This window comes from Spinacia oleracea, chromosome 5, assembly GCF_020520425.1.
Source record: "Spinacia oleracea cultivar Varoflay chromosome 5, BTI_SOV_V1, whole genome shotgun sequence".
NCBI lineage: Eukaryota > Viridiplantae > Streptophyta > Magnoliopsida > Caryophyllales > Amaranthaceae > Spinacia > Spinacia oleracea.
This window is the reverse complement of record NC_079491.1, coordinates 9,246,915-9,299,591: the sequence shown is the minus strand read 5'-3', so window position 1 is coordinate 9,299,591 and position 52,677 is coordinate 9,246,915. Positions and strand designations below refer to the sequence as shown.

Here is a 52,677-nt window from a genome sequence, read left to right as displayed (position 1 = left end):
CCAATCAAAGCTGCCCCGACCTTAGAAACAAGGCGCCTCCAAATAGTGCCCACGGCAATAGGCCGAATACCCCCACCAGGCTTAATAAGTGGCGTAAGAGGAGCACTAGCAATGTATCCTCCAAGCTCAGCAGGACACTTTCCAGCAAGAAAGAGATTAACAACCTGAGTGATAGCATCCACCAACTCATCAGAAACAGCTACAGCAGCACCACCCAAGCAATCCAAAAGGTGTTGAGCACGCAAGCCATCTCTACCGCACGAAGTACCACGCGGAAAGCCCATAATCTGCTCCAAAACAACAGCGGAGGAAGCAATAAGGTGATGATCAACAGGGATATCCGGTAAGGTAGGGACCGGAACGGAAGGGTGCTTTGCTTGCAAATCTGCAAGAGTAGCATCATTGTAAGGGGCAAGACCTGAGGAAGAAAGAACCCTAACGGCAGCAGTGTAGTGACCGTCAGAAATCTTTCTCTTGCATTGCTTAATATTACGCTCCGCCAAATCATGGTCGCCGTCAACATCCAATAGAGGGGGAGACACACTAGCCAATGTGTCTATGACAAGTTGCTCAGAACCACCAGGCACACCCCAAGAACGAATAGCAGAGGTGATACTCTCTTCCTGTTGTCGCCGCCTAACACCGGAGGAACACTCACGATTACTTCGTGGAGAAAAAGTCTTGAGGACACAAAGAGGTAACACGAGCAACTGAACCCAACAAGCAATGTCATCTGGTCTGCAAATCACCTTATCAAGCGCCCCTTTCAGAACTCGCGAAAAACCCAAACGACATTTGGGAGGGATGGATTTCACAGAACGCAGCCGCTTGGACCATAAAGTGTTTAGAAGAGCAACATCAAAAGAAAAATGATGTTCTCGAGGCGCAACAGAAGTAGACAGCTCGGAAGCAGGAGCTTGTGGTTTTTGAATACCGTAGAGAGTAAAGCGAATAGTACCATCCCCAGAATCAGGTGGGTCCACAAAAACCATACCAGAACCACTGCCATGTCGACACCTAATACGATGAGTATGCGTCTTGAAACAATCTCCACATAGCCAAATTCCCATACGACGAAAGGTCACCTCAGCCGTAGTAAAAACCTGCAAATTGGTAGTAAGGGAATGACGGGTTACATCCCGCACACCAGTGCAACAATGACGATCACGTAAGTGAGTGATCAGAGAACTCCTCACCAAACCACGCCCACCTCCATCCTGGCACCCGCTAAGACCCACAAAAGGGCAATGAAACTTCTCTACGGAAGCCGCCATATCAAAGCACTTCAACAGCACACTTGATAACCTCAACACACACCAACAATACCAACACCAAGCGCACACTTGATAACCTCAACACACACAAACAATTCCAACACCAAAGAGCAGCAACTCAAGCTTCCCAGCACACGCACGCAATCAAACACCAAACTCCAAAACAACCGCACAACAACAACGCATAATCTGACCAAACTAAATGCAAGAACCTGAAACGGACTCCCGAATTGCCAGGAACTGAACCCCAAACACTCTCAAATTGCAGGAAACTGAACGCACTTGCCGGAGAAGAAACTGACCGCCGGAACTTGAAATGAACTGGACAAAGCCTGCGAATTCCCGTCGTTACCCTAAACAGCCCGCTATCACCCGTTGAAACTGAAACCACCGACAAAACACCACCCGTAACCGCCGGACACCACCGTCTGATACTTGACAACCGTCGCCGAAATCCCGTCTTTACCTTAAACAGCCTGCTATCACCCGCCTATAACCGCCTGTAACCGCCGGCAAAACACCACCCGTAACCGCCGACTAAACAATACCGCCTGATACTTGACGCCCGTCGCTGGACACCACCACAACAACGCCGGTAAATCGACGTGGAAGAGCCCTAAACGCACATGATCGAAAGATCGTGCCCTAATCGCCCATTTTTGAGAGGTTTTATTATTATTATCATTATTATTACTACTACTACTATAAAAGTTTCAATAAGTTCAGATAAGTTCAGCTAAGTTCAGATCAGATAAGTTCAGATAAGTTAAGATCAAATAAGTTGAACAGAACGCACCCTTAAGGGCATTTGGATGTAATTCTTAAAATTTAGGGCTTTTTTGGTGTTTTTAGTATTTTTTTAAACTTAGTGTGTACGAAAGTATTTAGTAAATTTCTTGAAACATCAAGGGTGGTTCGTGAAAAAATGAAACATATGTAGTACATAAACAAAATATACTGTATCCATTCACTTATTTACACTTATATAAGTTCATTTGCACTTATTTTAGCTAGGTTAGAGGGTAACCAATATACTAACAAACCTATCCCTGAAATATAACTCGTAAAATATGAATACAATAACATAATATATCTCCTAAATAAATATCTAGTAATATACCAAAACTTAAACTTATTGTCATATTGGATTTAATATTAACATTTACCTATACGTAATATAATATGTCAAAATAAGTTGCGGATAACGCACTCTGTGTTTTCCACTCTAAGGTTGTTGTTTATTTCAAATCATGTATCAAACGAAAGTGTCATGGTCAAAATTAATACACATTTTTCTAGTTTTTTTAATTTCCCAATTAATATCATTGGCAAGTCACTTTAAAACAAAAAAAATCCTCCATACGCTAACCAAACTCTTTAATTAAAATTACCGAAAAAAGTAAAAAAATCCTTCATAGTTCATAGTTTCATACACTAACCAAAAAGACGGTTACACTGAGGTCAGGTGGCACCCACTCATTTCCGTTACGCAATTGCATTCTCTTCTAACTGACGTGCAAAAAATATCTCACACACACACGATCCGTGTCACCCTTTGAAAACCCCAACATCCACCGTTCATTTCTCTCTCATCCTACGGCACACTACCGAACATTTACAAAAATACCCACGATCCGTGTGCTTCCTCCTCCACCAATCAAATCACTCTTTATCCAGTCAATATAAAGTAATCACACTTCTGTCAATTCTCCCCAAAATATTCATTCTGCTTTCTCTTTCCTTCCAATCCGTCTTTCGTACACTTCCGGAAATTCTCTCTCACACTCTCTTTCCTCTTTCTGCGTTTTTACTCAATCTCTGAAGCCATGGCTGCCGCACCTAAAACTGTGAAGAAGGTTACTGCTCCGAAGAAAGCCGCTGCGGCTAAGTCCTCTCCATCTCATCCTCCTTACATCGACGTAAGTATTCTTCACTTTTGATTATTCTTATGAGCTTGATGCGATTTAAAGCTTTTTATGCTGATTATAGATGAGAATATATGCGATTTTCTGTGCTATCGATATGATTTTGTTGACATTCTCGAACTTTTAGGTAGTTTCGTGGTGGTTTGGTTCCTATGAAGTAATATTAGGTTTTCCGATGGTATTTGCTGAAATTTTGTACTATTTTCTGTGATTCCGATCTGTTTATGCTATTATTCGTTGAATTACCGATGTTTCGGTGAATATTTCTTGAAATGGCGTAATTTTAAGCTCAGAATTTATGGACAGTTTTTTCATTTGAAGCTTTAAGGTTATTATTGATGAACTTCTGAGCTATTATTTGTAATTAAGTTTGGATTTGTTAAGTTCTGTTGATGTTTTTTGCATATTACGTATATTCAAATGAAGGTCCGCTGAAATTGATAATTTGCTGGAATTTTATTCACAGATGATTACAGAGGCCTTGGTTTCACTCAAGGAGAGAACCGGATCAAGCCACTACGCAATCGCCAAACACATAGAAGAGCAGCAGAAGGTGAAGGACCTCCCTCCTAACTTCAAGAAGCTTCTGTTCAACCAACTGAAGAAATGCGTCGCATCAGGAAAGCTCGTAATGGTGAAGAAATCCTTCAAACTACCATCTGCCGCGTCGAAGAAGTCTTCATCTCCAGTAGCCGCCCCAGCCGCCGCTGAAAAGGTAAAGGCGAAGCCAAAATCAAAGGAAGTGGCAGAGAAGAAGCCAGCGAAGAAGGAGGCCGCAGCTAAACCTAAGGCTGCGGCAGCGAAACCTAAAGCTGCTGAGAAACCAAAAGCAGCACCGGTGAAGAAACAAAAGGTTGCAGCGAAGTCTCCGGCAAAGAAGGTTGCGCCAGTGAAAGCTAAGAAGTTGAAGAGTATCAAATCGCCGGCGAAGAAAGCTACCGCCGTGAAGAAAACCGTGCCGATGAAGAAGGCTAAGAAGTGAATCAAACGCTGTCGTACTGCTTGATTAGTGCTCGTGAGTTGTAAATTTGTCGATAGGGTTAATGATTGTGGAATAGAGAAGGATGATGATAACTTCTTAGTAGTGGAAAATTTCTAGGGTTTGTAGAAAACTCGACTTAATTACTAGTTTGGTTTGTTTTTGGAATTAGGTTTATGATTAGATTTCCTAATCATTTTACCCAGTTTAGGTTTAATCCTTGTTTTTCTTCTTCAATTTCAATATAAAATTTAAGTTCGCCTAATTTTGATTATGATTTGCTTTGTCTCATTTCCCCAATATTACCACTTTTGCATTATTCCTCTTCAATTTCAATTGAAAGTTTTCAAACTGTTTTTTTCGCTCGATTTAAATATTCAAATATTCAAAAATTGGTCCAAATTTGTTTCAATTGAAATTTGTTCGCCAATAGTTCAATATAATGCAAATTGTGCTCGGGAATTATTTCAAATGTATATTTTCGCAATGTTTTGTTCATTGAATTCAAAATTGTTCGAAAATTTAAATAATATTGGAAATTGAATTATTACTTCCTACACAAACACTGATTTCGATTCTGTTTCAACCACAATTTCTAGGTTATAAATTTTGAATTTTGATTCAAATTCCTTACTTGGTAAGGATTAGAATTTCAAATTACGGGATATTTGTGTAACACGTTTGAGTTTCAAAATGGGCAAGTAATGAAAGAAGAAAGCAATTAGGAATTTGAATAAAATGGATAAGACTAGTTTTAAATATGGGCAAATGCTAGTTCCGATTTGATAATAGCAGTCTTGAGATTGTTCTGAATGTCGGGCCTAAGTGTTGATAAGACCATTTCTTTCCAGGCCGAACCCTGATGAGAAAGTGGGCTTTGATTTGTGTGAAGTTCGTAAATGGACTCGGCTTCATCATTGAGGCTGCTCAAAATGTTAAGGCATTGTATTTCTTCCACATCTACTAAAAGTCTGCTGTGTCCATCCTTCCATCCTATCAACTGCAACATTAACCCCAAATCAAACACTTAAACTTGTAATAAGTTTCAATACATATATACCAAACAACGTGACATTGTGAATTTGGAAATTACGGAGTAGGATTTAGAACAACCTTCATTTACAATAAAGCCCGACCTGACACGACCCAACCCAATACGAAAAAAGCATGGCTCGACACGAGCATGAAGTCGTGGACCGTATTTTTTTTATGGAAAAAGCACGGTAAAGTACGACACGTCCCAATACGACAAAACACGCTAAATTGAGTAAAATTAGGTTTAGACACGACGGTCTGACCTGACTCGAGGACACATGGGCCTGGGCTGCTTTGGTATCAATTAAGGAGGTCACTAGAAGGAAGAAGCTAGGTATGTCAATACGTTAAATGGTGTAGAATTCTCATACTACATCAAACTACAAAGAGAAATTAAATGATTGTACTTAGAAATTTAGCATATGCATTATCATCAAATAGAGGTGGGAGAAAGAATTTACCCTAGGCGGACCGCAAACGGCGTTGGTGCAATAAAGCCTAGCATTGTCAACAAGTTCACAATAGTGTGGAAATGCACTTGCAAATCTCTTGTGAGACTTAAGCTGTGATTGCACCCTCACTGCCCTTCCAACCATTATCGCTCTCCTGTTTTTCACCAATGTAGATCAAACCAGACTATATCAGATCAGATTAGACCAGGCAAGATCAGAAAAAATAAGTTTGTAAAAAGAAACGGACAAAAGGGTACGTTGTAAAATACCTAATGCCTCTAACAACCGCAAGATAAGCATCACAAACAACACCAACAAGCTCAATTCTATAAGGTTTCCTACCCTTTTCTTGCTTAGAATTCTCATCATCATCTTCCATTTGTTCCCAATAATTCTCAATAGTAGTACCATCCTCTGCTTCCTTATAACCAAGTCCCATTCTATATCGAGTCTTGTGAACGTTACGAGCCATTTCAATGGTTTGTTCCACAAAGGGAATCCATGCTAATGTCCCGTCCATGATCACGTCTCGACCTTCGTTTAAGGCTGTAACTAACAACGATTGTGCTGCATTTGTTGATGATTGGTGTACTAGTTCAGCAGTTTGTAGCATGTCACCATGATGACCGTTTGAACTAAGGGCTCTGTAAATTACATCTGTTTCTTTGAATGCATCTGCTTCTACAACTACTGCATTCGACCCGACTCCTGACCAAAATGGCCTGCTACAACAACAATTTGAATCAAACAAGTTGTTAGTATCACAATAATAAAACGACACTAATAAGGTCTTGACGTAGTGGTTAAAACTGAGAGCGTGTGTAAGAGTATCAGATTCGAATATACGTACCCTCCCTATTTGTAATTATATTCCCCGTTATGACTCATTCGCACCCTAAAGAAAACACTACATAAATGCTAGACCTCTCACATATGATCAAGTAACAAAATAGTCTTGGCCAGATATTTAATCTAGACATTCATGAAAATTACCATAAATTATTGTCATTAAAGTTATTAAATGAATAGCGATGTATTTTATTTTGAAACAAAGGGAGTATAAACTTTGACACAAAGAAAAATATTTCCTACAATACATGTAGAAAAAGAAAATCATTGATGCAACTATATGTACAACTTATATGGTGCAATTATTAAAGTTTTTTGTTTTTTTTAAAATTAAAATTCTTGTTTCTAAGATAAAACAAGAAGAGATATTTAAAGATTATAGAGGGGCATGCACGGGTGAGCGACCTAACATGACCTCTAAATTTTAGGGGCCTAAATTTCAGATATAGTTTAATTAGTTTCGAAATATAAAGAAAACCCAATTTAGAGCCATGGTAAAGACAATTTGTGTAACTCGTGTGGTTTTGGGTTCAACTCTTATATAATAATTAGTTAGTGAAGTATTTTTATTTTAATAAAAATTGTGGCTCATTTTGAGGAAATGAACTGGACTCGTACTCATAGCGTTATCCCGAGAATGAGAAAGTGATAAATCCAAGGAAAATTTTCATTCTTCTCAGAAAATCCCTATTTTTAAAAGTTGATTTCCAAAAAAAAGAAACAAAGGATGAAAGAAAATTACTCTTTGAGGATGTCTTTGAGGACAGTGCTCTTTCCAGCACCCATGCCACCACCCATGAGAAGGAGGACTGGACTTCTTTTATTGTGAGCCACCGGCACCATCACCTCCGTACACTTGGATTCTCCGCCGTTGCCGCCGGAGGCAATCCCACCTATTGCTCTCATCTCCTCTACTAATGTTGCGAAAACTCTTGTCACCTTCAAGTTCCTTATCACCCTTTCAAATCTTTGTTTCCTGTGTATAATAATATTCATATTAAGTTATTAACTAATAGGAGGAAGTGACACGCAAGTGATACATGGATTGTGAGACAAAATATCCGTACTCGAAAATTATCTAATTCTTAATCATGAAATGTATCTATATTGTTAAAAATGTAAATTATATTATATTTATTCAATTCAAGTGTCTTAATAAGCTTTTATGTTTCTTAGATGGATTAGCTTGTATTTTGGATCATAAGGAGTACAAACTAGGGTATAGTCTGAAGAGTATAAAACTAATCTTGGGTCTTCAACTATTAGCTTAAGCTTTTGGTTGAGTTGGTCCTCTGACATGGTATCAGAGCCAACGTGACGCAAAGGTCACGGGTTCAAATCTCATCCACCTCCCCTTTCGAAGTGGAATATTTCGCGCTAGGTATGAGGAGGTCTATGTCGCATCCACACTTCAAGCCCAACGGGCTTTCATGTGAGGGAGCGTGATAGAGTATAAAACTAATTTTGGGGCTTCAACCATCAGCTTAAGCTTTTGGTTGAGTTGGTCCTCTGACATAGTCATATAGGTCCATTAATTTAACGGCCAATTTGGTAGACGTTAATATTTGGTAGCAATGAGAATGAACTTGTGGTGTTAATTTGTGAGAAAAGTCATACAGTAGTGCCTATGGCAATATTATCTCTAACTCAAATATCTCATTTTCTTCATAATCTTCATTATCATCCATTACCATTTCGAGGTGTGGTATTTGGTGAGAATTAGAACTTTCAAAGAAAATCACAACTTTATAATGAGATTACATTACTATGGATATTATGATGTCACTGTCTTTGTCAAATTAAACTTAAATTCATTCCAATCCTACAATTTATAATCGGATACCGAATACTCGAATAGGCAGCAAATGGGTGGTGTATTAATTAAGTTAATTCGAAAGTATTTGTACACAACAAAGTTTCATAAAATAGTGCAAACATGAAAAAAAAGAATGATTTTGCATAAAAAGTCAACATTAGATTGTTAGTGCTAACAATTGGTAGACAAATATTCTCCGTAATTGAAGTGGGATAAATTAGTTGTCTACCACTAAGTACATACTTTGGAGATTAATCATACAAGATTATGACTTTGCAGAGCCTAATTAATTAGGTTCAACATGAAGTTTAGACTATTCCTTAGTACATATTTCCAACAACAATGTCAAAGTCTCATTAGTAAAAGCCAACTTAAGAGAAGCTAATTAAGCCAAGAACATGCACAAGTCCTAGACTTTAACCACTATGTTAATACATTATTAGTAGTTTTTTTTTCCTCTTATGTGATATGGAGCTTCTTTCTGTTTAGTTAATAGTACTGGAAAAATCCTATTACTCTGGTACTCAGCCCGTACTTAAAAGTTGTGTTATTGCAATTTTTTGGATCAAACTTTGAAAAATAATAATTATGACTAAATTACTTCGTATAAGAAATAATACTGTTACGTTAGTCTTGTCAGATCTGTTTCATGTATATTTACTTTGTATAGCAAGTAAAATTAAAAATATTTATTTTTAAAATCGTGTATTAAAAACCGTGAAAAGTCAAATAAAATTTGTATCAATATATTGCCCTTGGACTTGCTCATTAGCCATTGGCACCCACCACTTGCAATCAATCACTATGGCATTATTTTTCTCAAAAAAAAAAAATTAAGTAAAATAGTTTTTGTATTATTTATTTCTGAAAACATGATTCGTGCGGATCAGTAGGCCGTAGGTAAGAAGTCATGATCTAATTGTGCAGCCAATATTCTCCATTATTTTGTCTTCTTTGATTAAATAGTACGGATTAATTTTTTTAATTGGACAACAATGTTTTAAAATTTTGATTTAATAATAACCAATATCATAGAAAATATCGAACTATTTTATTTAATTGGATAATATTGTTTTCTAGCTATTCAAGGATCTAATAATAGAATTTAATTGTCCAAATAACAAATTTTGAAATCATAAACCACATACTACAACCTAATTGATTTTTTTTTTTAAAAATGTGTAATGAATTTATTAAAAAGAAAACAAAAATAGGGGAAATGTTAGAATATGACTAACCTTGTAGCTGCCATCACAAGGTCTTTGAGCTTTTTCTTCTCATTATCATTATTGCCCAACACCTTCAATTTTACAGAAAAATATAGACGATTATTCTCCCTCCATTCTCTTTTGTTCTACCCATTTGCATTTTGCACAATTTTTAAAGCACATATTTGATCAATTAGTACTACTATAATGTTCTCTTTAACTTATTCTTATTACTCATTCTGGTTATAATCAGACCAGACTAGAAAATATAAGACCAAGCCAAATCAGAAAAGAAAAAACAATAACAAAAAGCATTAAGACCAAAGCCACTAAACCAGACCAGAAAAAATTATATCAGACCAGACAAGACTAGAAACTAGAAAAATCATATCACTGAGCCTGTATGATAGTTTTTGTTGTACATAAATCACAAAATAAAGTCTAACTAGTTTTTATGCTCGAGCGATATATGCTCCGGGTTACTACGTTAGTAACATTCACATTTACTTATATTATTTGTTTTTGCAATGATAATATGACACATGCAATAGCTTAATGGTAAAAGCTTTATTGTCATGAAAATTTACCTGACTGATCATAAGAGGTGTTTGGCTCCAATGAAAAGCAAAATAGCTAAGAATACATTTATCAAATTCTTCAATTAATTTGACATAGAGAAATTCAGGAGCTGGATCATTGGAGAAAAATTCATAGATAGAACTTTCACTTCCTTCTGTTTTCTTCAAATAATCATTTGCCAATTTGCATAGCTGAGGACACTCGTACGGATCATCGAACCCAATTTGTCTTGCTTCATACAAATACCGAAATATGTTAACATAAAATAAAACTAAGGAAAATGATATGTTGCCAAAATAATTATTTACAAGACGGTAAAATGAAAATATTAAACATTAAATGTGTGTCTCTTGACACTAAATAAACTAATTAAATTTGTTGTTGTTGGTGCAATCATCATCACCATTATCTATCGTTAGGTAGATTTAATTTGCACGTATTTTTATTTTATTGTATTCTTTTTTATAATACGATTTTCCAAAATAAAAAAACAACATTATTATTTTTATTAATTTTTGACATAAAGCCATAAAGGACATCATTATTAATTACAGTACTAGCTTGTCTATGAAATTTAGCAAAGAATTTGTAAGAAAATGATAGTATGACACGGCATGTTTGTTAGCATGATTGCCTTCGAAGTTAAAGATAATCAAACTTAGGATAAAATATGCCAATAATAAAGAGGTAAATTATGATTTTTTTTGTGTGTAACAAATTATGAATGTTTTGGTGCACTCTCTCTCATTACCCTGTGCATATTAAGCGTATATGAGAGGAGAATATGCGTGTTCGGACGTGTCGTGTCTCGAGTCGATCATCTTTACCTAAAGCTAATAAATTAGGGTGCACTTAAGAATTTGTATCCGCGGAGGCGCGGACAGTTGAATGTAAAAAAAAAATGTACGATATATTTTAAATGTATATTTAATGATTTGTTGACAATCACTAATGTAATTTGAATTATTAATGAACAAAAGTAATGTCACAATCTTCTTTTTGTTATTTACAAGCAATGGCACTTTAAACATAAAAGTTGTTTAGACTTCAATACGTAATAAAGGAGCTTCATAATTCCGTATGGTCCATATTGAGATATGGTTTATCCGCAACTCACTTCAATGTAGATCCAAGCTTTTGTTGCCTCAAATTGTCAAACACTCCATATTGATCCAAATGTTACATTTTCCTAATTTGGTAAGAAGAAAGACCATGATTAACCAACATTTATTTTAGGTTAGTCAGGCTAATTATGCAGGCCAGTTTACGTTTGAGTCACACTCAATCATATTGCAACTGACGAGATTCGACCTTGTGACCAATCCCACACAACTCCACCAATTTGCGTTGTTTATCCCTATGTTACATACGTAGTACTTTGATAATACGATAAATCAATTATTCTGTAGAAATGAAAACATCTTTCAACCTAAAGATTGGAGGGTTTAATCTCCACTAGCTAGTTATCTCCCCTCATTCTCAAAGCGTTTATCATATCCATTAACACAAATGATGATCTGAGTGAGTTACTAGCTATGCTGATAGGACAATTCATCTTACCGAAATATAATATGAAGTACTCCGTACTCCATGTTTCTTTTGTACCCTTCCTAAAGATGATACAAGTAGTTCGTACTACGTGGCTAGTGCCTAGTGGTCACAATTTCACCAATCTTTCAGTGCCTGGTTGTTTTGGACATTAGCATTCGTATACATTCCCATGAATATCCCATCTTATATAAGTATATAGGACGATTTTATTTTATTTTATTTTATTTTATTATGTGACCTTAAATTATTGCCAGACTGATTCATGGAGTATTAGACGGTTTTATTTAATGTATGCTAAAGTGGAAAAATATAAGCATTTAATATATTTTCTAAATGATATTGGTATTATATATTTTAATGTTTAAATTCTTATTATATCAGGTTTATTAACACAATAAGGACTGTTAATGTTGTAACCCATATAAATATAAATATTCATCAATGATGAACACTCCGTTTAAGGAATTTCACTGGATTCAACAGGATTCATAACAAAATCATACATTTAAAAACCATACTCTTTTTAATCCATCAAAGAAATGTTCTGCTTGTATATACTTCCTCTGTTCTTTTTTAAATGACATAATTATTTAGGCACGTTTGCCAATGTATGATTTCAAACGTTAAGATCTCCAATTATAGATAAGAGAAAATTATAAAAAGTTGAAATTTAAAAAATATTTACTGAGACGAATTCAATAAGACCCCACACGACTATATTTTTTCTTTAGTATAAACCACAAAATGAAGTCAAAGGAGGTTGTGTGAATAGTGTCAAAAACTCAACCGTGTCATGTAAATAAGAACGGAGGAAGTATTAAAGAATTTGACAAAAGAAGAGAGCTAAAAAGAACATAACCACATTTTTATTTAATTAAATTTCACCTTAAATCTTCATTCAAAAACCATAATCACACTAATTAACAATTTAATTAACAAATTAAAGAAGAATAAAGAAAAGGAAAGATTAATGGGAAAATTAAATTAGTTATAGAGGAAAGAAGAATTACCAACATAATGGGAGAATCTCTCAAGCCTTCCATGTCTACTTGACTCATTTCTTTGCAATTTTGGAACTAGCTTTTGATCCATTTGTAAATTACCAAAACACCTCCCTTTTTCCTCCTCCTTCTTCTTCTTCCAATAATCAGCAGCCAAACACGTCACTGTAATTCTAGTGAGAGAAACAATCAAAACTTAGGTAGAGCCAAGAAGATGATGAGAGAGAAATAAGATGATGGGGGGTTTTTAATGGGAGATGTATAAAGTCAATGGTTCGTTTAAGATGATCGATAAAATGATGATTATGTTAAGTTAGTGTTTGGTTGTATGTTTATATATTTATGTGGTGGATTGCCACTAACTCTTAATTTTCAAGACTAATAAATTAATTGTAATATACTAATATATATTAATAGTCATGTGCATTTTCTTTTTATTATATTCTTGTTTGTTTTATAATAATGTAAAGATGTGCATGCAGGGGCGGATCTTTGTTGTGGCTGGGATGGGCCTGGCCCCCCCGGCCGGAAAATTTTGTAGTGTATTTTTAGTTACGGTCCCCCCAAAATTTGTGTATAATTGTATAATTACATAGTATATTGCTTAATTTTTTTCTACCGGCCCCCCTCGTAAAACCGTTCAAGGTCCGCCACTGTGTGCATGGGACATTAGAGGTTGAACTATCAACATATATACCATGGAATTATATAGGAATAATCTTCAAATTCATTATATGTTGGAGAAATGGTCAAGGATGGATTATAGTCATAGACATTGACTTAATAAAAGTCTATTAAAGGAGGTTAAATCGAGTTGAACATATAACACAAGTCATTTTTCTTGATCTTAATTGGCCAAAATACAAGTCATTGATCGTAGACTGAACATCGATCTAGTAACACGATAACATCCACTCTATCTGATATTTAATGATTGGATTTCGATCCGATTTAAGCTAAATCGATCTGGATGTAAATAATTTTAATGTTTTCTACACATAATAAGATTATGATTGTTTTTTTAAATAGAACAAGAATTATTAGAGACGTACTCGAATGTGAGTCAAATTAAATTGAATTTAAAATCTTATCTAAAAATTACTTAAAAGGCTAAGTAGCCACCATTGTTCAAAGAAGGAATTGTAAGAGGATGTTGGCTTTCATTTCAATATTACATCATCTTCATTTCTTTGAATACTTTGAGGGTTGATTTGGTCAATTCATCATATATTTATCTATCATGATCTGATCATATAACAGAGTAACCATGAAATTCATACGCAATTTAATTTTTGCATTTTACGTGGACACCAAACTCTTCAAGAGTTAATTTATAAAGATAGATATATATATTTTTTTCATATAGGAATTCATGAACAACCTTCATAAACATATTATATTATACCTTATTCCACGATTCGTAGTTTGTTTTGATGCAAGAAATTCGTACAAATGTCCGTTTCTTCTTCATTCTCGTCATCTGTCTTAATCGACATTACTAGAGAAAACATTCAAACTCTGTGCATGAACATTCAACCCTTTGAATGTCTCCACTTTAGCTCTAACAAACTTGTTACTAAGAAAATAATCGATAGGTCATCTTACTAAAAACATCAAAAAAGTGTTGGTGCTCCACTGCTCCACCTATTCCCGACTTTAGATCCGAACTCTACCTGAAACCGAATAACCCAATTCAATCGAGTTAAAAAAAAAAATCTATATGAGAAAAGAATAGGGCAAATAAATATGGATGGACTGGTTATATGCGAAAAATGCTACAAATTACACTTGATTAAATTAGTGATAAATTTGTCAAAAAGTATCTTATAAAATTATTTTTTTCGTGAGAAATTATCTTATAATTTTTTTTTAATTAACTACCTTATTAAAAATTTACTACATTTATTACAAGTATGTTGTAAGATAGTAGTACTACATTTGACAGGATTATGAATGTGGAATCAAAATTCCGATATTAACTTTACTATGCGCATTCCACGTGTCATCTCACAGAGGAAAGGTAATTGAATAACACGTGAGATGCATATATTTGAATATGACACAGATCAGTGTCTGGATTGCGTATGCAATATTATATTGTTAAAATACTACTAAGATATTTGGTTCTAAGATATAATGTGGTATAGTATTTTTTAAGTGCATCTAATATTTCCATAGATCTTGAAAAAATTGCACAAATGTGTTTCTCTTTTTGAAAAAAATAAAGACCAACCGAAAGTAGCTTGTAAACAAGGGTTGGGCTTGGCTTCCTTTTTCTTGGTCGTGGGCTTAATCTTGGGCAAACTTATCGGCTTGAAAGCCTTAATGGAGTATACTATTTTTCATATTTTTAATGGACCATAACCACACTTGAATGTGAGGTTTACTAGAATGGGCTACAACAAAAGTAAGCCAAAACCAAACCTAGGAATGCGGTAATCGGTACCGCGGTACCCCCTGTATTTTTTAGGAGTTACATATCATTTTCCACTATAGTTTTTTGCAGCTATATTTCCCGGCAGCGGTGTTGGTCGGTGGTAACCGGTGTGTGAAGGTAAGAGGGTAAATGAGGATGATAAATGTTGAATGAGGGGTAAATAAATGATGGTATATGGGTAAAATAGTGTGACGATTTTGAGTAATATGACGCGACATTTAACGCGACATAACATTTAATACTCTTTGTGGATTTTTTTTAAAGTTATGACGTCACACCTTTGTCACTAGACCAAATTTTGTTGGGTTATACCCTACAGGTATCCATAATGAACCATGGACCCCCAAACAACGCGCTTTAGCTTAATATAATATATCCTTCGTTGCGTTATACCCTACAGGTGCATCAACAATATATATACATGTTGTTTCATCAACAATATATGTGGTGTATCAAGAACAATATACGTACTTTATATACTAGGGGATGGCACGGGGCTATGAGAATCGAACCTTGCTCGTAGGTATAGGAGATAGATGGATGGCCGCACCCGCCGATCCACCAATATTCTCTAGGGGACCTCCAATATATAGCTACTATGTTAGCCACCTTAATTAAGTAAAAATGACTGATATCATTAAAACTAATTTAATTACATCAAGAAAAAATAAGACTACTCCGTATATTCTAACTTTATTAACCACAAGTCCGATTCCCCTTTCTGCAATTATAATTTGTAATACCTTGTGCCTCGGGCATAAAAAAAAAATAACACTATTTATAGAAGAGAAATAGGATAAAAGTCAAAATCAACAACCCATAATTGACGAATGACGAATCAAAACTAATGAAAATATAATTATTTTTTACCACCTTAAAAAAAAACACAATTCGTTTTTACCACTTTACTTCTTTTTTTATTATCTTAAAAGTCTTATTTTAATTTTTATTATCTTAAAAGTAATTTTTTTTTTTTTGCCACTAAATGATGTTTAATGTCATACACAGCTACACAAATCGACACATTTTGTGACGGAAAACGTCATTTGATGGCAAAACAGCATATTTTAACTTTAATTACATCAAGAAAAATAAGACTTCTCCCTATATTCTAACTTTATTATTATTAACCACAAGTTCAAATCGAGTTAAGCCTATGATTGGGGTCTAAGTTTTGCAAAAAATTACCAATTGGGATCTCACTTTTTTTGGGTCAATAATTGGGACTTAAGGTTAGATTTATGGTAGTTTAACTCACCTTTAATTCAAGGTTGACTTATCAAACTAATAAAATAAATCAAAAATCAATTATAAGAGTTATGAGTTAATAAGTAGTATTATTTGCCAATTTTTAAGGGTTTTATTGGGTTTATTTTGTTCGTCTTTAGATTTGAGTTCATTGGTACTTGTTAATTTTGTGATTTGTTGTACCCCTAAAAAAAATGTGATTTTTTTTTGTGAGATTAATGATTGAAATTGGTTAATTTTGTGATTTTGTATGATATTAATGCTGCTAAAATTTTATTGTTTTTGTGTTGATTTTGATCGATTTATTATGGTTGTTTGATTTTTTTAAATTATTTTTTTGATCTTTTTATTTTTATGTTCACTTTGTGATTTTATACCTTAATCACATAAGAAGATCGAACTTTTTGCATGATTTCTAAATTGATTGAAAGTAAAATGACATCCGGCCATTGTTTCGAATGAAGATGTTTTTTAAAGGGGTGACATGCAGTGAGAAGTATGATAGATTGATACGCTTTCTTTCGTTTTCTTTACTGCTTCACTAGAGTACGAAGTATTTTAAGTTGTGACTCGTATACTAATTTTCTTTTTAAAAAAATGGGTCGAAGCGGGTTGGGTTATGTTAAATGGGTCACTTGAACTGACTAAATATGACTAGTTTATGGCCCGAACAGACCAACTTCATTAAGTTTGGGCCCGACCCGCCCGTGACATGACCCATTTTATAGTTCTATATTAAAACATTCAGGCGAACATTTTGGTTTTGTTGATTTTCTATGTAAAATTATGTGAATATTAGAAATTAGTTACTTAACATTTTTTGAACATTTTATCGTTAACCTGTTAACTATAGTGGACGAACTTCATTAATAAAGAAAAAAAATTAATGTGGTGTTGGTAGTTTACGTTGATGTTTGCTCAAGAGGGGGATATTATTGGAGGTGTAAGAATTACAATTAATTAATTTAATTAGTTTTGTATTTTTGAAAATAAAATGTTATTATTATATTTCTTTTTTCTTAAACCAATGACTTAACATATTTTTAACCACCATAGTTAACTTTGGCTAGAAAAGTAAGATAAAGTCCCAATTATTGACCCAAAAAAAATGAGACTTCAATTAGTGATTTTTTATAAAACTTAAACCCCAATCATGGGGTTAACTCAGTTCAAATCCTGTTCATGCAATTGTAATTTGTTATCGGCCCAAACCAAAAAAAAAGAAAAAAAAGGAAGAGGATAAAAGCTAAAATCAACAACCAATAATTGACGAATCAAAAGCAATGGAAAGATTACAAAAATAAAAGGCAAGAAAGTGTGAAACTAATACGAAAAAGACAAGAAAATGAAGACAAGGCACAAAATTACCTTTGCTAAAATCCACAATCGTCAACTCTTTCTCAACCATATATATTTCCAAGATTGTTTTCTTTGTTTTAACATGGTAATATTTCTCTATCGATTATTTTGCTTACTTTTACCTTCTCAAAAAAAATTACAACTTATACAATAATTTTTTTACTCCTTTCGTCCTAAAATAGTTATGATATTGCTTCGAGTTGTTGCTTTAGTGGGTGATTATTAAGGGGATAAGGGGGAAATTATAGGGATAAGAAGACATCTAAATAGGATGGGAATTTAGGTGCGTGGGTAATTGGGTAAAAATATCATGTAAATCTCTTCTAATCAGTTATTCCACCTAACAATATTTAAGTAAGAATTCCTACAATTTATCCTAATAACCTATTAGCAAGAATAGAGTTCTTTTTATTTATTTCCAACTCATGCCACATAAGAGAAAATAATTATTTCTATTCTATCGTCATTATATTCACTTGATTTTATCTTATAAATTCGTTATGTCCATAAACTAAACGGTTCATTCTCTTCAATCGTTGGATGAAATTTGTACTAATTGGAAATGATTGATCTGATATGACCTGATTGAAATTTATTGGACCTGATCATATCTGATTTCAAGAGATTAAATTGAAAAAAGTCAACTTACAAGATCTAATTGAAACTTATTGACCTGATAAGACCTAATTGCAACTTATCTGAAGTTATTCGCCCTGAAACTTATTATTTTTAAGATGAACATACCCCTTAATCTCCATCGCTTAATAAAAATAGTGACTTGTTTCCTTCAAAAAATTAAAGTAGTGATTCATGAAAACTATTATTTGGCATTCTAGATAGCTTTCAACAATTAGACAAACTATAACTTTTATATCTATTAAAGTATAAAGGCAAAGAAAAGCCATGGTTCACCTATATTTTATCCTTGTTAGGTGGTTATTAGTTTGCCAAATAATCGCTTCCTCAAAGATTACTCAAAGTAGTAAATTTTTCAACTAATTCCAAATCCAACATTCTAAAAAGCAACTATTGAATGTTTTTTTTAAGGTTTTAGTGAATCGTTTTTCAGTTATAAAGAGATTAATATTACAAATTATATCTTACACCCTGATAGTCAGATACATCTTAAGTTAGAGGGGGTTAAGTGGCTCGTTTAAACAAAATTACCATGCGACGCACCTAATTTGCTAGGTGCACCCGATAGCTAGAATTATCCTAGCCTAACTCGAGGTGAATTGCCTTTCAGTTACGAGACTAATACTACACCACAAATTCTATCTTACACCAGATGCACCTAAAATTAGTAGGTGAGTGGCTCATTTCAACATCTAATGTTAGATGTATCCGGGTCCAAGATAAACTGCTCTAGCTAGTATTAGTAGTTTCTTAACACTAGTCCATGTTCCTAAGACTCTAGCACATCATAGCAAGAGGGAACATACTCATGTGCTACTTGTAAGTTTTTCAAGAACAAAAAATCGAAATATATATATATATATATATATATATATATATATATATATATATATATATATATATATATATATATATATATATATATATATATATATATATATTTCATTTTCAATAAAATGCCAAATCACCTAATTATAAAAGGATCATAATGATTAAAGAATAATTGGGTGGTTACCAATTTAACTATATAAACAAACAAAAAGTGAGAAGAGTAGTTCTAATTTAATAACCATAGGATGGTTCCATATCCAATCATCATAATTTATAGATATACACCTGATCAGTAACTGGAAAGTTGAGTATTCATTTCCATTGTACTGTTTTTTTTCCCTCTACATTACATTACAAAACCTTCCAACTGGATAAGGCTGTTCACCAGGGGTGCATACCATATTTCTCATCATCATCATCATCATCATTATCATCATCTTCTTCGTGGCTCGTTCGCGCCACTAAGAAAGTAAGAAGCCACAACAATGGCAAGTGGAAAAGGGGAAGAAATAATGAATGGAATATGGAACTGGGCACCTAAATGGGTCCTAGAGAACAAACCAACCTAAAAGGACCTTTTGCAGAATTTACAAAAACCTGGCTTCAAAATTTGCTATCTATTCGACGATAAGCGAACAGGGAGACTGGCCTTTTCCCAGAAATTGAGCAAGTATCATCTCATGTTACAGCAAACTGGGCGCCCTAATTGTTGCAACTTATCCCAAAGACAGATCATTTGTTTAGGAGACTGGTAATGAGCAGTATAGTAGTCTTCTATACACCCATACTGACAGAACTTTAGGCTGTGAACGTATTCTACTGGTTTTGTCGCGTTGAAATTCTCCACCCACATTCCCACACTCACATCTTCCATCTTGAACAACTGCATCATCATCAGATGCATTATATCATTAGACCAACGTAGATTTTAAAATGGAGATTCAATTTTCAGTTCTTTAATAATAAAATTTACTGATATTTTTTGTTAGCTAAAGTGTATCTCACCCTTAGTTTATGCTTCTCAAACTCGGAAACAATGAAGTTTGCGACATCTGCTGACAAAGTGTAACCTGGTCCGTTGGCATAAGGTGGATAATCTTCCTCTGGCCACTCCTGAACGAGGAAATGGGAACAAAAAAGTGAGATACTTTTTCCAACAATTCATAAGAAACACTCAGATTAGGGCACAAAAACATTAGAGGTCATCTAAGAATTAAGTGTGAGATATGGAGCCTCATTTTTGCTTATGATGGCAGTGCATTCTAAGACTCTGCAACTCTTGTTCAGATTTCATTACATGCTTTACTTCCTTTCTAGGTTTCCATGGTCATTCATGGAAAATGGAAATAGTTCTGGTTCAAGCAAGTTTGTGAAAATAAGAAAAAATCAAAGATTGGTAACATAAGAAAAAAAACAAATCACTTCAAAAAATCTTGGCCAATGACATGCTACTAATACGTAATATTTAGCTAGCATTCAAGTCTCTCGCCCTCTCACTGTACCAAATCATCAAATTTAAAAAATGATTGATAATGACTAAACTAGCAAACAAACCATAGAATTGGATATGCTCTAACAGACTAAAGTTCCGTAAAAAGTATCACTACTTCTGATAGCAAACAGATTGGTCAAGCATTCCTACAAAACAACATCTCTCGAAATTCAACATGATATGGCGCTACGCACAAGCCCAAACTTCATACATGACTGTATGTAATCCTTTCATACAATGTATAGAAGTTCTCATGCAACCTTTGTAATCTAGCCATTCCTACCGACAATTAAATGAAACCGCCCTCAGCACGCCGCACAAACAAAAAATCAAGGATATTTGTCAGAACTGGCCACAGCAGAGGTTCTATAGCAAGAATTATACAACGTATAGCATAAAAGAACACAAACTAACAGTAGCAGAACGAACAGCAGGATTCTCACACAAACTCAGAAAAGACCCAAGCAACATCACAATTGGGGGAAACATGGTCCCAAGTCATACCTCATATGTGACAGCCCATTTACCACTACGCAAAGGCTTGTGGTAGTAGTTGATGTTACCCACATACAAGCTACTACCCTCGGGAATCTTGTTTGCTTCTTTAACAACCACATCAACCCGAACAAAGGTATCATCATCACACTTCATGATGTACTTTGCAGCGACAGTGCGAACCTGTTAACAAAGGAGTTCGTCTTAAATAAAAGTTGCAACAGGGAAGAAGAAGAAGAAAAGCTAATTTCAATGTTTGACAACTCACCCCATATTCACAAATAGCCACAGTTTTTACAACAACAAGGTCATAACTATCCATGTAAGGGACTATGACAATGTCACCAAAATACTCTGCCTCTTTCTTCAACTCAACGTTCACTTCATTCCGCCCGTGCTGAAATCAAAATTCGTGTCATGTCAGAAAACAGACTGCAGCTACAAGTTCTATACAACGAGCCACATGAAAATATCTTCTGCACTTACCAATGCTACAAAAAAGCGAGCTACGACCTTTGAGTTTCTAATTAATCTATGCTGCATCCAAGACTTCCTAACAGCCATTCTTTCGGCAAAATGGTTGCCTGCAGAAAGAATTCCAATAAAAAGCTCCACGGGACCGTTAGGGCGAGGCGGAGCTTGCCATCTTTCAGACATCTCAAGGTGTCTTTGTGGAGCATAACTAGGATGTGATGATGGCAAAGAAGCAGCAAATACAGAATGTACATCTATGTCTCCTTTTAATGTCAACCCAGTTGCATCTTCAAGTGAAAAGCCCTGCAAAAACGTTGGGAATACAATATCAGAAGAGGCACTTCAACTGAAATTCCTTAAAACGATTCAAGGATTTCACTCACTGTTCGGTAAGGAAAGGACGTCACGTGCCTCCCATCCACATTGACATGATAACCTTCCAAACCAGCACTGAGGGTCATCACAAACAGCTTATCCTCAGCAAATGGAAAAGGCCAATCCACTGTCACCTTCTTCGGTCTGCTCAATAGCCGACTTAACCACCATGTAGCCCGGGATTCTTCATTGTTACTATCATCGTCACGGATCCATTTCTCACACTTAATGAGCCCGTCAACTATAAGACCAAGAAGCACATAAAGAGGTCAGTATTAGAATCAAAATATGGGTAACCAGAGCTTCAAAACCGAAGATAATAGACTAGACTATGATCTCAAAACCAATTCTCTACTTCTTTAACAACATGCAACTGTGACAACTTAACCTAGAACTATAATCTAACAGGGAACTGATCCCAGAAGTGAGCATTGATTTTCTGTTCCCTATATAGCATCATGCATTTATTTATTTACCACAACCAACAAACATTTAGGAAATTCATCGCAGAAATCCACCTTCTTTCGAGTCAACACCAGCCCAGATTCACCCAAATCACAAACAATTACTCTCATTTACTCCAAACTAAAGAGATAGTTCAAAATTCAATCTCAAAAAACAAAAACCAAAAAAAAAAAGAAAAAGATTAACCCTTTTGCCAGCTTCAACCAATCAAAGCAAGAAAACCCCAATATTCAAATTGCAAAAAACCCCCAAAGCACAATCACATCAACAAAGTTACAAAGATAAGATCTTTAGAAACTCACCAGTTTCCTCATCAGGACTAGATTTCCATCCTTCACAACGAACAGAAGTTCCCCATTGCTGCCTATAACAAGTGTTCTGCTCAATTACAGGCTTCGCACTCCAATCGCCCTTCAACCTTGGATTATAATGCAAAATCCTCGGTGGGTCTTCGCCGTCAACGGTTTTTAACCCAATCAATTCCAACATAAACTGAGAAACCATCAAGCTTTGATCCCCTTCTTTCAACAATGATATCTTGGGATTATTTTCAGCATGAGCTATCCTTGGTTTAGCCACCAAAGTAATGTGAGACCCTAATGTCAACCCACAGGGTAATACCATTACCTTCCCCCCTTTCCCAAACTGAGCACCGGAGAGCGAAACCGAGTTCGGACACGACATTTCAGTCCGATTCTCGGCCGCCTTTTCGACATCGATTGTAATCTTCCCTGATTTCAGATCCTCCCAAAGCTTCTCCCCCAACTGAAATGCAGTTATAGCAGAATTGTGCAACCCCAAATACCCGTCCTGTTCAGTACTAATCAAAGCTCTCCAATCATAAATCAACCCAGAAAGGGTTTTATACTCCCTCATTCGACGCTGAGGTTTCGGAGAAACTGACGAAAGTTTTAACGGCTCTTTCAACGGTCGGATCGGAGCTTCTTTCTCCTGCAATTCTTCCTCACTATCAAGCTGCTGAGGTCTTACAAACGCGTCATTTTGGAACGAAACGCCGGAAGTATCCTGCGAAACGCTTTTGAAAACGAAGGGTACCTCAAAAGTCATGAAGATCATGTACAGTAACCCCATTAACGCCAAAATCTGAACCGATCGATTCCGTGTAACTCCCATGTATGTATCCAGCTTACCACCTCCTCTTTTCATTCCTACAGCTAATTTCCCCCAAATTTTCAACTCTTTGACAAAAAATCAAAAAACCCTAACCCTATAAAATTAAAATTAAACAAAAACCCAGTACAATTGGGGAGTTTTTAGAGAAATTAAGATATGGGTTTTGAAATTGGAGATGAAATACCAAACCCCTTTAAATCTCGAGGTGAGAAATTAACTAAAAAATGGAGATTTTAGAGAAAAGTAACTGCTTTTTTTTTTTCCTTCTAGAGATAGAAAGCTCTAGATAGAAAGAGAGTTGAGTTAGGTCATCAACAACATTAACCCAGAAGAAGAAAGAAACGCATTTCGTAAGTGTAGAGAGAGAAACACATTCCCAATAATAAATTTTCTAGAGAGAGAAAGAGAGAAATGGAGGAGAGAAAGAGAGTGAAGGAGATGGACCGACCGACCTTCTCAACAGCTATTTTTTCACTTTCTCTCTCTACCTACACTTTCTCTCTCTACTTTCAGGAGAGAATCTGATAAATATAAGTGGTGGGTGTACTTTTCAACTTCAATTTAAACTTGAATGTTTCAAATGCAACAAATTTGAAATAAATTAAATTAAACTGTTTAACTTTAATTTCAGGTAAAAGACAAAAGAAATGGGGAGTAATTTTGGATTTCAGTTTGGAGTTGTGAAGGAAAGTAATTATTTAATTAATAAATTAACTAAGGTAGTAATTAAAATGTAATTAAGGGAGATAACGAAAGAAGTAAAGATTGTGGGGAGTAAATTAATGAGAGTGGAAGGATGGGTTGGTTAAGCTTTTTGCATTTGTAGCACAAAACAGGCAGCTTTAGGAACAAGGGTGTATACTGCTTTTTTTAGGCTATTTAACAATTCTAGCTGGTATGGATTATGGAATATTAGGGATCTGGATTTCATTTACTCCGATAATAAATTTAACAATTAGTTTCAATAATTTTGTAAGAGGGTCCTAACATTTTACCTACGGTAACAATTACTCCGTATGTTATGTTCTCCCAACAACATTTTAAGGGTGCGTTCTATTCACCTGATTTTCACTTATTTTTTCTGAACTTATTTAAACTTATTTGAACTTATTAGAACTTATCAAAATTTATTTTAGTTATAAATTATACATGGTCAACCCTTATTTTTCCCGAACTTATCTTATCTGAACTTATCTGAACTTAACTGAACTTATCTGAACTTATTTTTCCTGACAAAACTGAAAATAAGGTGAAAAGAACATAGCCTAAGTGGAAAAATGAATCCCCTAAAAAAGAGAAAAAGAAAAATGGAAGTCTTTACTTTACGAATTAATACTTGTTATGTGAAAAGGGAAAGTAATTTAATTAAAGCTCTATTTAAGAATTAGAAAGTAATGTGTTTAGTTTAGGAAAATTTGGTAATATTAATCCAACCTTTGGCCTTTTTTTTTATTAAGCCCACCTACGATATATTTTTTAATAATTCCACCTTTACTACCTAACGACTTTTATTGGGCCAAACAGGTCATAAACCTGTTGTAGGTGGTAGTATGTCCCTACGTGGCATTATTCTCTCTCGATATATTCAGTCATCATGATAAATTCATCACCATCTCGTTAACTTTTTCACCGGTTACCGGTCTCTTTAGCCCAATAAAAGTCATTGGGTAGTAAAGGTGGAATTATTAAAAAAAATATGTAGTAGTTGGGATTAATAAAAGAAAATCGGCCAAGCTTGGATTAATATTACCAAATTTCCTTTAGTTTACACATTTATTATTTTAATGAAACTTAAAGCTCTAGTTGTTAAACAAAATTGTAATTTAATGTTTTGTATGTAACTTGCTATTATTTCTTGAGAAGTTGCACATACATTATTGCTATGGAAGTTGCATTTTGCATTGGAGTTTCTTAATAAACCGAACATAACAATTATTCTTATGAGTTATGTTTCATGAAACTACCACTTATAAATGAATTTGGCATTTTACGCTTTCTTATGTTAGCTTGATCCTGAACCACCATCGGATCGGATTTACTATGATATACTTATCAGATGAATACCTACGAAAAAACCACCTTTATATACCATTTATTTTTTAGTGATTTTCTATAGTAATGTACAAAAAGGTTGAATAGTGATTTTACTTGAGTTGTGGGCAAAACTTTCTCGACTTGGGTGAATTGCTATCGTGAATTTATTATGATTTTTGTAAAATAAATTAAATCTGTTTAGATATAAAACAATAATGTATACAAAATTATATGCATGAGTTTGAGCGTGCACATAATCACAATCTTATGTGGTGTAACAAATATGAAGTAAAAAGTGTTGTTACATTTACAAAAACAAGTGGGATCGACTTTACTGGGTGAAACCGTAAAATGCATATGTGGTAGCAGAGCAACAAAGGAGATATAAAGAAGACGAGAGAGGAGAGAGAAAACAAAGTCACGAGAAAGTGGGTGAAGAGGAAAGAAGTAAGTGGGTGAGAAAATGGGATAGTTAGTGGGGTTGTGAGACAACAACTAAATGTAAATGGGAAGCACAAAGCAAAGACAACAAAACTTAGAAATTGTAAACTTCAAGGATTCATCACTAATAAGTAATAACACTATTTTCGGGGTTTAATCGGGTAATCATTTAAAGTTAAATCAAATCCGTATTTTTATTTCAGTGTAGATTTTTTTTTCTCTATAAAGATTTCTATGATGATATAGTCAAATTAACACATTCTTAAGTCAGCTTTTAATTTTGTTTCTATCTTTATACGAACAACTTTTGAAATAATGTATAGCATACTAAGTCTATTTATATTAATTTACGAATGACCACCACATATTATGAAACTACACGAATATGAAAGATTAAGAAAATTCAATCATTCACTCCAATGAAGAATTAACGAGTACGTAATAACGTAATCTTGACTTAATTGTAGGGCAATAACTTAATATTAAACAATTGTCGACATAAGAATGTATTATTATTGATTATTGATATGATTAACAATGACAAGTTGACAACCCATGATATTAAGCGGGTCAAATTCGGCAACCCAAACCCAAATTTAGTGAAAATAACGAGAAAGAGATTAAACACGTAATGGACAAATGATAAACGGCGACGAGGTCATATGATGACCAAATTTGAAGATGACAATAAAGTGGGTCCATGGCACATACTTCAGGTTGGCAAAATTGACCGTTGGAGATGCAAATTACAAACTACATTGATTAACGGCTAATTATGTCACATCATCACTAATGAAGCTTTATTTTGAGGGGAAAAAACGTGTCATGGTTCACAAAACTAGTGGTAACTAGTAATATTTTTTTTAGCGGTTAAGCAGTGAGGTAGCTCTAAGAAGAGCGCATAGTGGATGAATTAGTAGTGGGTAACGGTTAATTTTCAAAAAAGTTGTTTTTTTTTTTGGTTCTACTACGAGGAGTTCCCACTGCCTTCGGCGAGGTAATCTCCCGTGGGAGTTTGCATGGGTACCTCGATGGGCAGCATTCCTCCCAGTTGAGATTTTTTCCATTCCCAAGGCTCAAACCCGAGACCTTGGTTAAGGAGCAAGAGGCCCTTAACCACTCATGCCAACCTCAATTGGTTCAAACGTAGCAGTTAAAATTGTAAATTACAATAAAACCTATAAATATATTGAGTACTTCGTATACGGTTTGAAACTTTACTTATAATTTGATCAAACTCTACCGTTATTTTTAAATGCTACAGAGTAATATATTTAACGTTTTAATTAGAAAAATTATCTACCGCTAACTTCTATATAAACCACTATCTTGCTAAACACTTGTAAATCTTATAAGTAGCATTTTGACCTACAGTAAATGCGACCCGCTACCATCGAACATTCTATGAAGTTTATAAATTATAATGAAAATTGCTTTATTTAGAAAACACACAATACTTTTTAGATTGTTTGTTCACTGCTAGTATTTAATTCGGGTATTCCAATAAATATTATATTTTACCATTTGATGGTTGTTTTTCTTCACACGATATTCTATATAATAACGGTCTTTTCATATTAGAGATTATTTTAAAAAATCTTCGTGAGTCTTCCTTTTTCACGGACAAATTCTTAATATTTAAGGAGTAGTGATTAAGAGATTGTGATCTGAATGCCATAAGGACATAAGGTGTGGTTTATTTCATAATTTACAATCCAAGCAAGTACTAAACAAATGTTCAAAGGCCTCCCCACCTTGACAAAAATATGCAAAATCAAAAACTGTAGATTTGGAGTTTTGCTCGATAATGTTCAAAGTCAAATTTCTTGATGGTAAAATTTGTACAAATATTCTATCGTTGTTTTACCTATGCATTAACATGTTACATATCACCTTCATTTTTCAATACCAAATAAGCATAATTTGCAAAATACGGTGCACTTTTTACATATGAGTTGACTTCAAATTGAATACTTACTATATATATATATATATATATATATGTATATATAGCCGTTCAAATTACTTCTGCTTTACAAAGTTGATAGTTCTATTTAAGATAAGTTGAACTATTGCGTACTTCTAAATCAAAAAAAAAAAAAAAAATTGACTTCAATCTTAATTTGTCAAAACCAGAATCAACTTATTTTTTCTCCTTAAAGTAATTCGTTAAATGTGGATAAATTTAACAATTATTATTTCTAATATAAGTTTAGATTCATGGTCCCACAAATCCAACTCATTTTGCCTGCCTAATTTGGTTACAGGCAATTTGGTTCCTAAACTTAGCTCCTAATTGCTTTTGCCACCCTAAGAAAATAGCTTTTGCCACCCTTAGCAATATGGTTGATTAGTTGGCTAAAACCAAATACATGTACCAAGAAGGGAAAATCTTTATGTTCTTTTGTATAAGTCGAGTTTCTGATTTTACTTATTAGGATTCATCAGACTTCTTTAGTTAATTGTAATTGTAATTGAATTTGATCAATCTTTATTTTACATGAACTTTAGATATATGAACTTATCCAAAGTGAAAAGAAGAGCCTTTAATAGATAATCTAGTCAACCAAAAGAAATAGACAAAAAAAGTTAAGTTACATAATATGTGGTTAAATAATTTAACTCAATAGAAAACATAAAATGTCATCGATCGATTTACTCAAATCATGCAAAATACTTCACATCGGTAAATTAGTCAGAAAGATAAATATACAGTAATAATCTTCAAGCCAAACACCTAAATGACAAGTTAACAAGCCACTTCGGAATAATAACACACTTTAATTCAGACAATTATTTAAAAACATAGGACGTAATACCCTATTTCATGATCATATACACCATTAGTCAATTAAATTTTTTAGAATAATATTAGTCAATTAAAATTTAAAGAAGAGAAATTAGATTAAAGGTATACATAAGTGTGCATAAGACTAGATGGTGCTCGTGATTACAATAAGAATGTAATGATCTTTATTAGTGTTAATTATATATATACGTATTCCTTTGAAATTGGAGCTTAGTTGTTACCCACATGCTTGGGACTTTTATACAACTTGCTTATACGATTAATTATTAGCAGCATAAATCAAAATACCAACATACGTTTAATCTGAATATACATAATATGGGGATTACTTGCGCAGTTGCACATCAATAATTAGCAGAGAATTTAATAACATACCAAAATTAAGGCTATTAAGCATTAATTTATACCTAGTTTTTAAATAGGATAACCATAGATTATTATAAGTTATGATCATTTCTCATTTCATTCATCAATTCGTTTTGTTTTTTAATTTTTTTTCCCGTTACTTCTATGCTTTACAACTTTAACTTCTTTTCCGGCCACTTCATCTTCCTTATCCTCTTCCACTTCATCTTCCTTATTCAACATGAAAATATCAAATTACCACTGTCCAATATACACATTAGCCTCTTCCACTTCACCCCCTTTAACATTCAATAATTCAACGTATAATTTTTATATTTTTCCAACCTTAAAATTACACCTCTATTTAATTCATATATTACAAAAAATCACAAGTCCTCCCTAATTAGAATTTTAAAAGACAGCTGAACAAGCACTATACAATCGCCGCGCCCGTTCTTTAAACGGGCTCAAAAGCTAGTTATATTTTAATAACATTAACCCGAAGTACTCTAGATGTAATTTGGTTGGCATTATTAATAGTAACAAGGTGGGGTAGAAGTAGTAATTCAGAGCGTGTTTATACTGGGCCGTTTCCTCAAAATATTATAAATTTGGCGGAAATTGATATACACTAAAAAAATAGATTGACTGTCACATACAGCATTGGTGGATTACTCCATCACGCTTATATTGTACTACCTCCGTTGCAAAATGATATTTACACTTTCCGTTTTAGTCCATTTCATAATATTCTTTACACCTAGCTTTAATCTATTTTTTGACATGAAAATTGACTATCTTACCATTCTTACCTCACAATATTTACAAATTTTCACTCATTTTTTCTTACTTTATTTATTTCTTCCTTACATCCCACACACCTTTTTACATATTTATCTTACTTTAATCTTATTTTATTATATTTAACTAATTTTCTACTTTTATCTTAATTTTATGCAAATAATAACTTTAGAGATCTTTATCAAACGGGAGATAGTGTACGATAAATTTCTAAAAATTCTTCAGCGTATACGATTTTGTGATGTATATTAAATTATTAATATTAAACATTATTTATAATTGGTTCCCGGAGTAGTTTTCTAGGATTGGATACCTTAACGGCGAAGGCTGTAAAGCTATGACGCAAAGCAAAAGTTACAATATAAGCACACTTTTGTCAGCGTGATGGTATACTACTCTCTCCATTCCTTTTTGTTGTTCCCATTTCCTTTTTTGGCGTTTCTTTTTGTTGTTCCCCAACTGAATCTTTACTATTTTTGGCCATAGTTTTTTTACTAATTTACCCAAAGATTCCCCACTATTTACCAAAAATACCCTAAGATTCTACCCTTTTCCACCCACTTTTACCCCACCCACCTTATTTAATTATTTAACCTAACCCCACCCCCCCTCCCTTTATAACCCGTCGCTATCTCTTTTCACTCTCTCACCTCTCATTCTGATTTCTCTCTCACCTCTTCGGATCTCTCTCTCTCTCTCTTATTTTACTCTCTCTCTCTCTCTTAAAATCCCTCCCCTGTTCTTGAGAAAACCCTAGGTTTTCCGCCTCTGTTCTGGGTTTTCCTCTCCAAATCTCACAAATCTGAAACGTTTTCGCCGAAAAACTTTCATAAAAATTACTCGGATTCATTTTCCGATCAGATCCCCTCTATTTTTGTCCCCTTTTTGGTCCCTAATCGTCGCTGGTCTTTGTTTTTCTGGTACGTAATGGGTTCTTCTTTGTCTAGAACTCGAGGTGATTCTGGGGTGGGAACTTCTGGTCAAAGAATCCCCGATTCCAACTGTGATTGGGGATCCAAGTGCAACTGTCCCAATAACGAGCATTCCTACTCCGCCGAATATAAAAACAATCTGTATTTGGCCCAAAAAGAAAATACGAGTACTCGAAACTATTTGGAAGAATGGTTTCGGAAGAGGGAAGTGGAGCCAGGAGAAGAGGTTGAGTCAAAATATGACGATCGGAAACCCACTCCCTCAGATCTGCGTTTTTTCGGTGAAGGAGATTCCGATGAGGTATTACTTTTGATTTTTTGCGATTTATTTAGGGTTATTGATGTCGGTTTTATTAAAATGGTTTGATGATTGTTTGCATGTCTAAAAAAGTGGGATTTGATAAATGTTGGATTTATTTGGAGTATTGTTCATTAAACTCGGATTATTTATTGGATAAGTTGCTCTGATTTCCCATTGCATGTGTTAAAAATGCAGATCTGATATTATTTTGAATTTGTTGGGAATTTTTTGGAGATTTGTTGGATTCAATCGGGCTTTTTATGTTAATTTTTGCTCTGTTTTGTCATTGCATGTTGTTAAAATTGAGTTCTGATTTTATTTTGTGCTCTGTTTTTTCATTGCATGTTGTTAAAATTGAGTTCTGATTTTATTTGGAGATATTTGGAAATTATTTGAAGAAAATCGGAATATTCATGTGTTTTGTTGATCTGTTTTCCCATTGCATGTGGTTAAAAATGGGATCTGGATGTTTTTGGGATATTATTTGACATTTTTTGGGTAAAAATGGGATCTGGATGTATTCGGAAAATTAGTTGGATTTTAATGGAATTATTGTGTGGTTTGCTCTCATTTATCTCATTGCATGTGGTAACCATGGTGATCTGAAATTATTTGGAACTTTATTTTGAGTTGTTTGATTAAATCTGATTTTAATTCATGGTCCCCTATTATTTTATGATGGCACTAATCATGTTGTTTGTCCCCTATTGATTGCAAGGAACCAAGTGGGTCTGATTCATTTGATCTGGTGTATGTTGGAGAGTGTGAAAATGAGAATGGTGATGCTGTTGGGTCTCCAGGGCAACTTTCATCTGGTTATCCCTCCTCAAAGAAAGTTGAAAAGGGAAAAAAATCGGCTTCAACATCTGATGATGCTTAGATAAGTCTGTCTCCTTTCTCCCTTTTTTAATTTTATTGAATGCTGGCTAGCTGTGGAGTCATAAGGTGGATGCCAACAACTGTGATCTGTTGTTGGCCAGGGGTGTTGTTGTTTGGATGATGATGTTGTGATTAGTTGTATGGATGTTGATGTTAGATAATGATGTTATGATATTGATATTGATAATGATGATTGGATGATGGTGTTTCCATATGGTTATGAAATTTTGTGGAATGTTGTCTGTGTGATGAACATGATTTGATGGCTTAATGTCCCCTGTTTTATGGTATGTTTTGTGTATGATAAATATGATGCTTTGGTGAGTATGAGATTTGATCAGTATAACTATGTTTTGGATTAGTAAAGGCATGAAATGAATATAATTTGGGGATAGGGTTTGAGTTATTTCAGTCCTCTCAGTGTGGCCTTGTGTTGAATGCTTAATGTCCAAGCATGTCCCTTCAGGATACAGTAATGTCCCTTTATTTATTGTGATCGATGATGAGTCTTTTTAATGCTGAGGAACAAGTCTTACTAACCACAAATGCTCGTGCTGCCATTAGTATCAGTAATGATATTTCTCGGGCGCTAAGTGTTTGTGGGTTGGAGTTGTTTTAATGATGCTTGGGGACATTCTGAGATCAATATTAGGAGGTTTGTGATCTTCAATGATGTGATTGATGATATTCTGAGATCTTTGTTTTGATAATTGTCCTTTAACTTCTTTTGTCCAACGGAGTGAATGTCATTTCACACAATGAAATGTGAATATCAATCATTCCATTGGGCAGAAGAACGTTAAAGATATGATAGTATTGAAACTAATTGATCAATGATGTGTGTCAATATGCCTGAGAAATGAAACCCTACATGTTAATGATCTGTTTAATGCTTCATGTCCCATGAATCAGTGGAGGTCTGTGATGAGTCTTTTACCATATGATGAGGTTCAAACCCTATGTTTTGATCAGTTCATGGTGATCTGATGCATTGTTGATTGTTATTGTTATTGTTATGCTTGATCTGTGATGAGTCTTTCATTTGCTGAGACTCAAAACCAATGTTCCAATAACACTTGTGCACCATTAGCATCATTGATGCTCTTCCGAAGCTAAGTGTTAGGGGATAGGGTTTGTGTCAATGATGCTTGGGGACATTCTGAGATCTTATGTCATGTTAGACAGGAGAGGCAATTCATGTCTTGCAAAACATGTATAATGTGTTTCTGATATTCAATGATGTTAGTGTTGATATTCTGTGATGTATGTGTTGATAACCTGAGATATTTGATTCTAAACATGTCCTTCATCACCAATTACCAAAGGGAATACAGATCATGTCACATCATTGATTGATCATGTATCCCCTTTGGTGAATTGGTGGTGAGGTTGTAAATCATTTAGAAACAAATCTGTCAATGATGTAAAACAACTTAACTGAGATTCAATGATGTTGCCTTGTTCATTGCTTCCTTGTTTTTGCTGCTTTGTTCTTGTTTCCTTGTCCTTGTGATCTGTGATGAGTCTTCATTTTATGAGTGTCAAACCCTATGTTTTTCAATCAAACTCATGCACCATTAGCATCCATGATGTTTTTCAGGAGCTAAGTTTAATTGGAAAGGGTTTGATTCAATGATTTTTGGGGACATTCTGAGATATTTATGATTCTTTGTTTATGTGAGGCATATTCCATGTGTTATCAATGATGAATTGATTGTTTTTGTCAAAATTACATCTTTTGACGCATCGGTTTCAAAATGGGAATAATTTCCATCTGAAAATGATGTGATATTATTATTTATTTCCATTTTGAAGCCGATGTGTTTAGAGTTGTGATATTGCAAATGCTGCCTTGTTCTTAATAACCCAATGCTGCCTTGTTTATAGTGTTGCCAATGCTGCCTTACCTCTTGTGCCTTGTTCTTTTTCTGCCAATGCTGCCTTGTTCTTGTTATGTACTTCTTCCTTGTTTATTGCCTTGCCTTGATTACTCTATATTGAAGTGAATAAGAATGATGAAAAAAAACTTCACTAAACTTAAACATGAGATTCATTCATTGATGCTTCCAAAAGATATGCTTACAAAATGTTTTGCCTACATGTTATGCTTGCATTTAAGCTTACAAAAGTGACACATTGGTTTTACTTGTCAATTTAAAAACATGTCCCCAAAACACAAAAAGTTATCTAATTGTTTTCACTTTGCTTCACTGATTTGCTTTCCATTCATCATAGAGTTGCATGCATTCATTAACTGCCCATATAGGTGCCTTGACTTGCTCTGGCAGTCTGCCTTCATCTTCTAAAATCTTCTTCTTGTTGTGTGGAAGTTGGTAATCATTGTTGCCTTTGTGTTTTAGAATCTCATTAGAAACAAACTGTAATGTCATCCACACATTAGACAATGTCTTAGGATGCAACTCATTAAAAGAATCATACACTGCTCCACTTAAGTCCTCCACAGTTTTAGGCATTTTCTTGTGCATAAGTGATTGTATTGATCTGAAAATTCCCAAGTCCAAGATGTTGCAATCTGGACTGTTTGCTGGCTGTTGAGTCAACACAAAAGTGAACCCATCTTGTTTGTAGTGTAGTTGCCATTCAGGATCATTTTGCAATATATGTGCCTTTGCATTATCTTGAATGATATAGATGACCTTTTCCCCTTCATGTGGTGGCCACTTAGCCTTGATTGCTGGAAGTAGCTTGTTGATCATCATTGCCCTTGTCTCTATTTGATTTACAGACTTCACTGGCTTTGTTTCAATGGTCCCCTTGAGTCTGTTTTTTGATGTCCTCTTGGCTGCAATTGCATTTGTGAATGGAAATATGCCTATTTTACCATCAAATTCACATTCCCCATTTTCACCCCACCTTGGTATGGCTACTGCTGCCATGAACATGAATTTTGGTATCTTGGTTCTTGAACTTGCACTTCTGTGTGGATAGGGATCATTGTTTGCAAGATAAACTCTCTGGTTTTTTTGAGTCAAATAAAACCACTTCTCATCAATATGAATGAAGTCATACATGCTGTAATATGTTGGTTCTTGTGGTATAGTGTAGTCCATTATCAGTCTGATTGCCCACCTTATCCTTGCCATTTTGCATGCTTCTGAAATGCCTGGATGCAAGGGACTTGAGTGTGGCTTTATAATTTTCCTCTTGATGAGCCTCCATACTGTTGTTGGTCCCAAATTCAGCATTCTTGCAAGATCTACGATGCATGTTCTGTCCCCCATGCCTATTTGTGTAATTGAGTCATAGGAGACTTGAACCTTTTTCCTTCCACATCTGTGATATTGGCTTTGCACAAATATATGAATTCATTGCTGCCTTCTGTTTCTTTGCTTTGTCCCATATTTTGTCTATGGTTTTTCTGGTGTAACCATATTCTATGACTGCATCCCTTATTGCCCATACAACAGAGTTTCTGAATCTGGAATTTTTCTATTCAGCAGGTACACCAAAATTTCAAGCCTCAATTCATTATTTATTCTAGGAGTCCTAGGCTTATGATGATTTGTTCTTTGTGTTGCTGTTTGATGATGAATTGGTGATGCATTTTCTGATGGTGGTGGAAAGTTCAAATAAAAAAGAAATGGTACCTCTTGAAAGTTGGTAGTTTGCTGCTGCCCTTCCCCTTCTACTTCTGGTACTTGCTGTACATATTCAGTGCTGTTTGGTACATCTTCATTAAACCCAATGTCCCCAAATTCAGCAGCAGTATTTTGAGAAGCTTGTACCAAGTCAGCAGCATCATCACCTTCCTCCGAGTCAGAATCGGAGTTAATGCCGTCGCCTTCATCATCAGAAAAACCGAGGAAATCGTCATCCTCTTGATCTGAAGCCATTAAGTCCCCTGTTTTTTTGTTCTTTAATGCTGAATTGAGGAAGAATTTTTGGTGTATTTATTGAACTTGGTTTTAGTCAGATTTTGTTCTTTTGTGGGAGAAAGTGACCCTATTTATAAAGGGAATTCACTTTTACAACCCTCAAAAATTTGGAGGGAAAAATGTAATCCCCTGTTTTTTTTTATTTGGGAAAATTTTGGAGGGAAAAGAGAAAGTCAAAAGTTTGGCCAAAATTTCCAGCCAAAAAAACGTGATTCATTGTTTGCTGCTTTCTGATTGGTCCATGTAATCTCAGATGGGTCCCATGGCCCCATGTGACTGAATTTTATTGCTGATTTTTTTCAACACTTTAATAAATATCTACTTTTCCCCCAATTACTTTAATACTTTCTCTCTCTTTACTTTATTCTTTTTCTTACACACAATCATTATTCTTACACCCAATCATTACCCATATCCCAATACAACCCAAGATTTAGTTTTCTTAAAATACCCCCAACATTCCTTATGGGTACAACAAAAATGAATGGAGGGAGTATTATACTCCATTACTCCGTATTTATTTTCTCTTGATCCGAAAGAGGAACTGAGGAAGCAAGCTTCAAAGAAAGCAAACACACACATGCAAAAACTAAAACTAACACAAATATTATGGAGAAATTAGACCATTAGTCCATGAATAGCCACTTTTAGAATATACCAAGTACTAAATAATGCTAATGAAGCTTGAACAAAAATGCTACTCCTTCCATCCCTTAATACTCGCACCGCTTTTCTTTTCGGGCCGTCCCTTCATACTTGCACTGCTTTTATAAATGGAAATCTTTGCCAATATTATATTATTTCTCACACTTACCTACTACCCCACATACACCCCGATTCCCTACAAAAAATCATTTAAAAATTCACACCCCCACTCACCACTCCTCACCCCCTACACATTTCCCACTATATATTAAAAAAATACCCCACTATCAACTAACACCCATTAATTTAATAAGTCAATTCAAATGTCTTAAACTCCGTACCGGTTAAACCGGTGCGAGTATTAAGGGACGGAGGGAGTAATACGATCCTCTTGAGTCACAGTGTCACACAATGGTTTACGAGTTGCCAATATGTTAAAATAGATGAAAGTTTATTTCATATCCGGTATATTTAGAGTTACGGCCTTAGGGGTAAAGTTTCGTTTGTCCATTTGACAAGCACAAAAGATGAAGTTATAATTTTTCTGATGCACTTGTGTATATTGTTTTAGACTGATTGCGGTTAGAATATATCTTAAATCGGTCAAATCCCTTACTGTAATGCCTCAATACGGGGATCTTGCTGCCCGGTCAGCGAGTCTTCTGGACTAGGGTTATCTATTTTGGGCCTATTTTTTGGGTTTTTCCGCATCTGTCTAGAGATTACTATATAAACTTCCTAGGTCATGACCTAGTCGTATTCTGTATTTTGTACTCCTCAAAATCAATAAAACTTTCCTTCCCTCTGCCTGTGAACGTAGCTAACACATTGTTAGTGAACCACGTTAAATCTCTGCGTTCTTTTATTTACGTTATTCTATCTTTCTTTGCATCCGTTATAACACTTGCCGTGTTTAATTTGTGCTTGGTATTAAGTACATGTAACATAGTCCTCGATCAATTAATTTTAAAAGCATAATTATAAAGAAGCAAGATCATTATCATACGCCAGAAATGATGACAAAGTATAATAAAAAGTCAAGATTATAGTTTGACTTCAAATTTGTAACTTAGAGAGGTCCGTTTATTGTTTAATTATTATATACGAAATTAGATTGTTTGACATGCTTTACCTCATTTCAGTGGTTGTTTCAATATACTACATCACTAAAATAATTGGACGAATTTAAGTAAAACTCTTTTAAGTCAAATGAACTTTAAAGAGTTAAAGAAAGGAGAAATTGAGGGATTTTATTTGGTTAGTTATGCATTTAATAGTTAGTTCTATCATTCTATATCTCACAAAATGAGAGAGTAGCTAGTTATAAGGGAAAAAGTATACGGAGTATGTATATTGTACTCGGTAATATTATACTTCCTCCGTTCATTTTTACTCGCAACGTTTGTCAATTTCACGCATGACAATGCACAACTTTGATCATTAATATCTTTAAGCAAAAATTATAAAAAGTTAATATTTCGAAAATACATATTAAGACGAATCTAACAAGATCACACATGATATGTTTTAACTTACGTATAAATTAAATCCTCAACAATAGTCAAAATATAATATGTGAATAGTGTAGAATTCACAAACGTTACGTGTATTAAAAATCGGAGGAAGTATCGTATATTGTTTGGTCTATTGCATAAAGAAAATAAGTTTCTCCACCCACATCCATAGTTAGCATCTATATACTCGTACATGAAATTATACAATTCTTGTAAAACATAGTCTAATAGACACTAATTTGCAAATCAAATACTACGTATAATTTAATTGTTTAAGCAAAAAACATTAATGGTGAAACTAAAAAGTTAAACGATTTTATCAAATATTTTGGTCAAACCGTAAATCCATGATATATAACACTTATTTTAGACTAGTACCTAGAGAGTTAATACTTGTAGGAGTACATGCAAGTCTATTTTTTTGCTCTTTTATTGAATTAAGGGGTTTTAAAAAACGCAATACTCGTATAATGTTCGCTAAAGTTATGAATGTTAATTTAGAATTCAAACCAAAGTCATTTTCTTTCCCAAATGTACCAAAGAAATCTAAACAAATGCAAACATCATATTTCAAATCATTCTTGATCTATAACTTTAACCAAATTAATCACCCAAATTGAACCTATATTTCCTTAAGAGCAAAGCAAATGATGCATGTAATGTAAAATTTAGATAGAAAAATAGAAAAAAATTAATAAACTTTGATTTCATACATTTCCCTTGATCGTCTTCATTTCAATGCAATTTTCATGAATATTTAGTTTAGACTAGACTTCATAAAGTCTCATGCTTTTATCACATCCCTAACCAATTTTTTCTCACAAGTCAGAAAATAAATAAGTACATAATTTGATGCATAAACTTTGAACCTTCATTATTTTCTTTACATTTTCCTTTTATGATTTATTGATTACCAAAAATAAATAAATACATAAGTAACAAAAAAAATAATTATAGAGAAAATATACTCATAATTAAGATGGTAAGATCTCCATGTTGTGATAAACTAAATGTGAGGAAGGGAGGTTGGACAGAAGAGAAAGATAGTACTACGTTCGCGTACTTGTCGAAGAATGGCACAGCAAATTGGAGTTCTGTTCCAAGAAAAACAGGTAATTAACGTCTTTTCTGTTTGCGCGAATGAGCCATACATGCAAGTAATTAACATGGTAATTAATGTGATTTTTATTAGTGTATGAATAAGTTTGGTATATACTTTGGATGATAAATGATCCAAAAATGTTTGTTTTTAGGGACAAAAAGATGTGGGAAGAATTATAGATTAAAATGGAATAATAATTAGTTCATGCTATGTTATCATCACATTTGTAATTTTGAGTAATTAACATCTTTTCTGTTTGCGCGAATGAGCCATAAGAACAAGTAATTAGCATGGTAATTAATGTGATTTTAATTTATTAGTCTATAAGTTTGGTTTATATTTTGGTTGATGATGGATCTAAAAATGTGTCTTTTTTTTTCAGGGACAAAAAGATGTGGAAAGAATTGTAGATTAAAGTGGAATAATAATAATTATATGAGGCCTGATCTAAGTGATGAGGGTTTTACTCAACAAGAAGAAGAGCTCATAATCAAGCTTCATGCTGCTGTTGGTAGCAGGTAATATAATCTTGTTACTTCTATGGAATTATTTAATCTAATCTTAATCACCGAAAGTCACCTATGCCGTGGATTAATTCAAATTCAAACGCAACCAATTTTTTACTACTCCGTAGTTACATATCCTGTATACAAGAAAGAATTAACCCATTTCTGAGAGTGGACTTACTCATTTCTTCTCAAGATGCCCGTTATTGAAAAGAGATCCGAAATTCCCTAAACATATCCTTCAAACTAGCTAAAGATGTTACATGTTCTAATATAATATAATCTTGTTACTTCAATGTAATTCTGAAATCTAATATCAATCGTCGAAAGTCACCTATGCCGTGGATTAATTATAGTTCAATGAAAACAATTTTACTAGTTATTAGTTACTTACCCCGTTTATGAGAAGAAAAAGAATTAACCCATCTCTGAGAGTGGACTCGCTCCTTTTTCTTTCCAAAATCCCCTTTATTGTAGAGCGATCCAAAAATACTCTAACACATCCCACAAACTAGCTTTAAAATGTTTTGAAGTGTATTTCTATGATACATACATTAAAAACTTGAAATCCTCATCCATTCAAACACGTCCCCCCAGAATAACAATATCATTAATATTCAACCATACGACGTATTCAAAGATAACCTTCATATGCTTGTATCTTGCATTTCAGGTGGGGTTTGATTGCGCATCAACTACCAGGAAGAACAGAAAACGACATAAAAAACCATTGGAATACAAAGTTAAGAAAAAAACTCACTGAGATGGGGATTGATCCCATTACTCATAAACCCTTCTCCCAAATCCTAGCAGATTACGGCAACATCGGTGGTGTGTCGAGGTCGTCTGACACCCCGAAATACATAGGAACTTTCAGAAGGGACTTAAAAAAAGCTACAACATCCACCCTTACAAAACCAGATTCTTCTACTACACCCTCATACACTTTCCTCTCAAACTCACAACTATCACCTATGCAGAACAACAACAGTCACTCCCTAGACCTTCTGTCACAATTACAAGCCATCAGTCTTGTAACTGAAGGTCCAAATTCTGATGCTAATTTACAACAGAATAACAGCTATGATTTCTTAAGCTTACCTTCGCCTAAATCATCATCAACTTCATCAACATCGGGTTGTTCTTCAAGCTATAATAATAATAATAATAATAATAATAATAATAATAATAATAATAATAATAATAATAATAATAATAATAATAATAATAATGCAGGGAAAGTGTCTAAGTCTCCTGAATGTTTCAGTTGGCATGATTTTCTCCTAGAAGAGGAGTTCAGACCAGCACAAAGTCAGACACAAGAACAGGAAATGAATGAGATGACAGAGTTTTTATTGATTAATGAGAATAATGCAGGGGTTGATTGTAATGAAATCCAAGGTGCTTCTTCTTCGGATGCTTCATCATTCATGGAGGCGATGCTGGATCAAGAAAACGACATGTTCTTGAGTTTTCCAGGGCTTATGGAAGAGCCCTTATACTAGTTCTTGATTATAATATACCTTGAAATAAGAATCTAGGATGAAATGATTGATAATATTTTCCATTATGATTCATTCATGTGTTAATTGATGATTATTATTATACAGGCCTTTGAATCTGATTAGCAGGGTCATCAAATCTACTATGATATTATTAGTTCTGTTTTGTTTGATAATCTTTGTTCTATTTACTGAGTTATAAGGGTTATAAGTTACTGTTTTTCGAGTATATGTTTACATATACATAAATCGTGATAACTGAGTTATCAGGAAGAAAATCTCAGTGTCCGATAATATCAGATCCTGACATCAAATACATCAGTATGACAGTATCTGCATTATACTAGTTCTTGGTTATAATATACCTTAAAATAAGAATCCAGGATGAAATGATTGATAATATTTCCATTATGATTCATTGATGCGTTAATTAATGATTATTATACAGGCTCTTTGTCATCAACTCTATTATGATATTGTTAGTTCTGTTTTGTTTGATAATCTTTGTTTTGTTTACTGAGTTATTAGGATTATAAGTTACAAATACATCAGTATGACAGTATCTGCATTATAGAGGGGATATAAGGTAACTAAATCCTGTATCTTGCAGTAGCTAATAATACGCAGAACTCAATAATCATGTTTTAATATTAAACTGTAATCCACTATATCAAATCTGTTAATTATACTTCTATTTCAATCTACACAACAATTGGCTTCAGACTCTCATGTTAAGTGATCAAATCAGATAAAAGTACATTTCCCCCTTTTCTTAATAAGTGTTTATAGAGAGCGAACCTCAAAGAATGGTCTGCTAACAATATCTCAGACTTTCTTGTTTCTGCTAAGCCAAGGCGCTCTCAAATTCTCTCTCCTGCCAGCCATCGGCTATAAAACTCCAATGCTTCTCTAGGCTTGTCTTCTGGTACCATATGCCCAGCGCCCTGTGTTATACAACACAGTAAAATGATCAGTTACCAGGATATAATTGTCATGTAACTCATGTTTGGAACAAAATTCTGGTAAAAGACTTTAACAGGATAAACAAGGTTGTTATGGGATGACCTTGATAGTAAGAAAGGTGAGGTTCTTGTCATAACCTTGTGTAAACCTGAAAATTGAAATCAACAGGATACTTATCAACTGTACCTGTACCATAATTCTCTGATATTTAGCTATAACATCTTATATGATTTAGTAAAGAATGAATATATACCCAGCAACTTGCGCATTTGAAATCCATGGTCTCCACTCATCAATGATTTTGTAACCAAGTGATCGTGTCCATGCTTCACTCCCAGTATACGGGACCACCATATCATGGTCTCCACTACAAGATCCAGGTTCAAACATATATTAGTCTACGAAGAACTAACATGGTTGTAAAACATCTTACAAGAAGAATTTGTGGACATATACAGTTTCTAAACTCTAGACCAAGATTTGAGTGACCACTACTCCCTCCGTCCCAAAATTATAGTCTTGTTTGATTAAAAACACGGGTTTTAAGAAAAGTGTAATACAGTGTATGAGAAAGTGTAAAAAGTGAAATATAGTGTATGGGTAATTGGGAAAGTGTATGGGTAATTGGGAAAGTGGAATATAGTGTATGGGAAAGTGAGAGAAAATAATGTCCAAATAAGGAAACAAGACTATAAATTTGGGACGCCCGAAATATAAAACAGGACTATAATTTTGGGACGGAGGAAGTACATGCTAACATGCTAAGTTACCTGTATATGAGCACACGCAGGCCAATAGAAATGAGCCTTTTATGATAATCAATCACGCTGCCGACATCTCTATGATATGTAATGCGGTCTGTACACGTATCCCATCTTCCTGTCTCGCGTTCCTGGAGCAATATTTCCAGGGAATAACTAAACCTTCTCAAAGGGTTTACTAGTTTTTCAAATGTCTTTACTAATAAAAAGATCATTGGTGTGTTATCGTACCTCTGCAGCATGGATTGCTTTCCTGACTGCCTTGTTGTTAAGCCACAGGTAGGGAGCCATATCATCCTGATAATGTTATGAAGTGAAAATGAGCCCTTAATTAACATCAACAGATTTGAGAAACTCTACCGAGACATTATTTTGAGACTGCAATACCACTATACAAATAAATGGATCGAAACTTAAAAGGACCAGTACATATCAAGGTCGGTTTTCAATTTTTTGTTGTAAGAACTCAAAAGTTGTATGGTGTAAACTGTATAACAAATTCAAAAATTAGACATGTTTATCTTGAAAACCGACTGCATAAAAATGTCAAAGTACCTTTTTCAGGTTTCCAAAACTTCTTTCCTGCTTTAAGAAGAGCTTAACACTCAAAACTGGCTAAGATAACAAAAAAAAGCCTTAATCTAAACTTTTAAGAAGTACGAAGTATATCCTTTATACGCTGATCAATGCATGACTGATGAGTGATTACAATTTTGTGCAGACACAAAGTAATTGGTAAAAACTTTATAGTAACTTTTACTTACATGACATAAAACACTAGTGTTGCTGATAACTTGTGACAAAGTCGAACCAAGTTTATGATCTGTAAATGTACTTCTCCGGACAGGAAGACGCTCTCTTGTTTTATCTGAACTTGCCAAAGCTTCTGGCGATTTCATATTAGCAGTATCAAGCTCTTCGTCACCAATGCAGTTATAGCATTGGTACTCTTCATCATAATAGAAATCATAGCACTGTTCCAAGATGTTATAAAGATTCAAGTTCTCGATGACCTATTGTTAATCAGAAGGAAAAAGGAAGTCAGCGATCTTATTGAAAACAAAAATATATTTTCAAATCGAAAGGAGCTGAAACTAATTACATCTTTGAACTTATTGAGTTTGCTTTGACATTTTTCGCTTGATGGTGTTAAATAGCTTCCATGACAGACATCAACAATTTCCTGCAGGTAGAAAGATAATTGAGCTACAAATTCAGGCTTAAGCAGATGATGGATTAGTGTTTTGGCAACAACTATCCGAATTACCTGATACAGATCATCTGAGATCAACCCCATCCCGTGAGCAAAAGGAACAGCAGCGTTCCCATCAAAGTATTTATCAGTGACTCCATTTCCTATCATATAGCCCTGTATGTAGAGGAAATATTGTTACCGAAAATGTGAAACATCCATCCATTCAAAATATGATTTCATATACGAGTACTATTATAGAATGTTCAGAAAAAGTTACCATGTTTCCTAAAATAGCAGAAAGTGCATACCTTTAAGTTGATGATAGGCCTTGAGCCAGAATCAAGTCCTAGAAAAAAAGACCCGTTTGAAGAAAATTAATTATACATCAGCCTCTCCTTCCTTAATATACAACGCACTCAATGAAATTCATTATTCATACCTTTCATTATTTCAGATGCAAGAGTTGGTATAAAGATACCAGCATATGATTCTCCAGCAATGAAAAATGGGTTGTTAAGGTGCTCCGGAAACATCTCAAACCACTGTTTTTGAAGCATATCAGTTTGTATTAGTAACATGCAATTATGTGTATGCTCTCCTGGAACTTATTTAAAAATCTATGTCATTATTTCATGAAAATATTCTAACTGCCTAACAGTCAGGCAACTAACAAAGGGCGAAATATCCTCAACGTTCATACCTAAGGTCCAACTACAATTTGTTCATTGAAGGTATTTTCTATTTAGGAAATTTCGCGTTATGTGAGTTGCTTAACAAGTTACACAGACAGACTTCTTTTTAAATATTGACAATCTAATACATACTTTAAGCAGAAAAATGTGTGTGTCAGAGGCAGTCTTCAAATCTCCAGTTACATAATCACTTGAATTCCATGAGAAAGAAAACCCAGTACCTACAGGAGAGTCTAAGTAGATAATGTTGGACACCTGACAAAACAGACTATTTAATTAGCATGGAAAAAATTAAGAACATGACTGCAACTAAATGATGAAATTATCAACATCTGTTGGAAGTTGAAGAAGTATGAAAAGTTGCAGTTTTAGACCTTAGACCAGCTGTTTGGATTAAGATGAAGCTTTGGCAAGTCACTAGAGTTTATTAGGCCGGAAGCTTCGAAATTAAATGGACCTATATATGTAATTTCAACCATAAAATATGTAAGTAACTACCCAACAACAATTCAAGTTACTCTTAGAATCATAAATTCATAATAAATAAAAAATATCATGTCACATGTGGTTTTAAAACAAGGGGAAAAAATTGATCAAAAAGGAAAATAATAAAAAAAAAACCCTGAAAATATGAAGATCCAAACTTCTTATTCATTTTGTAGAAAATTGACTAGAACAGGAAAAGACAAGTGTTCTAATGTTGGATTTGATTTTCACCTCCCCAACCAGAGGCAGATCCAAAATTTTAAAATCAAGACTTTAGACATTATGATATGAAGTACGGAGTAGTATACATCACGAAACTCCATATCATTATCATTATCATTACCCCATTGCTTCAAAGAGGCTCCCGCAAGAAGCGGGGTAAGGGGGGGTCGGGTGTACGCAATCTTACCCCTGCAATTGCAGAGAGGTTGTTTCCAATTGACCCAAAAGCGATAACGGGACGATAACGGGACGACAACGGGACGACCATCTTCTACTTCATGGAAAGGAAGCGAAGAGGTTTTAAGAGCTATTTTGATTTAGTCCATTACATTCCACAGATAAAAGAACAAATGAATCTTTGACTCCATCACGAAACTCCATAAAAAAAATCCGAAACTCCATAAATAATAAAAATTCGTAGTGAGTTGACACTTTATAGGCTCATAGCACCACATAGGCTAGCGTCAAAAAATGGGGCACAAGAGTTACCATGCTCATAAACGAAGGCACCTAAGCTTGAGCATCCAGGTCCACCATTGAGCCACAAAACAACAGGATCCTTTGCAGGATTTCTTTCGGATTCCACAAAATAGTAAAACATGTTTTTCGCATTATGTTCACCTATTGACACATACCTTGAACACCAACATGCCACAAGAATAACTCACAAGTCAAAAATAACATTTATCTGTTTTCATTCAACAAAAATGAAAATGAAAATAAAATAAAATAATCAAATTATGTCTGACTAGAAAAATGAACGCGATTTGGAAGAGCTTACCCTGAGTAGTGCTTAGAAGGGAAGCTGCCAGTGAATCCTGGTAAGTTGGTAATTAGTGAACTTTGAGGTGCAGCTTTGATCAGAGTAAAACAAACTATGACATGAACTAGTAATGCTAGTGTAACAAGACGACAACTGCTAGCCATTTCTTAGTTAATTTTCTCGCTAAAATCGATGCAAATACTACTATAGCATTGACCCTTTTTATTGTTCTAATTCCATGAGAATATGATATTCATACACAAACAGTCAACCATTAGGCAGAATGATTATTAGGATATGGGTTAAACCAATATGGAATAAAATACTGCATTTATTCAACAGCAATCTGTATCTACCCAGAAATTCCTCAAGGATACATATATAGAGCAAATCATAGACAATGGCATGATATGATAAGATCTTCACCTTCCAAAAATATGCAATTCTAAAGATATCAAATTTATTACTCAATTATCATGTTTTGTCAAAATAAATAAGCATTAACCTATATAACTAACTACCCATTTGAAGCCCATCAAATGTTTTGCATAATTTTCAATAATGCCAAGTTTGCTCCCATCTCTCCTTCTATTGCTTACACTGAATTGTGTGCCAGCAAAATAACAGGTTAACTGAATGATTGATCAACTTGGTAGTTAACATGGAAAAAGTTAAACTTTGTTTCATTTGCAGTTGGAGGTAGCAGAAATTTAACAGTTAAAACTGGTTATCAATTGATAATTTCAAAGGTTTTAGCCAACTTAATCCTGTATTTTGGAGTAACTTATATAATCATGGTTTTATGTCAATTGTCAACTTATCTATTTCCCTAGCACGGTAGCACCATATACCCAACACCCTGATAGTAGAACATGAGAATGTTCAGTAAGCAATGGCGGTGCATAATCGCCATGATATAGGGTAAACTGATGAAGTTTTGATGCAGATTACAGGTAAAAGAGTGAATGCGGAAAAAACATACACCTATTAAGAAGTTTGGTACTTATGGGTGATCTTAACAGTAAGAAAGCTGAAGTTCTTGTCATAGCCTAGTATAAACCAGAAGAGAGAAGTGAACATACCATCTTTTAAAATCTAGTGGAATGAATCAGTGAAAGTACCCAGCAACATGTGCATTTGCAATCCATGGCCTCCACCCGCCGATGACTTTGCAACAAAGTGATCTTGTCCATGCTTCAATATCTGTATACAGAACCATCATGATCGCCTCTGCAAATTCAGGTAATACATATATCAGTAATTCAGTATACAAGGAACATGAACATAAACTGTTTTATAGTACCCTTAACTGAGATTTGAGCTCCTGTTGCTAACTTACCTGTGTAGCAAGCATTAAGCCCAACCAACATGTTCATTTAATCTGGTATTTGATCAAATAAATTCGCACTCCTGCCAATTTAGAACACCCTTACCCAGTTACCCACTTGACATTGTTAGTCCATGAATCACATTCTTAGCAGGCGTAGCATCAAACACTTGTAGACAGATTCACTAATCATGTGATTCTTATCAAACCCAGAAATCATACAATTCGGACTCAATATTCCATCAATCAACATGTTTATTTCATCTGGTATTTGATCAAACAAATTCGTAATCCTTCCAACTTAGAACACCCAATATACCCAATTACCCCACTTAACATTGTAGTCTATGAATCCCATTCCTAGCAGGCGTAAAATCAAACACTGTATACAGATTTACTAATCATGTGATTCTTATCGAACCCAGATATCATACAATTCGGACTCACCGTATTTCAGACTTTCAGTGCGGCATTTCGTCGAACAGTTTATGTGCAAAGTCAATTTCCCCACTGTTAAATAAGTACTCCGTATGTTATCTTCGAGTTCATAAGAAATTATCATGGTTCTACATGATCTTTTGTTTATCAGAAGAAAGAGCATCATTCAGTCATTCCGATGACTGTGTGAGTTTGATCCTTCTTCCCTACGGAAGTACGGGCTACGGAGTAAAGTTGTTCGAGTAATTGTAAAATGTGAAATACAAGTATGCGTGGGCCACACGTGCATGTTCACTTTTCTCTAAAATCACCCCTTTTTCTTTGTAATGTAAATCGCTCTAATTTATTTGAACTAGATCAGGTCCCGTGTATACAAGAATATTCAAAATTATTATTTGATGATCTCTTTTATAAAATATTTAACTGAAATATCTATATTATTAAAGTAGAGTGGTGAGAAATGAGAGGCCTTCAAAACCCCAATTCTCAAACCACAACTACTCCATGTCATCACCCTTAATTTCCTCAAATAGGAAACTATTAAAGCATAAAATTAAATTACCAACAAGAGGGAAAAAATACTAATAAAAAAGGAAAATATTTAAAACTTTAGTCAATTTAAATATTAATATGAATAAAGAAGGAAACTAAAATGAATGATTTTTTCATTAGCTTTTTAATTTTATAAATATCCCGTGCTAATGCACGGGTACATACTAGTTTACCTTTAAAGCTAATGCTTAGTTAATAAATTTTGAATGTACTCACTTAATCATCTAATGTAAAAATATTCCCTACTACGTATTATATATTTTATATGTTGAATATGGTAATTTGGCCATAATATTTGATATACTTACTACTCCGTATGTTAATTTGACCAAAATATTAAACAAACATATTTCTATAATTGATATGTCGATTTGACTAAAATATTACCAAAATCGTTTATTACTGTAATATTCTATAATCTTATACTTCGTATATATTTTTCCATATATATATATCAGTTTATACAAAATGAGAGAAAATAAAAGGCAATATTGTCAAAAAGTACATTCTTTTTGCCTAACTTTGTGAGCTAGTACCTTATATTTTTAGTTTTGTTAAATAATACCTTGAATTAAAAACTTGTTTTAAAAATGGTACCTTGTTGCAACATTCCGGCCAAAGTCGTATTTTCGATTCGGTTAAATATCGGGTTCGGTTTGAACCGGTTCGGGTTTAAAACAGTTTTGTAGCGGTTTAATTTGGTTCTGGTCTAGTTTGGTTCGGGTGTATATCGGATACGGTTGCATTTTGACCGGTTTACTGCGGGTACGGGGCAGGTCCGGTTCGGATAAGTCTCGGGTTCGGGTGAATGTCTGATTCAGTTAATATTTTAACCGGTTTACTGCAGGAATGGGTCATGTTTGGATCGGATAAAATCTCAGGTTTGGGTCAAGTTTGGATCATGATTCTCGGGTTCGAGTCAAGTTCGGATCGGTCGTACCTTGGATCCAGGTCAATTACATATTGAGTTTTCGGTTTGCGGTTCGAGCTAAGATCGAGTTGGCTAGTATTCTTATGTTTTATGGATCGAGTAACTATTGAGTTCATTATCAAATTCATATCACTTTATTATTCTAATATTTCATGCCAAATAATAATTTTATATAATTCTACTCCCTCCGTTCAAAATTAATCTTTACACTTATTAAGAGACGTTGACACTAAGTTTTACGGAGTAGGAGATAAGTTAATGTTTTATATAAACATTAATTTATTGTAAAAGTAGACGTGAAATGAGATAGTAGAATACTCCGTATTATTTATTGAAAAATAAATGTGATACTCCGTAGAAGATAGTGAAATGTTTATTACTTGTTTGATGTGCGTTGTTTATGAGAGAAAACCACAAGTCCAACACGGCACAAAATTTTCTCGGCCCGTTCTTGACACGGCCCTTGGAAGAACAAGGCCCGCTGGCCAGATACGTGGGCCTGCACATCCTGGCCTTGTGGCCTATGCCTAGCTCTATAAGTAACCCGCTCGCACCGGTCAATAGTCTACTCACAAAGGATAACATTATTGACATTATGTAATCCAGAATCATACTTCCACCAATAGAAGATTTTTGTTATTCAATGGCTTAGATTTTCATTATTAAAATTTCAAAGCACTTGCCATTATGTAAACAAAATTGAATTATTATTTTATTTTTATTTTAAATTTTGCATAGAAAAATATCAGTCACACGGTCCACCCCTACACTTGTGCGGTCCTCCTCATCCCTTAACCTTTTTCTTCTTTGATATAAAATGTTATTCAAATTACGCTCAAAAAATCACACAAGTTATCCTTTTACGTCTAATAAAAAATCACACAAGTTGGGCAGATTTTTTATCAAACACATCTTTATGTAACTTTATGTATTCATTGGTAAATTCCATGGGCCAAGTCGAGCGCATGTCTGATTAACATTATTAGGCTTACACTTTTATTTATTTAGTGTTTTCTTAGGACTAATTCGGATTCAGAGCGAATTTTGGGTGGTTAGGTTCCAGTTTCCTTCTAATTATTGTTGTGAGGGAACGAACACGGGTTATTCCTACCAAGTTCAACATCAATCACCACTGAACCAACAAGCAATTGGTTTATTAGGCCTACATTGATAGACCTTTATCATTGGAAGAGAGATTGGTCATTTACAAGCTCAATATGATTCCGTCAGTTAAAACTAATTGACAATAGTTGGAGAGATTTACATAAAAAATGCGCTCACATGTCAATAACTAGATATGATATCATGAGCCCAAACCGTTAACCCGTCCGAAAATAGTAGATCTGTTTTCGAGCCATGCCCAACCCAAAAATGGAAAAATGGGTGGGTTTTGGACAACTACAAATTGGAATTTTAGTTTATAATTGGCATGGTCGAAAATCGAATTCTGCGCAGAAAAATCGATCCGAAGTTTGGCCCGATCCGACCTTATAAATAGTTTTTCTTGTGTGGCCTGGCTTGAACCCAACCTTCCCTTTGATCAAATCTAGTCTTAACGTTCAAAAGACACCTAATGACGACATTATTTCTAGAATAATCAAAGTAAACATTATCGCATTGATATGTAATCAAAATGTTTACATACTGTATATTCCGTAAAATGGTACAACTATTTTAAAACGGATATAACATTCGCCACTCTCGAATATACGTACAGTAACGTCGGTAGTATAATGGCTTTATGGAGATTATGGGTGAGATAATAATGATGTTCCACACCAAGACAAATGAATATTATTATTGTACACATGTTTTTTTTTTACCATAGGTCCTTTGAATTATCAACTTTTTTTCTTCTATAAAAAGCCAATAGTTTTGTGTTGATTAGCATCACCAAAACAAACACTACTTCCTACACAACACTTAACTCAAATAAACCTCTTTTCCGAATCTTTCAATAACAAAGTTATGAAGCAAGCTATTTTTCTTGTGCTCTTGCTCGTCTTGGCAGCAGGTTCTTTCTCTTCCCTTTAAATTATCATCAATTTATTTTATTTTACTACATAATTTATTTATTTTCATTATGGAGTTGAAATTTTCTATCAAGAAAATCTCTAGATCATAAGTTTAAATCCCCCAACAAAATTTTACAAGTGATCGATACTAGCTAGCTAGCTATCCTTTTAAATAAAAATTAAAATGTTCGAAATCGAACTATTTGTTAAAATTTATATTTACTTATTAAAAAATTAAATTAGATCATTTAGTTAATTTATTGATCCGTATAACCAATTGTCTGTTGGTTCAGTGGTGATTGAGGCTGAATTTGATAGGGAGAATCCGTATTCGATCCCCAGTAACAACAATTGGGAAAGGACTAAAACCTATCCACTCAGAACTCTCCCGAATCCGAATTAGCCCTAAGGGTGAACCGGATGGTACACAAAAAAAATTGATCCGTACTACGTTGTGATAGATTAATCATCTAAATGTAAAATGGTGTCATGGTTATATTATTTTCACTTTTAAAAATTACCCCGGTTAAGGTTTTTTAATTTTTAATTTTTAATTTTTAATTTCAATATCATTGAGCAACTTCAAATACCTTATCCATGATGTAAAAGCTTATCTTTACCCCCTAAGAATGACACACCACAAAAACAAAAACTACTTTAGTACGCAGTGATTGTAATTGTTTCACATTTTTATGCTCATAGAGTCATAGTTAATCATTAATCTACCATTTTGACAAAATTCTCCACAGGGGAACGTTAAAATCAAAATGATACAACTATTTTGAAACAAACAACCCGATGAAAAATTATTATTGTGCTATAATAGTAATTATGTTGATATATTTTAGGATTTTATGAATTTTAACACCTTTAAAAAGACATGTTTTGTTTTCTTTTTACACTAACACCTTAGTTAATTTTTATTTTATTTTATCACCTTAAAATTTTTATTCTTTTAACGGATTCACATCTTCAATTTTGTTAAATCTAACACTTTTTTTTTTTCATTT

The 52,677-nt window shown here is 34.1% G+C and overlaps 6 protein-coding genes across 12 annotated transcripts; 2 read left to right on the top strand and 4 right to left on the bottom strand.

Annotated features, from left to right (window-relative positions):
• The first annotated feature begins 2,983 nt into the window (after positions 1–2,983).
• Positions 2,984–4,452, top strand: LOC110794455 (histone H1). Its single transcript, XM_021999437.2, has 2 exons — positions 2,984–3,193; positions 3,666–4,452. The coding sequence occupies exons 1-2, from the start codon at positions 3,101–3,103 to the stop codon at positions 4,179–4,181; spliced, it is 609 nt and encodes a 202-aa protein (XP_021855129.1). The 5' UTR covers positions 2,984–3,100; the 3' UTR covers positions 4,182–4,452.
• A 431-nt stretch (positions 4,453–4,883) lies between these two features.
• LOC110794453 (calmodulin calcium-dependent NAD kinase) lies at positions 4,884–13,037 on the bottom strand. 2 transcript variants are annotated; one of them, XM_021999436.2, is made up of 7 exons: positions 12,679–13,037; positions 10,126–10,349; positions 9,569–9,630; positions 7,257–7,490; positions 5,935–6,387; positions 5,675–5,819; positions 4,884–5,178 (listed from the first exon to the last, which is right to left on the bottom strand). In XM_021999436.2, exons 1-7 carry the CDS (start codon positions 12,758–12,760, stop codon positions 4,933–4,935), a joined length of 1,446 nt encoding a protein of 481 aa, XP_021855128.1. In that variant the 5' UTR covers positions 12,761–13,037; the 3' UTR covers positions 4,884–4,932. The 2 variants fall into 2 exon arrangements, with proteins under 2 accessions (XP_021855128.1, XP_021855127.1); XM_021999435.2 differs by having other exon boundaries at positions 5,935–6,390; positions 12,679–12,991.
• A 6,367-nt stretch (positions 13,038–19,404) lies between these two features.
• LOC110794456 (hydroxyproline O-galactosyltransferase GALT6) lies at positions 19,405–24,173 on the bottom strand. The gene is made up of 7 exons (XM_021999438.2): positions 22,784–24,173; positions 22,025–22,257; positions 21,654–21,944; positions 21,436–21,564; positions 21,177–21,350; positions 20,186–20,293; positions 19,405–20,063 (listed from the first exon to the last, which is right to left on the bottom strand). The coding sequence occupies exons 1-7, from the start codon at positions 23,646–23,648 to the stop codon at positions 19,854–19,856; spliced, it is 2,010 nt and encodes a 669-aa protein (XP_021855130.1). The 5' UTR covers positions 23,649–24,173; the 3' UTR covers positions 19,405–19,853.
• Positions 24,174–33,553: 9,380 nt separating this feature from the next.
• On the bottom strand, positions 33,554–35,399 carry LOC130461303 (uncharacterized). Its single transcript, XM_056829341.1, has 2 exons — positions 34,537–35,399; positions 33,554–33,569 (listed from the first exon to the last, which is right to left on the bottom strand). Exons 1-2 carry the CDS (start codon positions 35,397–35,399, stop codon positions 33,554–33,556), a joined length of 879 nt encoding a protein of 292 aa, XP_056685319.1.
• Positions 35,400–39,046: 3,647 nt separating this feature from the next.
• Positions 39,047–41,498, top strand: LOC110794458 (transcription factor MYB35-like). Its single transcript, XM_021999444.2, has 3 exons — positions 39,047–39,324; positions 39,697–39,832; positions 40,494–41,498. The coding sequence occupies exons 1-3, from the start codon at positions 39,192–39,194 to the stop codon at positions 41,323–41,325; spliced, it is 1,101 nt and encodes a 366-aa protein (XP_021855136.2). The 5' UTR covers positions 39,047–39,191; the 3' UTR covers positions 41,326–41,498.
• On the bottom strand, positions 39,101–48,463 carry LOC110794457 (serine carboxypeptidase-like 20). Of its 6 annotated transcripts, none has more exons than XR_002535010.2 (17): positions 48,179–48,463; positions 47,744–47,814; positions 46,423–47,634; positions 46,131–46,276; positions 45,308–45,390; positions 45,066–45,188; positions 44,681–44,783; positions 44,550–44,587; positions 44,314–44,415; positions 44,149–44,229; positions 43,811–44,059; positions 43,278–43,343; positions 43,056–43,177; positions 42,539–42,652; positions 42,388–42,433; positions 42,121–42,266; positions 39,101–39,306 (listed from the first exon to the last, which is right to left on the bottom strand). XR_002535010.2 is itself a non-coding variant. In XM_021999442.2 (17 exons), exons 5-17 carry the CDS (start codon positions 46,240–46,242, stop codon positions 42,183–42,185), a joined length of 1,323 nt encoding a protein of 440 aa, XP_021855134.1. In that variant the 5' UTR covers positions 46,243–46,276; positions 46,423–46,459; positions 47,487–47,634; positions 47,744–47,814; positions 48,179–48,458; the 3' UTR covers positions 41,953–42,182. The 6 variants fall into 6 exon arrangements, 4 of the variants coding, with proteins under 4 accessions (XP_021855134.1, XP_021855132.1, XP_021855135.1 ...); XR_002535011.2 differs by lacking the exon at positions 39,101–39,306 and adding an exon at positions 41,019–41,262; XM_021999442.2 differs by lacking the exon at positions 39,101–39,306 and having other exon boundaries at positions 41,953–42,266; positions 46,423–46,459; positions 47,487–47,634; positions 48,179–48,458.
• Between the last annotated feature and the right edge of the window lie 4,214 nt (positions 48,464–52,677).

Coding starts and splice junctions, on each gene's coding strand:
- LOC110794455 (XM_021999437.2), top strand. CDS start 3,101: ATGGCTGCCGCACCTAAAACTGTGAAGAAGGTTACTGCTCCGAAGAAA. Junction 3,194..3,665: donor CTCATCCTCCTTACATCGAC/GTAAGTATTCTT, acceptor TTTTATTCACAG/ATGATTACAGAGGCCTTGGT.
- LOC110794453 (XM_021999435.2), bottom strand. CDS start 12,760: ATGGATCAAAAGCTAGTTCCAAAATTGCAAAGAAATGAGTCAAGTAGA. Junction 9,631..10,125: donor CACCTCTTATGATCAGTCAG/GTAAATTTTCAT, acceptor GTAAAATTGAAG/GTGTTGGGCAATAATGATAA. Junction 7,491..9,568: donor CTTGTGATGGCAGCTACAAG/GTTAGTCATATT, acceptor TATTATACACAG/GAAACAAAGATTTGAAAGGG.
- LOC110794456 (XM_021999438.2), bottom strand. CDS start 23,648: ATGAAAAGAGGAGGTGGTAAGCTGGATACATACATGGGAGTTACACGG. Junction 21,945..22,024: donor CGTCCTTTCCTTACCGAACA/GTGAGTGAAATC, acceptor ACGTTTTTGCAG/GGCTTTTCACTTGAAGATGC. Junction 20,064..20,185: donor TTGAGAAGCATAAACTAAGG/GTGAGATACACT, acceptor ATGATGATGCAG/TTGTTCAAGATGGAAGATGT.
- LOC130461303 (XM_056829341.1), bottom strand. CDS start 35,399: ATGGGGGACAGAACATGCATCGTAGATCTTGCAAGAATGCTGAATTTG.
- LOC110794458 (XM_021999444.2), top strand. CDS start 39,192: ATGGTAAGATCTCCATGTTGTGATAAACTAAATGTGAGGAAGGGAGGT. Junction 39,325..39,696: donor TTCTGTTCCAAGAAAAACAG/GTAATTAACGTC, acceptor TTTTTTTTTCAG/GGACAAAAAGATGTGGAAAG. Junction 39,833..40,493: donor CATGCTGCTGTTGGTAGCAG/GTAATATAATCT, acceptor CTTGCATTTCAG/GTGGGGTTTGATTGCGCATC.
- LOC110794457 (XM_021999440.2), bottom strand. CDS start 46,568: ATGGCTAGCAGTTGTCGTCTTGTTACACTAGCATTACTAGTTCATGTC. Junction 45,391..46,130: donor TGCCTTCGTTTATGAGCATG/GTAACTCTTGTG, acceptor TTACATATATAG/GTCCATTTAATTTCGAAGCT. Junction 42,434..42,538: donor TCAAATGCGCAAGTTGCTGG/GTATATATTCAT, acceptor TTCAATTTTCAG/GTTTACACAAGGTTATGACA.